The sequence below is a fragment of the Alosa alosa genome, chromosome 12, assembly GCF_017589495.1.
Source record: "Alosa alosa isolate M-15738 ecotype Scorff River chromosome 12, AALO_Geno_1.1, whole genome shotgun sequence".
Classification (NCBI taxonomy): Eukaryota; Metazoa; Chordata; class Actinopteri; order Clupeiformes; family Clupeidae; genus Alosa; species Alosa alosa.
This window is the reverse complement of record NC_063200.1, coordinates 8882112-8952111: the sequence shown is the minus strand read 5'-3', so window position 1 is coordinate 8952111 and position 70000 is coordinate 8882112. Positions and strand designations below refer to the sequence as shown.

Genomic DNA, 70000 nt, shown 5'->3' with positions numbered 1-70000 from the left:
ACAGCTTATGTACAGTTTGTAGCCCAGGGCACATTAAAATACCGTTTCTGCAGGCCAATACAACTAATCCAAAAGAGCTTTTTTTCCCCCATGGGAAATTGCTTGGCTTTAATGACAGCACATTATGGGCTGTCTGGAAATCAGTGATCTTGGCTGTCAAAAACAACAACATTGAAACAAAAGGCATAAATGAAAGGCTAACAAGCAAACACAAATGTTGAGATGACTGAGGAAGCTAGTTTAGGATACAATGCTCAAGGTTTACATTTCACAGGCTCTCACTAAATACATGGCAGAGGACAAACTAAACCCACCTCCAAAAAGCACAGCAGCGGGAAAGAGGGTGATTTAAGTCTTCCAAAATATAGGAGCAGAACACTCAGTAGACAAAAAATGACAAAGGAAAGCAATATAAAAAGAAATGCCCAACTGACAAATTATTAATCTCATGCGACCATTAAAAGTATGAAAAGAGCATATATTAGAGGCCAGCCAAAGTGCTGTGAAATATTACCACACAACAGAATTATCATACAATAGGAGGACTTGTAATAAATAATTTTCCGCAGGACACATTCATGGGCAATCACTTCTTTGCCTATTGCTTAAATAATTCTTGGATTATAGTCAGTCTATCGTTATAGTAAAGATATTTTATCAACCGTCTCTGGTTATAGTCAGTAGGATTTCAGTTTATAAGACAATGAGTCAACAAGTGACCAATTCAACACCTTTACAATCAAAGACATCTTGTGGTGAAGACTTGGGTTTACAATTCTCCAGCAAGGTTCAAGGGATAGGGCTCTGAGGGAGCCAACACAGTGACCAGTGAAATTAGCCAACAAACAAGAGTTCAGTGACCAGTGAAAAACAGAGACAAAGCTTCTTATTGGATATTGCTCCATAACAGTTACAGTATAACACAAAAGCACTCTTTGAAAGTGTGCAATGGGAGCTCTGCTGTAGGCTACAGACTATACGACTGTAGAATCAAATGGTTGTTCTGAATGCTGTTGTAGGGAATGGTGCTGTTAACAAAGTTTCAACTTGTATAGCTGTCGTAAGTCGCAGTAGCAAAACTAGCTAGCTTCTGCCCGTCTGATATTGTACACTACAACCTAAAATGGTTTGCTTAGAACAACCTATAATAACAACTCAACAATTTGCAAAATTACACAATATGATTTATAAGGATTTGATACAACTCCCTACAACTGATATGCAATTCAGTTACCACAGATTACAATATTTTTCATGTCTTTTGCCTAAAAGCACAGCACAAGTACGGTAGCTGCTATTTTACTGGTATATTTAGTATATAACACTGAGGTGAAATCAAATATCTTTTACTGAGCACAGGCTTGCTGTAATGTGCTGACGGGGCAGCATTTCTCAGAGACGGGAGTACATTAAGATTCACTTGATGTTCCAAAAACATTTAATCTGGATCTAGAGCAAAGCAAAGCAAAACTCTGCCTGGCAGAATTCTTAACCCCCCTAGCTATTTGCTCAAACTGCTGCAATCAAACTGCATTGCTGCCTTCTCAATCTATGAGTGCACTCATACTGATTCATTGTTGTCTGTTAGAGAGGCTGTGCGAGAGGCTGTGCTCCCTGTGCGGCGGTGCGGTAGCTGCTATTTGACGTGCTATGTTCGGGGCCATGAGAGAGACGGTGGCATGCTCACCTCTGCGCAGCAGCTCGTGCAGGCTCTCGGCGCTCTGGCTGAGCAGGGCCCACACCTCCTCCTCCTCCAGTGGGCCTCCTCGCACCTCCAGCGCCTCCACCAGGGACACGTGCATCCTCCCTACACCAACACACAAACACGCTTGTTAGAGCACAGCATAGATAGATAGATAGATAGATAGATAGATAGATAGATATATAGATATACTTTATTGATCCCTAGGGGAAATTCAAGGTCACAGTAGCATACAGACAACACACACACACATTCAATAACAGCAGAAAAAGTAAAAGTATATAATATAAAAAACACAACTAAGCAATAAGGACTGTAGAAGATAAAGAATATACTAAATATACAAAATGCAAATTATACTAAATAAAACTTAATCAAAATCAATTCTAAAAAACAGTATCCACATAATGGGTGAATAATCAATCAGGTGCGCTTGCAATGACTAAAGCAGGGACTGAGCCTGTGGTTCTCAGTGCATAAGGTAAGGTAAGGTGCTCTGTGTGAATGAGTGTCATGGTGATGGTGCAAATGAGTAAGTCAAACAGTGCAACAGTGCAAGAATAAAGTCTATATATCTATATATAAATAACTATATTAAGAAAGGTATGTGGCATGGAGGGAGGGGTTGTGCATATGTGCTAATACAGCACGCAAACAGTGAGGCAGAAGACAAATGTAAAGTGACTAGTGGACAGACAGTTCAAGACATTGGAGGTGGTGAAGAGGCAGACCGACTATGCGGAGAAGTCTATTTCTCCTCTTCCCTTAAGTGATGCAACACACACACACAAGGGCATAAACACTGCAGCAGGAATATCTCTAGGACTTATTGCCAAACATATGGCACTAGGTACATTTTTCATTAATGAATTTAAACTGTTTCCACAAAAATTCTAGAAAATTGCAATAAGCTGTGTACTGTACTCATAGATCAGACAGATTTTGTATGAGCCAATGGCATTACATCAGTGTAGTGTTGGGGGGCAATAATGGAAAATATCCTGACACCATTATTTCTGAGCTCTTGCCAAACAAAAAGGAATTTATTGAGATAACAAGGGATATGAGGTTGTGACTGGTTGTGAGTAGTCATGTCTACGAATTGCTGCCATCTTGACCAGGACTCCCTAGCAGAAGAGACACTGTGTCTCAATGGGACCTTCCTGGTAAAATAAAGGTTATAATAATAATAATAATGACATTAAACTTACTGCCTCCTAGGCATTCATTAAAAAAGTATTTCTAAACTAGCTAATACAGGAGGAATTATCGTAAATTGTAAATCATATCACATCATGATCAAGTTAGATAATCTGCCCTAATACCAATGACTGTATGGCTACATACAGTCACAGGAGATGGAATGTGACAGATATGTGCCTAAATGTAGATAATGTTTTAGATATTCAGTGAAGGATGTTCCACAGAATGTCAGCGAAATATCACCTGAAAAACAGATTCAACTTCAAAGGGCATTACAAAAGCACCAGTTTGTTCTCAAAAGCAAGTTGATACATGCAGCGATTCAAGGGAAAGGATTACGACTGCCGACCTTGTAACACACTTACACTCCAGAAAACAATGTCAACATGGACAATCCTACCATTTACCAGATACCATTCAAAATGATCACAGCCAATGAACCCGATAATACCTCTTCAGCAAACAAACAGTAAATACAGTTGGCTTGAGACAGAAGAGGGGAGGATTGAAAAAGGAGAAAGAAAAGGCAGTGATTTGATAGAGAGAGAGAGAGAGGAAGACACTCTGGCTGTCCTTTGCTTGAAAGAACACTCCAGTTGATGTTTGTTCCTACTCTCCACGGCCATGCCAGTCAGCAGCAGTCTTCTGCTGAGAGCCAAGTCACATGTAGGAGCTAAGCAGCATGCTGCTGCCACTGGACACGGGGAACGCGCATACGTACACACACACACACACACACACACACACACACACACACACACACACACACACACACACACACACGCACACACGTGTGCGTGGGGCTTTCATAAACAAAGGCCATACCTTAAGGGGAAACAAAAAAAAACTAAGCACAATTCGGATCTTTCAAGTGGTGGAGTCAATTACGAGAAGTTACTTCCTTTATCCCTGCTGGAGTCAAGAGTTTTCCAGCATAGATATAAAAGGTTCAAGGAGAAGGCTTGAGACTCAAAAGTTTCATAAAAAGTGGGATCATTTATTGTGGTTTCTGCTACCTGACAAGCCAGCACGCTGCACAGTCAGCAGGCAGCTCTCTAGCAATTGTCAGGACTCCTCCAATTATGCTCCCTAAGCAAGGCCATTAGCACAGAAGTATGAGGTTGGTAGACTTGTTACGTGTACACATAAACAATCTTTACAATCTGCCAGTGCATAGACATTGTGTCTGGACATTTGATTCCCACTTTTCTATGCTCTCCCACGCATAGTGACACACATTCAAACAAATGCACCAAGCACCTTGCCGTGAAATGCCCTCCTCATTATATCACAAAATCTCTCTGTCACACCCCAGCTGCTCGGACAAAGACTCTAAAACCCTGGAAATCCCAGTGTCGCATGGCGCAGCCCTGTAGTATAGGAAGCCCCGCATTTGGGGGATTAAATCTGACTAGGCAAAAACTGTGGCTACATAAACATTTGTGTGCGAGTCTCGTTTCAATTGAACTGTGGAGTCAGACCCTCAGGGGGTTGGGATGTTACTATGCTGAGGGGATCAACAGCATGTGCGTGAGTTTCAGGCTCTCCAAAGGGTTTAACACTGTTGTGCCATCTCTGAAATCCATCATTTCTGTGGTTCAGAAAATATAAAACAGAGGGGGGAATCTCGCAATTTGGATGGTGAGCCAGGGCCAGTGTGGTTAAGAAGCATTGATCAGGGGCCAAGTGCTGAGAGAGGCTTTGGTCCCATTTCACAGCAGAAAATGAGAATACCAGCTAAATCCAGCTGAACAGACCAACCCATCCAGATTATAAAATAATAGTACATCCAGAATTATTCATATCGTAATTTTATTACATCCAGTTGCTTCATTGACGGTCACTAATGGAACAGCACACAGCCTTGAAATGGTCCGGTGAATCAAAGCTGAGTTGGGCCCACATATATATGCAGGAATGTGCATTCAGGAGCGACCATGGCTCAGGGAGTGGCAGGCCTGATTGAGGGGTGGATGGGGGTAGGTTGTACACCATCAGCCCGCGCTGTTACCCACCAGAATGGGGTGAGTCGGTGGGCTAGTGTGGGGAAGACCTCTCGGATGATTGTTTCTACGAAACCGCCCCCCTCCCCCCGCCCTCCCCTTGTTATTTCAACAGAGCCCAACACTGGAATTCTTTTTATCCCCATAGAGGCTTCTGCAGAGGGCAGTCCCATTCCCATTGGTACATTGCAGAGCCTGATAATGAGGTGGGGGGACTTAGAGGGAGCAGCCCACAGCAGGCAGACCCCCCCCCCACACACACACACAGCCAGCCAGACTCAACCCACTTCACACACACGACACACACACGAGGGGTTTGTTTCCAAGGTATTCCCATACAACATACAAGGCCAAAACACAAACAAAGAAGCTGGTCAGGTCTTTGCTATATTTTTTTCTCTCCTTGTCACAGGGTGCTTTGAGGCAAGGGTTTTAAAAGGCATAATCTGTAATGCGTGACTGGACTCCAGGCTTTGGGCAGAGGCATGTTGTGATTTCTGGTGAAGGGAAAGTGCTTTGAGTGACAGCCGAGGAAGCCGAACCCCCCCTTTTAAAAAAAGGTTCCTGGAAGACTGAAAAGTGCTCAAGAGTTATTGGTAATGGACTATATGTTTAGCCTAATGCTTTGCTTTATCTTCAAAGTAGTACGGGCTTTCTCAGTTTCTCCCATGGACCTGCTGCGTTGACACAAGGTCTCATCACTGTAGAGCTTTCCATTCTCCCTCACGTCTTTGACATTCATGGATTCAACGGGTCTCTTGCAAAAGTCAAAACAAGCTATTGTTTCAAAGCTGCTAGACACAAACATCTCACACAAAAAAATGCAATTTTGTCTGAGTGCTCAGCTTGAGGCTGCGTCTGGTAAAATCATCTATAAGCAGCAGAATGCCAAGCTGAGGTGGAAATCTCTCCGGGCGAAAGTCAGGCCAGGAAATGTGAAATGGCAGCACACTCATCCTGAACTTCTTTCCCAGAATTATTGCAAGCAAACTATCAATTCAACCCCACGACACATGGATGCTAAAATGGTATATGGGAACATAAGGAACTGATTATGTGAGAGTAGTATCACATCAAGCAGAGGCAGTCATATTTCAGTTATGTAATGCACTTCCAGTGTAAACAGTTTTGCTATGAGTATTTTTTCCAAAGTAATTCCTGTCACTTACATGTACTTTATAGTGTAAACAATGTGGCATCATTGCAGGGAAATGAGGAAGTCAACTGCATTCCACATACCAGATAATGAAGCATTTTTGCTAAGACTAAGAAGCTAGACCAACAAGACAACAGTGTGCCAACTGTTCACAGTAATATTCCACTTGTTTTCATTAACCATCACTTTCATGTGGGAGTGAAACCTTGAGAGATTTCTGTTACATTGAATCAGTGACTGGAAGGGAGAGTGAGAAAGAGAAGTCGCTTCAGGGAAGACTTTCTCCACATTCTCATGTGGTCTACGGCTCCTGGGTGTGTGTTTATCACTGCCAATTCCTCGCCAGGTCTATCCTCCCTCCCCTCTCTCCTCTCTGAGCTCTTGCCCAAACCCTCATTGGCTTAAGCTCACCCGCCCATTCCTGCTAATCACCCAGTTGCCATGAGGACCGTGACATGCAGTGCATGGTTTTGCTAAACCACTCATTTTTTCCCTCACTGATTGAACCCACCCTGCCCAAACACACATGTGCGTACACACACACACACATTCACACACCTCCATCCAAACCCCCTTTTACCCCAGTGGTGCCATTATTAGCCTTCAGACAAGGTCAAGACCCCAGAGCCCCAATCTACAATGTTTTTTAACTTTCCTATTACCTTTTAGATACATTGAAGCATACTGCTACCTACCTAGCCTGCCCTGGAAGCCAGCAGAATTAATCCTGCCCACAAAAATTTGAGTTCAGGAAATTCTGAATAGAATTCGACTGGCTGTGCCAGGATAAGTACTATACCTGGTGCCTTTACGCCTATACCTGGTGTCAAAATAAGATTGATTGTCTTCTCCAAATCGTGACATAAATTTCTATTACACATCAGGTTGGCTTTGGTGCTGAGGTCAGAGCTCACATCTCCAAAGCTTTGTGACTCAACCTGTAATAAATGACATGTTTGTCAGGTAAATATAGCCTACAATTTGTCTGTGTAAGTCTCATCTTCAACAACAGAAAAACTCTGTATACCCAAAATGTGGGATTGCACACCATTGCACCACAAAGATCAGCAGTGGATTTGGCATTTCTTCTCTCAAATGATGTTGGCCATGGACTGGTTTCACTGTAATAAACTAATCTTTGTCCTATCTCATAACCAAAAAAAGTCCAAAATTGATGCACCATTGTAATTGATAATTCAGCTGATGCCCCCTAGAATAGAATCAGAATTCGTTTAATTGGCCAGGTTTGCGTATACAAACAAGGAATTTGACTCTGGTGCACTTTTAAAGCCACTTCCAATCCTGCAGACTACTAGGTTCCCAGGACTAATCACTGGCACTTCTGGCAGGCACCAACATTTTCTAACTAAGAGTTTCTAAGAGTTTCCAGAGGTGAGACCAAAAAAACAATGGGCTTGTTTGAGAACATGTATGTGGACTGGAGGAGAGACATAAAAAGGGCCTGAGATGAGTTCAAATGATATGTGTTTGGGATCTCTAGATCAACAAGCATGAGTGATTCATCTGATTCTTCCAGCATAAATATTGTAGGTCACTGTATGGTGAACTTCATTGGACAGTGAAGGGTCGGCTGTTTTCATAAGGCCACTGTAAGCCTAGCATGCACCACAGCATGTGTCTTGCTATCGGAGTTTCACCTCTCCATCATTCATCCTCTGGCCAATGCTTAAGAACAAGACTGACCAATTATATTGAAATGAGACTTCAGCAACAACATCTTAGAGTTATCTTATCCATCATAACACATACTTATAACCCAAGGAGAGTCCACTTGAAATGCAGATTTTTTTTGAATGCATAAACCTATCAGAAACCTATTGTGTAGTTTAAAATGCTCAGAATTATCAAGTGGGGAGTATTTTTTTCATGGTGGTATGTACTGACCCCTGGCTCTCTTAGCACTGGCTCTGCAGAAGCTTGGAACCAATGTCAATCTCAAGACTGTCTGCACTTGATCTTGGCCAGAATACACTTCTTAGAATAGAGTATCAGACAACATGCTGTGCTACTAGCCTACAGAGATACACAAGTTTTAATGTTGAGGGAAAAGATACACAAACTCTCAAAAATCCCAGTAATTCACTACACCACTACAAGAAACTGATGGTCAGTCAAATTCCTTTTGCGCACAGTGCAGGTAAATTAAGAGGAGCAGAAACGCTGGACACGCACAGACTTTACATTTCGTGGTGTGCAGACGACCAAAACAGCACACATTAAAATGTAGTCTGCGCCACGAATTCAAGTTGCGCAGCTGCATATTTTGTTCTCCCCCACCGATACCTTCTTCTCAAACTGTTGCAGAGGCTCGCGTTCTACTACGTTCACTGACATTCCTTCCTAGTCCGAATTGCGCAAACATTTCTTTTGTTGCAGCTCAATATATCTTATTTTAAACAAAGTCTAAATTGGGAATCACTTCTCTTTCACTTTCAAGGCAGATTTTTTTCGGTCTCTGTTCAAAACTTTTCCAAAACGATATCAAACTACACCTAGAGAAACGACGCTAGCCGCCACTCTTTTAGCCAAAGTTATAATAGAACCGCTTGAAACAGACGCTACCCTTCCCAGACTGTTTGTTTACAATATACTAGGCGAACTTACCTGGAAGTTATGAAAACTAAGCTTCCACAAGGTACAGGCTGGTGCTCCAACTAGAAAAGTGCCAACAGGCAAGTAGGTATGGCATCACATCCACAATGAAACATCTTAAAACAGGAGGGCAGGATTGTCGAAATGGCAACAGGTTTATTTCGCAAGCGCTACTACTCCTCGGCCATTCGGTTTCCCATCACTTCCAAATTATGCAAACTCCGCGGGAATCCAGGTAACTAAAAAAGAAATAAAGTAGGCTTACACAGTTATGCTAATGCCGTAAAACCGATTCGTATTAAACCTGTGAGAGAACGATTTCTGTGTCTCTCATTTGACGAACAGTAACCATTATCCTCCGAAATGCACTCTCTCCTGTCTGTTCGCCCGGGCTGACTGGGAGTAACCAGACACCTTTCTACCGCCGCTCATTGGCTCTGTGCTGCCGAGCAGGAACCGTCACATAAGTAACAAGAGGCGTCACTATAGAAACCCTCTACCGGGAGGAAAATACCACGAAAAGTTGTTATAGTTAGAGGTATAGGTCTCTATGGTTTTGCGGAGATTACAGTGTTCCGGTCGGCGCGTTGGGGCACACGCTCTGTTTTCAAGCCGGTCGATTACTTTTAGTCCAACAATTTATCAACAATATCAACAATATCTTTCCAAGTAGCATGCAGGTTCTTTCTCAAAATTAATATGGCAAAACAATTGAGTCTCACTCTCCCCCTTCAGGACATTTGTATGTAATATGTGAAGAGCTGGGTGGGAATGTAAAATGTACTTTAAGCAGGACTGAGGATAAGCAGTGATTTCTGGCATATATAAGGTAGTACTAGTTGTCTAGGGAGGGCAATGGTTAGAGAGAAAAAATGGAGTATTCTTATATTTTTGGCCCATCCAAACTAAATCTTGAGGCCTGTGAACCTTTCAAAAATTCAACTCATTATTTCAGGATAAATGCAACACTAAAGTTAAATTAGTTAACAAGATATTCTCCCAAAGCAAGTTTAAGGAAACAGAGGACCTGCAATAAAGCGGTGTGTCCACACCGATTACATGACTAGCAGGGGAAAAATGAAGTTTCACACCACAAATAGTAGGGTACAGAGGAACAAAATGTCACCCTCAGCTTGCTGTTGAGCTCCAGCCTCAACGGTTTCTCTCTCAGAAACATAATCCAGAGCCCCAGAATGCTCGCTATTTTAAAACACAGACCACAACATTTTTTGCATTAGGCCTCAGAATGAGAGAGGGAGGAGGGGGAGAAGAGGCAACCAGTAAATGTGAACGCGACTTCACCAGCGGTCAAAGTTCTTCACCAAGGGTGAGCCCAGCACTAGTAAGACAACAATAACTGTTATTATTTGTGCACTTCAACCCACACAATGTCTTCAGTTTACAGCTTTAGTTTACAACACTCTTTATCTCTTGCTAGGTGTACGCAGATCTGTATAATGTACAAGTAGTGGGAGAGATGAGGAAGAAGTTCTCCCTCGTGTGGTTGTGTGTCAAACCTCAGGCCTTTTGTAGAGCTGAGTGCAAAAGTTTCACATGAAAACCACATGTATCTGAAGGTGTCTACTGAAGGCAAGTGGCCCTGCCTCAACAGTGGGGTGGAAGCCCCTTGGGGTCTGGGCGGCACACACTCGGCCACGAGCCAAGGTCAGTAAAACCTCCACAGGGATGCCGGAAGGAAGAGGGGAGAAGGAGAAGGGGAGGGGGAGGAGGAGGCCTGTCTAGATTGGTGGGTTTGGTAATTGCTGGCTTTGGCTTTGCAAATGTGCTTCCTACTGCACTTTTGTAGCAGCTCAGAGGGGGAGAGCAAGGGAAAACGCATGAAAATGGATTCCCAGAAAAAGGTAGCTGAAAGAGTGTTTCAGCGGAAGACCTGCAATGGAATAACTATAGCACGTCTGTATTTGGACTGTTGTAAGCTGCTGAACAGGCCTTTACTGTTCTTGCTCCATTTTGCTCTCTCAGCGAAAATAAAAATCTCGACAAAGTTTAATCTTGTGGACCTTTCCACCAGCTGCACACATTTCTCTGACCACAAGCTTCACGGGCCAGTTTTACAGACACATGTTGAGGACAGGAGGACACATTTCTATTAGCGATGTCATGAAAATCATATTTGGGATATTGTCTTCCACAAACATCTAATGTGTTTATTTTAGTCCCATATGTTTTATGCTTAAAAATCCCTCCACTGGCAGAAAATACATAACATGAAATTAATTCACACGTATCATGTGCATAGCCTACTGTTTTGAACATTGTGTTGGGTACTTGGAGAACATATTGCAATCATTAAAAGGGTATGATGTAAAAGGCATTGGCCAGTTCAATTTGCCAACTCTACCTTTACTGGCTTAATGCCTCTTGAGTGACCCCCAAACTACATAACATACTATGCTATTCCATGTTTTGTCTATTTTCAATAAAACAAAGAACAAAGTAAGGACAACTACATTAACCATTGCCAATTACGGCAAATCAGATATGGTTACTTGAGGTTGTCAAATGCACATGACCACAGTATCTGTCCTCAATATCAGTTTCCCTTGATTTCTTAAAGAACTCCTTTTTCAGGAAGTTGTTCTGCCTCAAGTACTTCCTTCCCTTGGCTGCTTTTGCTGACATTTCTGATGCACTTTCCTCCCTCTAGTGGGCTGGGTATGTCATGACAATGTTAAAGCTACTTTTTTGTGGCAGACAAGTGGTATGTGACATTGTAGTGTTTATGCAGTTTCTTAAGTACATTTTATGAAATGAATATGGAATGTATATGAGTAATTAAAAATAGCAGAGGCTATCACAGTGGAAAATTCTCTGTTGTCAGGGATGCAATGAGTTTTATCTCCATTTATTGGTTAATAGGTCCTAAATTGTTTCTTGTAATTGTTTTCTCAGTTTCTCAACAAACCGATCTGTTTTTGTCCCTTACACCACATTCCACACTAGTACTAAGTTACTATTCAGTGAAAATGTGTGGTGTGCATCTAGATCCAGTTTCTCAAAAGCTAAAAAAAATGACTTTAATATTATCTTATTAAGTTAGTCAAAACAGTTCCTGCATGACAGACATTGTCTGGCAGGCATAGTTTTAAGTGACACACTTTAGGTTATAAACTGCAACTACAGTAATACTAGCACTTAATGGAGTTTTATTACAAGTAGGCTGTCATTTAGCATAATGCTATGTTAAATACATCACCAGACTTAACACTTCTACTTCAATCAATTTTCAGTTCCTATTGTAAAAAAAAAAATTGGACAATGATGCTGTGTCATGGTGCCTTGCAGTGAGGCATTGTGCATATTAGGGTAGTCCCTCTTTTGGTTTACCTATGATTGTACATATGGACTACCACTGCTATTTGCACCTGGTCCAATTGTTTTGTATCACATTTAGAAAGTTAACATATCATGTTGGCCCATCAGTGGGGCTGAATTCAATGCAGTTCACTAAAGGAATCTTTAAAAATCCTTGTTGTCAGGCATATCTTCATAGGTTAACTGAAAGAACCTACAAACTATCAACATTTCAAGCTCATTTTATGTGTTCGCTAAATCATTTACAGTTAAATGAACAATCAGAAATTGTCTGTGATGTCAAGCCCATAACATTTTTAAAAATGTTGCAGGTCCTCTATTCTGATTGGCTGTTGGAGTCCTGCAATCTCTTGGGTGCTCCTTGTTGGTGCCCCCCACCCAATCCCAATCCTCCCCCACCTTTTTATGCAGCCCTTCCCACTTAATCTACTAAACCCCTCTTCTACTGCACTTTTACCCCCCCCCCCCCCCCATTAATGCACAAATAGGCTGACACCAGACATAATTTCACTGCATTTCTTACTTCCAGTAACTATATGCATGTGACAGTAAACTTCCTTGTATCCTTGTATCCTTGTATCCTTGTATCTGATTGTCTGTGGGAATCCTGCAGTCTGATTGGCTGTGGGAATCCTGCAATCTGATTGGCTGTAGGAATCCTGCAATCTGATTGGCTGTGGGAATCCTGTAATCCGAATGGCTGTTGGAATCCTGCGATTTTATTTTCTCCCAGAAACCTGCAATCTGATTGGCTCCCGGAATCGTGCAATTTGATTGGCTGTTGGAATCCTGCATTCTGATTGGCTCCTGGAATCCTGCAATCTGATTGGCTGTTGGAATCCTGCAATCTGATTGGCTCCCAAAATCATGCAATCTGATTGGCTCCCAAAATCCTACAATCTAATTGGCTCCCAGAATCCTGTATTCTGATTGACTCCCGGAATCCTGCAATCTGATTAGATCCTGGAATCCTGTATTCTAAATTGGGTGTTGGAATCCTGTATTCTGATTGGCTGTTGGAATCCTGCAATCTGATAGGCTGTTGGAAACCTGTTTTCTGATGGGCTGTTGGAATCTTGCAATCTGATTGGCTCCCAGAATCCTGCAATCTGATTGGATCCCAGAATCCTGCAATCTGATTGGCTGTTGGAATCCTGCAATCATCTATCTATCTATCTATCTATCTATCTATCTATCTATCTGTCTTATCCTTCTGCAACTCATCTTTCTCACACACTCTGTATCATTCCATTTTTTCTCATTCTGTAGATCTTTACTCTACTCACTCTGTTATCCATCTAGCCCTCTGCACTGTATCACCTCTCGTGTTTAACTAAAATATATAAAGCCAATCATTTAACCCCCTTCTCTTTTTCTTTCTCTATCTTATCTCCTGTCTTTCTCTCACAATCTCTGTGTATTACTATTTTCTATCTTTCTATCCTTTTATCCATTTTCATTCTCTTCATTATTTTATACTTCTATTTTCTATAATCTTGTGCTCTCTATTTCTCTGTATCGCCCCTTCTGACTTCAGTACCTGAAGCCAAGCATGCCATTCCCCCCCCTCTCTCTACTCCTCTATATCTATTCTCTACATATCTATTATCTACTCCTCTATATCTATTCTCTACATATCTATTATCTACTCCTCTATATCTATTCTCTACATATCTATTATCTATTTATACCCTCTCATTCTCTTTTTCACAGACTTTCTCTCAATCTCTATTTGCTTTACTTTCTCTACTCACTTTCTTTACCATTTCATCCTGGTTGGGATCTTCTATTCCCAACAAATGTAGCCAAGCATTTAGCTCCCTCTCTATCCAAGATGTATGCCTGTGTTGCTTTGACATTGTGAATTAGAAAAAAACATTTTTTTTCCATCATTGCCAATATTCCAAATATAGGACCTTGTTTCAACTCAAGTGTGAGATCGGTGTATCGGAGCACAGCAGTATTGGCACATACCAGCAAAAGAGATGTAGTGACACCCATGTTAGCGTATGCAATTAGACTATATTTAAATGTGGGCATTAACTAACACAAATAGTGTCCACAGTTTAACTCATGATTGGTTGCTGTTTGCATCATTTGTCCACCATTTCTTTAAAGGTGCTCTAAGCGATGCTGGGTAACGTCACTTCTGTTGACTTTCAAACAAAACAGAGAGCTAGCTAGCTACTTCCTCCCCCTCCCTCCCGTGCTGCTCCCATGCAATTGAAACTCTCCTAAACGCGCATCTTGTCTGTGATTTGCTGAAACAGTTTGTTATGTTTTTATGGGCTAGGTTTGCCCAGGTTGTTTTTGTTGCCGTTTTTGGAGCTTGGGCTGTCCACAGAGATCACGTTTTTTTACTGTGTATTCAGGACACAGACAGCTAGCGGTTGGTTAGGTGATGTTTGCAGTAAGTGACATAAAATGTCTTAGCCTAAAAAAACGTGTGGCATCTCTTAGAGCACCTTTAATAACACATTTTTCACAATTTCCAAATATTCTTCTATTTAAAGAAATAGAGTAGATGACATTGGAGAAAGAACGGTAAAAAAAGTTTTGTCCTAAATGTAGTCAGAATGGATGTATGCCTAGCTGCAGCTAAAATGTACAATCCCATTTTCTAGTTTGCAAAACATGTAAACCATATAGTCAATTGATAACAGAACAAAGACAACATATCAGTTGTTAGAACAGATGGATTTTATTGCATTTTGGGAAACTTACGTTAATTTTTAATTTGATGCCAACAACACGTCTAAGAAAAGTTGGCGCATTGGAATATTTACCAGTGATTCGCATCTTCTTTTACTGTAACAACAATCTCTAAACAAACTGGGGTTTTAAGCTGGAGTTTTGATAATGAGATACTTTCCCATTCTTGCAGGATATAGGATTTCAATATGGGGCGTTCTTAAATGTGTTTTTTTTTTCATGATGCACCAAATGCTATAGATCTGGACTGCTGGCAGGCCATTTGGACTCCTCTACTGAACCATACTGTTGTAATATGTGCAGAATGCAGTTTGACATTATTTTTCTAAGTCCTTCCCTAAAATATTCAAGTCCTTCCCTTAGCAATCAGTCCCAAAAAACTCCTCTGCAGGATAAATATCCTTAGGATTTTTATTTAGTCATTTGAACATTATTGGGGTAAGTGTTGCTTTTTTCAGGCTACATTTTTGATTGTAACCCCTTGTCAATCAGTAGTGAAATAACTGTGTAGAACTGTTTTGCCATTCACTATGAGACCATGGTGAAGTTAGTTTCATTTTACCTATGAGTTCAAATAATAGGTGATTTCAGAATGCATGTAGGCTATACTCTGTGTGCTAGTCACACACAGGTTTTAGTAAAGCAAGTAACCTCAAAATACTGACGGGCTGTTTGATATTGCTCTTAAAAGGAATATCAGATGTCATTCTCATTGGTTTTAAGGATGTTACGCCCAAAACACACTCATGACTGATTAAGAAACATAAGGACAACCCTTTTGCGCCTAGCGCTTGATCACAAAATCACGCCATTAAATTAGCGGAGGTGAACTGGACACGCCTTAAACCTCTTTAAACTTTGCGCCTCTGACGTATTTTGTTCAGAACCTGTAATAATCATTCAGCATTAATGGTACTTCTCCAGATGTACAAGCAGCCCAGTAATGTACCTCTATACCATCATATATGCTATCTTTTGAACTGTGCTGTATTGGCAAGTTGATGGTCTGGAGGATGTGGAGTCCATGATATTCAAAAAGATTGACACATTTTGATTAGTCTAACTACAGGACCGTTTTTCATGTCACCTCCGGCCATCTATGAGCTCCGGCCCAGATAGGGTGCCAGCATTTCTTGATCATGTCTAAATATGTTTTTTCTTTGCATGGAGTTTTAACCAACATTTATGGATGAAGCATCACACTGTGCTCATAGACTATGGTTATCAGATTTATTTCCTGAGCCCATAATGATTTTCTCTACAGAAACAGGTTTGTTTTTAATTAAGTATAGATACTCTTTTGATCCTTTGAGGGAAATTTGGTGCATTTATCCCTTCTGTGAATTAGTGAAATACACACAGCAGTGAACACACAGTGAGGTGAAGCATACACTAACCCAGAGCAGTGAGCTGCCTGCTACAGCGGCGCTCGGGGAGCAGTGAGGGGTTTGATGCCTTGCTCAAGTGCCGTGGATGTGGGCATGGGAGAGCAGTGCTCAACCACTTCCCCCGTCAACATTTTTCCTACTGGTCAGGGATCGAACCGGCAACCCTTCAGTTTCAAGGCCGAAGCTCTAACTAGTAGGCCACGGCTGCCCCAATGCATGGCCATTTGTCCCCTGTCCCCTGATCTAAACTCCATAGAAAAACAGTGGGGTGAGTCAAAGAGCAGAATGCACAAGTGTGGACCTAGGAATCTGGACAATCTGGGGAGATTTTGTAAAAATTAATTATCTTAAATCCCTTGCTTTGTATTCTCCAACTTTATTGGGTGTCATAGGATAATATTGTGAGGTGTTTTATTGGCAAAGGGAGGCTTGAGACGGTATTACAAGCAGGGGTACATATAATTGTGGGTGACCTGTTTTTGTTAAAAAAAATTATTTCTATATGAGATTTTCCTTTTTCTCAGAATACATTTTCTTCCCTTCAAGGTTAGATTACTATATATCACCAGCAAATGTGCTCGAGAATCGAGTGATTGACACCTCTTTACTTCTGAGAGACTAACCACTGTGGTGCTTTCTATACCCGTTCATGGTGCCAGTAAACAGTTGTGAAATGTGCATCCATGTGTTTTTATAGCATTACACAACTCCAGCCTTTCCAGACTTGTGTTGCCCCCGGCCCAACATTTTTTAAACATGTTGCTGGCATCAAATTAATCTGTTTTATATGCCATTTTGATGTACTTTTTGAAACTAAATATGAGTTTATGATTGGCAGATCATCACATTATGTTTTTATTTTCTGTATGTTTTTGTTTTCTTTATTATGTTTTATGTTTTTTAGGAAATGGGGCTGTATGAAATTTCATACTAAGGATCATCATACTAAGGATTCATATGGAATGGACAGTAAAACAATGTATCAAGAAGACTAATTGGGGGATGGTTGATGTAGTTAAGTCTTCTTGAAGATGTCAAAATGAGTTTTTTTTTCAGTTTTCAGATGTGTGTATCAGCCATTATTCAGGACTTGTAGATAGATAGATAGATAGATAGATAGATAGATAGATAGATACTGTAGATAACTTTCTTAACCTCTGAAGGTGGGCCTTTGGTGTTACAGCAGTGATTAATAATATCAATATATTACATAATCACAAACAAATAAAAAATAAATAGAGTTAAGGATATTATGTCTCTGTGCAACTAAATATAAATGGTGCGTTGTCTCTCAGAATATTGTTCTCCTCTCCCTGCACATAGGGGAGTCACTGTACAATATTCTAGCGCTCCTCATCACAGAGAGATTGAAGCGGTCTCCAGCTGAACACGCTGCTGTCTGACTAGTAGTTTATGCAACAGGTGTGAAGTGCTGTCTATAATACTAAGCAGTTTTTGCAACGTCCTTCTCTCAACAACCAACTCTATGGGGCTCCAGCCTACTTCCAAGCACAGAGCCAGCCCTGTTGGCCTTGTCAGCCCATAGTCAGCTTGTTCAGTTTTTTTTGTATAATTGGCTCTGACTGAGTGATGCTGCTGCCCCAAAAGATGGCTGCAAAGATAATTGCATTTGAAACTACAGACTGAATGTACCAACCCAATGTTTGGCATACCACATCAAAACATTTAGGTATATGGGGCAATACATAAAATTCATAACCAACAAGGGAGAAAAATACATCACCCGTACATACATCACCAATACAACACGAGCTACAGGCCTTCATCTCACCTCTCCATGGTGTTTGCAGTAAATGCATCTCTGAGAAATATGGTATCACATAGACTACAGGGTATAACCAGAGTATCTTTCGGAAGACAAGGATGAGAGGCGGGCACGTACATCGCTGTTCCTCCCACCTCCCACAAGCACGCTGGTCATGTGCCCGTGAGCGCGGCTCTTTACTGGCTAGAACGCGGATGGTAGAAGATTACAGCTCTCTCTCTCTCTCTCTCGCTCTCTCTCTCTCTCTCACAAGAGACTGTGGGCTTTGACGTCACGTGTGCTCCTTTCTGTTGCTACAGCAACCCATTTCCCTAAGCCCTTTTTCCACCTCTCCTCTCCTCGGCTCCACAATGGTACAGCCAGCATCTCCCCGCACAATGGTTGAAAGGCGGTGAGCGAAGAGTGATTCAGCATCGCAGTCTCCGCATTAGACCTCTTTTAATTAGTCGGTGCTTCCTTGTTTTTTACAGTTGTAAAGTGAAATTACGCCTCACTGAGGTCTGCAAATGTCGGTAGTCGGGATGTTTTGAACAGGACTGTCACCGGATTGGGATTGTGGTCAGCTGGCACGGAATGGTAGGTTCGTTGTGTGATGTTGATGCGGGAACCTGCTTGAAGGGTGGGGTGATGCATATTGATCGCTGCGAAGGTTAATGAAGTCGACCGATGGCCACGGCAGTATGGTAAAGAACAGCTAGAATAATAAGTGTGTTGTGACGGCCATGGACCCCAAATATAGGCTATATTTGTTCCAAAGCAGCAAGTATGAGGCAACATTTCTGTGATTTGGGATGGCTGTATGTCCTGACGACTCAAATCTGACTGAACATCGGGCACTCTTGTTTTCAGCTTTTGTCCCTGCACCCAAATTTCATAACAAATGGTCATAGCCAAATTGGGCCACTAGAATTTATCAAGACAGCAGGTGGCTATTATAAACATTCAATTCCATATCAGGCTGAGGGAAATTTAGACTTGTGGATAAGTACGGAGTAGGCTATTTTGGTAAATACTGCAGACATAGGTTGCATTTTTTTTGTTTTTGCGCATCTATCTAATTTGGGCCAGAAGCTTCTTACAATGAGGTGTTCCTTTAAGCATGACACTGTTTGTGGAACGTATCTTATCCAGGTTATGGCCATATGAGTTTGTGCACATTCCCTTCATGATGCTACTAAAATCCTGTTTTTCATGTAGCCTATTTATTGTGTTGCTGTGCGGTGCTTTTGGATGCTCTGTCACATATAGGCTACAGTCATTATAAAGTCAAAAATATTTCTCGAATAGCATTGTTTAGTGTGCAGTTGTAATGCCTTTCAATATGCATTTACTATGTTGTATAAGAAGCAGTGGGCCAGGTGATGCGCTCTCTGAGTGCAAACTGGCTGAGGCTGTTATTGTTATATATGCTCAAAATATTCAGGGAAAGCTGTGGCCTACCAATTGTAACCTACAAGATGATAACCTACATGAATTAATTGACTTTGGACAATTTAAGATCACCCCAGAAAAACTTTTTCACCATTTTAGACCTACAATGATTTAAAATTAATTCTAATGCACATAGTAGGTGCCTTTTAGTAAAGTAAGTGCCTTATATTTTACAGTTTCTTATCATAAACATTTAGTCCCACTTATAAATAATGTGGCATTTTCTGTATAATTGTAGATATATTTTGGGTGCCTTTAATATATTAGGGCATAGATATCAAGATTATTGCTTTGCTATAAACCATGTTAAACCAGTGAAGAGCATACAGGGCAGACGACACCAAAATTGGGAGAATATTGGCATACCAATGCAGAGTCATTTGCTTTCCCCATGAGTGTAGAGAGACAATGTGAAAGTCAACGATGATGGTAAATGTAGGTCAGAAGGTCTTGTAATGTTGCGTGTGAATCTAGTTTGCAGAAAAGTACCTGTGTCGTGTTTGAATAATAAGCCTAGCTTTCCTCCTGTCTGAAAGGGATAGATTGTACCACATGACGTTTTAAGAGTACTAGGTCTTTGTCATCTACCTAAATATGTATGTGTGCCTAAAGGCTGTGGAGCAACCTTACTCTTGGATTAAAATATAGCTGGACCATTGGTGTGAAAGGTTTACATTCAAAATCAGCAGCAACTACAGGCAGCAGGCCTATATGTTACGAATCTGGAATTCATGGTTTTAGCTACAGCTGTCTGGCCTGTCTTGGGCCAGGATTCTCAGGAGTCTCATGGGAGGTAATTGGCCATTTCCCTGCACTAGAGATGGTTGGATTACCAAATCACAATAAACTCTCAAATCCCCTATGTAGCACCAGTAATTGTAACTGAGAGAATTCAGTTGATTTTCACCTATTATGAACTAGTGATGTCTGACCATTTATCAAAAATAATAGACTGAGCCTCTGACATTACAAAACGATACAAATCAAGCACATTGATACACACTTTAGGTCATAATTCTTCTGTTTATGTAGTTTTATTAATTAATTAAAATGGCATTGCATGTGTCCAGCCGCAGAATTGCTTTGTATTTGATAAGGATCATTTGGCTTCCATGGGAGATTATTTTCTTTGGCTACATCTGTACCACAGGCTTTCTCTGAAGTGGCACCATAGGGCCTATATCTAGTAGTTGCTGTAGTTTGTAGACTTTAGTATGCTGCTCACAGTTCTTCTAAGCTTGTTATGCAATATACTTGTTTGTATATCATTTTGAAAGATGATGTAATAGCTTTAGTAAAGCTAGCATAGCAGATTACACTGTGAAAAGTCTTTCTGGACAGCACACCCAGTTAAATACTCGTTCTGCTCATAATTTGCAAACAAATTCACATAAAATAGCCCTCTAATATCCTTCCACCTTAAGCATTTTTCGTCATGGTGTTTGGTAGCAGTGTCTTGGTCATTGTATAGGTTCTTATTATTTGGCTCAGAATTCTGACAGGTGCTAGTGATTGTACAGTTCTTGAATGTTTTATAACCATGTGTGTGTGTGTGTGTGTGTGTGTTTGTGTGTGTGTGTGTGTTTGTTTGTGTGTGCGTGCGTGTTAGTGTGTGTGTGTGTGTGTGTGTGTGTGTATTTGTGTGTGTGTTTGTGTGTGTGTGTGTTTTTGTGTGGGTGCGTGTGTGTGTGCATGTGTGGATGTGTGTGTGTGTGGATGATAAACTTGAGGTGTCCTGTTGTGACGCCCACCATTTCATCCTGATCCACTCCAGGCTACGGTGAACAGACAAGGTGTGTTGCCTGGGTGAAAGGGTGATGAATGATGAAAGCCTGAAGTGCTTGGGTCAGCAATTTGTGGAGAACTCTTAGCATCGTTATAAAATCTTCTACAGAGGGGATATATGTTCACAGTATTAAATAACTTCTTGATAATGGAATCCTTTGGATTGTTTTGCGAATTGTGCATAATCAGTGGCAACTGAAATGTAATGAAGCTGTGCTTCATGAATCACGCTAATGATAACAGTAATAGCACTTTCATGTGAAAATGGAAAAATATGTAACTTTTGGATGATTTGAAGTCGTTTGGCTTTACTGCACCCATATGGCAAACACTGTGGCTATGTTTGATCACAAATATCAGCTATCAGTATGCCTCTCTGTTTCTCATACAGTAATACTTATTGGACCCCCTTAAGCATGAATCTGTTAGAGGGTTTTGGTGCCACCACAGACGCCTGTCCCTCTCCATATGATGGTTGATATCACTTTCTGCAGCATGGACGCTGCAGTCATTATGGGAAAGTAATTATGTGGCTAGGGAGTGGTTGGAGCCTGAGGCACTAAGCACAGCACTGCCATCCAAGCATGGCACTGGGCTCCACTAGGCTGTGTTGGATTATATCACTCAGTGTAATGCTCACTGTCACTTCTCGCAGCAGACCTCAGCACTGGACCCAACTCCTCAGCTAAAACTAGATCCATTAGTCCAGTGATGGCTCCTGTAGTCCAGTTAGTTTAATTAGATAGCTTCACTGTTTGACATCTCTCCAGGAGCCTGGTGGAGTACTAGCTCTGCTCAACAATGACCAACTGACATTGTTTTTCTATTCTCTATTATCAGACCTCTTTAGATGTGCTCTGACCTCCGGCACTGTCTTTTACTGACTCCCTGGTTGCAGAAAAATGGCTGTCTTTCTGACTGTAGCCACTGATATTTAGGAATGGAGGGTGAAATTAATATAATATGATTAGACAAGCTAAGTGAATCGGGCATATTCTCTGTTTTTTGGTGGTGACATGTAGCTTAGTAAAAAATGAAAGCATTCTTTGAAGTGATTGTAATTGTTTATCTGAGAGGATGTGGTGCAAATAATCTTAGGCTGGTTATAATTCTAACCCTGGAAACAGTCTGTGGACCATCCGGGGTGTTATACAAATGGATTTTAACTATGTTTGTGTGTTTATTTAGCTACCTTACCAGCTGATATACTAAGCCATAGCAGAGTCTAGTCCTGACCTGAGGATCACTAGCAAATACTCATTAAGAGTGGAACAGCAATCCATGCATCCATCAAAAGGATTTAAAAGAAAGTATTAACCGGTTGAAAGCCACAGGATGGCTGGCTGTGCAGCACATCTGCAGTCACTGCCTTTGTGCCTCAATGTCTCAGATGTTTTGAGGGATACGTTTCTTTGAATCAAAGTGCCCGGGAGGTGACATTTTAGGAAGTTTATAAACTCTCTTTACGTTAGTCATGTCAAGACAGAACAACGAGACAAGCCCTTATTAAAATGTAATAGGATGTCATTTAAATATTTAATTCAGAAGCTATTTTACTTTGTCAGAAATACATTGGTTCTTATTCTTATTCTAATTCTGACTCCTTTCTCTAAGATGCATTTGTAGAAACAGCAGGTATAATGTGGCAGCTTGATAAATGTCTTCTCTATGGAGCTTTTCAAATGTACGTAGCCTACAACAGGAGAGTCATTTATAGGCACAAACACTCTGTAGGACTCATGCCAACATGGAATTTGGGAGGTTAGAATCCATTCTTCTCCACCGCCACCAAGCAGGATAGCATGAGATAGACATGGCTTTGGTGAAACCAGCATAGTGTTGCGGGTTGATTGTGAATGAATTCAAATGGGTTGAATGAGTCATTATGGCTAAGCATATTCCAGCTTCAGTGAAAACTGCATAGTCAGCTGGTCTCCATACCACAGCACCATTTCTTGAGTGGTCTATAGGGTCTTCATCTAGGGAGAAGGAGAGAGAGAGGTACGCAGAGTACTTATACCATGTATTCATTTGAACACATAATATTACTCGTCATACTGATGTCTAAAGTTTATGACATTTGAGGGAAATGTACCTTCTGTTTTTAAGTTGCATCACCATTAAGCATTTGAGTAAATGTTCCCCTCTGTGATCGTGCCAGTGATGACAGCTGTTCCTGTCTCTGTTTTCCTCTTGTTAATAATTTAGCTTTTTTCAAAGCCCCTTCGGTTTCTGTTCATCCACCAAACAGCCTAATTGAGTCATGCAGCTCTAATGAGGATTTGGTAAGCTGTGGCTGTGTTTGTGGAATATATACCCTATTGGAATATATACCCAAACAAGCAAATCAGAAGAAACAAAACAGTATTGTGTCAAGTGTAAATAACCACTGATTGGTTCTTCCTTTAAAACAGCAAAGTAATCCCCTTTATCTGAACAATTTTGCAGGAGCGTAATTGGTCATGCATGTCATCTTTGTTTTGGTCATATCCAATGTATCAGCTTAGCAGAGTGAAATAAGATTAAAAATGGGCAAGAGATACAGAGGGAAACCAGTGTGAGAGACATAGGCTTGGACAGACTCTCCAAGTGTGACATTTTCAGGCTTGCAGTAAATAGCACCAAACGATATTCACAGCTGAGCAGCCACATATTAGAGTTACTGGTACAGTATGCGCAGCAGGGGAAAAAAACACAATGACCTCCAGAGCCTCATTTGTTTATTAAATGGCATTGACTCAACCAAAGGGCCTTGCTGAAATAGCATGTGTGCTACGAAATGCACCACCGTTTATCTATGTTTATATGCAAGCAGACAGGGGGGAAAAAACCAAGCGGAAGATCCACCTTTTCATCGATTATCCCTCCAGTGGGACACATATTCACTGAAGCCAGCCCTGCTTCTCTCAGCCAAACCTCCTGTCCCAGAACAGATGGAAACAGCACTGAAAATCCCAGTTGAGGGAGACGACCACACCACCTTAACGCAACAACAACAGCAGACTGAGCTGCTGAATGAAGCATTTACAAAGGATATGGGACAAATGGGGGGGGGGGGTTGCAGGAGAAAGGGATGCAGCAGGAGAGAGAGAAAGTACAAAAAAAATGAGGAATTACGCCCCTTTTACAGCCTACAGGATGGTCGGAGCCAAATGGAGATTCACTGACATATTCATGTGATGCATGTGAGCTGGCTTAGAGCTCGCCTCCGGTGCAGGACAGAAAAGCAGAGGGAGAGAGAGAAGTGGTAAGGAAGAGAGAGATAGAGGAACAGTGAGGGAGGTGTACACACACAAATGCATCCCAGACTGATTAACACATGCCATTGTATCATCCTGGGGAAAGGAAAGTAGGAGCCATAGAATAAGAGAAAGCGGCACAAATTGTCACAGCAGAAAACGTAATTAGCATCCAAATGGTACGCGCCCACCCCTCATTTCATAGCAATGGCCACTGTTCTTCTGAAGAAAGTACAACAGTCTAATGGAAGGATAGGATCATCGTTTAAAATAGCTGCTGCTCTCCCTTGGGATCAGCACTGGCTGCAGCCGGCTTTCCTCTGCACAAGAGGTGCAGAGGATGGTGAGAGAGAGAGGGAGGGAGGGAGAGAGAGAGGGAGGGAGGGAGGGAGAGAGGGAGTGAGAGCAGTGAAAAGAATGATGCAGGACAAGGATGAAGTAGCACTACGCAGGATAGGGGAGAGTGAGGCGGCTGCGTGTTGAGCCGGATAGAGATAGGGTTATGTGATTTGGAAATGAGACTAAAAGGGTGGCTCGGAGATTGCGGTACTAATGATAGCATCAGACAACAGCAACAGAATTAAAATTGGCCTAAAGAACATCTCTGGCTCATCCTAATGCAAGCCCATCTCAAGCAAGCAAGAATAGGGCCAGTGCAGGGAGTCCATATCAATTGAACTTGTTTGTTCATAGCAAGACATTTCATCACACATTAGACAATATCTCTGACACATTTATTTGTTCTTATAGCTGTCAGGATTTATTGGCATGACATCATAAAAGCTGTCTTTCAACAACCTAATAGATCAGTAGAAATATGGCAATATTAATATCAATGTGTCTAATGTTGTGACACTCTGGTCAGACACATCTTGTGTTACTACAGTCTTTAACAATATGTGTTTTGAAGAAGTTTTTATGAATGTTTCACTATTAGACTGATATTAGACTGACCTGTCTTTGTAAGTTGTGTCTACTGTAATTGGGTGGATATCTGACTTCACATCAATTCACTGAAGGACAAAAGATCCTACACTCCTATGTGCTTTGTCTTCTCTGGATTGCAGCGGACTCCGCCATCTCCTCGTTATCTTTATGTTGCATGTGTGACTGACCACTTGGACAATTCACTCTGAAGACCATCACAATGCCTCTGACTTGTCAGTTACATTGTTATAATTGAGGTATAACTGATGGCAACTTATAGCAGTTAAAATTGCAAATAATAAATTCTATTCACTATTTAGTGTGACTAGCCCTGAGGTCATAAATCGATAATTGGATTTCAATGCCTCGTTTGAAGGGGATATGTTGTGTATCACAAGCCACATGCAGCCTCTCTCTTTCATTTCTCTGCCACTGCTTACCTAGCCACACTCAGACCACAGCAGAATACTGAGGGCCTGAACTGGACTCGTTTGCTTCATCAGAATCTTATGTTTGTCGTGTGTGTGTGTGTGTGTGTGTGTGGCTGATTCATTAACATTAAAAGCTCCTATCTCTCTTCTTCATATCTTTCCCCCTCTCTTCATTTAAATGTAATGGGAGTAGATTGGTCAGTCACTAATTGACCGCTCTCACTATCACATTGAAATAGGAATATTTAGGCATTTTAAACATTTCTTTTAGCCATTAAGATGGTTTTCGACCAGTAATGAATTGACCACAAAGAGAACATTTTGACAAAAGACTAGTCCACAATCGGTCCATTTTGATCTCAGGAAGTCCTCCACCAATTCTGGAGGAGAGCTCAGTGGCAGGGTTGGTCCTCATGCGTCCATCCTCATGACTGATATCCTATCAGCATGTCTGTGAATCTGGGACACTGAGAACATGAAATATGTTCTCAGTGTCCCAGAATCAGTGCCTCCACATCAAACAGATGTGGAAGGGGAGTAGCCCAAAAGTCCCAAGAAGTCGGTCACTAATTGTAATCAAATTGTGTTTGTTAGGTGCATTACAGTAATCTTGTAACATTGGGGTGGTTTTTTAATGACAAAAAAAATGGTGGGTATAGATTCATGATGAAACCCATTCTTAATCCACACTAATCCTGCTCTCAGCGGGATTCCCCTGGGATTATTATGTTCGGGATTTCACCACTTGCAGCCCACAGCAGTTAGGTCAGGTGTTTGTGGATGCAGTTATGAGGTCAGGTGTTTGAGGATGCAGCTATGGATGCAGTAGCTAGTAGGAATGCACACAAATGATCAATGCATCTCTGTCTGGTTGTTTGCCAGTCCTTTGTGAACTCTTGTTCTGTTCTCTATGAGTCTCTCAACATGGTATAGAAAACAGTATATCAGTCTCTGTGATAAGTGCACGTATAGGAGTTTTGCAAGTGCCTTGGCAAAGCCTGTTTTTAATTAGGGTCAGTGCAGTTGGTTTCTGCTTTTGCCAAAGTACAGTGTGAGTCATTTCCACGTATTTTGCGGTGAAGCACCTGCTCCCAGTTAATGCATCTGATACATTGTGGACTTTAATTTTCCCCAGTTTTTTCCTCTACCCAGGGTGACCAGGGATGACCAGGGTGGTCTTCAAATACAACACTTTTGTGAACATAGATGTAGCTATGTGCATCACTTCATTCACTTAAAGCTTTGATTATACTCCATTGTTGAGTGGTTATGTAAGAAATATGTCCATATATTTATATACCTCACTGTGTATAGAGGAGCTTAATCCCCTAGAATCTAATCAAATGAAATGAGTCAGGTCAAAAGAAACAAATCTAGACAGTGTGTCTGCTGAGTTCTTAGATGGATGTAAACATTTTGCAATCAGTCCGAGGTGTTCTCGGGGGGATTGTGGGATGAGCATGATGTCTTTTGAGACACCATACTGTTCCATCTGCTTTATGAGATCCAGTGAGACTTGCTGTTTGTAGTAGTATAAATGATTCTGGTGTGGATGAATCTGTTGCATTCCTTTTCTATGATAGCACTCCTATTCAGTTGAAGAATGCATTCATTTAGTTTTGCATCAGCCTGAAAATAACACTAATATTGGTTTAAACACTAGTGGTCTAATCATAACTGTTTCTCTATAATCTCAGCATCTGAAATAGAGTGCTTTATTTTTCCAGTATGTCAGCATGTTTTAATGGCAGCTCATGGAGAGAAAACAGTGCTCTTTGTGTGTGTGTGTGTGTGTGTGTGTGTGTGTGTGTGTGTGTGTGTGTGTGTGTGTGTGTGTGTGTGTATTGTGTGTGTGTGTGTGTGTGTGTGTGTTCATTTGCTGTAAGAGTGTTTGGCTTGCTGAATAAGCATCCACTAAAGAGGAAACCCAGGCTGTTGTGTCAGAAAGGCTGAGGGGTGGAATTGGGTGTCAACAAAAAAGGACCTCCGTCATTTAACCTGAAAATTTAGTTAAAACTCTCACAGAGGTTTTCTTTAGTTTGGGAGAAATGCTGACTCTATTTGGAAGGTTTGTTTAGTTCTTTATGACAGCCACGGAGCACCTCACTTATTCACTAAAGATTGAAGATATGGGAACTCATCAACCATTTATGGCAAACAATAATGACTAGTTTAAACAGTTTTGTGATGCTGTAAGACGCTCAGAAATTATATATAGCCTCGGAAACATAGAGATGTCGAGCTATATCCTCACTTGAAAGAGCTTTTGTGGACAAATAGGGTGAAGAGTTAAATGGCAATGATGTTATTACATACTCGTTAATCTGACTCCATTTGATTAATAATTTGTATCACCAATCAATTACCAAATAACTAGTTTATCAGCTATGGAGGAGAATGGCATGGCACACTACGAGAATTGAAGATATATATTGGTAGGCAAATTAACCATTTATTTAGCATTAAGCCGTAAAAGGAAAATGTAATCAATATCACTTCAGTTGAAGGTAAAAGTAAACTCACATGTTCTACTGTAACAAAGTAGCAAATGGTAGCAAAGAAAACTTAATCAATTCACAGAGGTAAACTTGACAAGTTAGAGATAACTGATACACCAGATAAAACAATACAAACCCAGAGATAGGAAAGGGGGAGAGAGAAAGAGAGATAGACAGAGAGAGGGAGAGAGAGAAAGGGGGAAAAGAGAGAGACCCAGAGAAGAGGTCCAAGATGGAAAAGAAGAGAAGATGGGAAAAGAAGCCCCAAGATGGGAAAGAAGAAGAGACCTGGAGGACCAGAGCCTCCACTTTTATCATTCACTTGGGCCACCCCCGACTCATCAGAGCCTTTGTTGTCTGAGGTGGATGGGTGTGGCCCAGGTGGATATCATAACTTTATGCTACAGTTTAATTCTTAATCTACAACTATGCACAGATAAGTTCAATTGTAATAAAAAACATGATTAGACTGTTGCCCACATTACAAGTATTAATTCAAGATCAAACATGAATGTATTATTCACAACACATATTTACAGAGCAATACTGTATGATAATTAGGTTGGCCTATCTCACCATAAGACATCAAGTAGGCCCAGGACTGAGTTACCTCTCAGTAGAGGGGCCAGAACAAGGAGCAAATGATCACTTTATGCATGAGCGGGTGTTGGGGATCTTTGGCCATGGCCAGCTAAGACAATACAAATCAAACACAGGCATCCACACATGTAAATTGAATGCAAAAGGCATTCTTTAGAAATGCATAAGGTTTGGGCAAAAGACGGGCCTTACAATGTTTTGTCCAATAATTGGTTTAAAAATTAAGAACATTAAAGCATTTCGTACAGTTCCACAATGCAGGCTATATCCAAGATGAAATATTGGTTCTAAAATTTGTATCACTAGTATAGCGATTACATATTTGCCAGTTGCTTTGACCTGGTTATGTTGAGCCACAATCTTTAAACTATTTTAAATTGCTTGTAATTATTTAATTATTTCATACTGGATAGGGTCTTTTAAGTATTGTTTGGACCTGTATGTTTAATGTGAACTTGTATGTGTTGGCAGGTGAACAAACAACAGCAGCAACAGATATGAGCAGTTACCTTTGGCTCATAGACAACAAGCAAGCTAATAATGATTATATTAAAATACCATTAAATAATATTATTAAAAAAGTAAACATTAAATAATGCTATTACTGCTATATTAGTAGTATTATGTGAAACATACATTTTAGAATACAAAATACCTTTTAGACACATATCTATTTCTCTACCCAACCCCACCTACGTTCCAAAGTCATAGCATGTGTGTCTGGTGTCACACTGTGGACAGACCCATCAGCTTCAATGACAGGTCTCAGATTGGTTCCTGATAGGGCTGTGCTGTGCTTTATGATTCCACTGTGTCCTGGGAGTAATTCAGCCACGCCTTCACGCTGACAGCCCTAAGATGGCAGCCTGCCGACGGGGGCAGATGGGAGAGCGTCCACCCCCACAGGCCGCTTTGTTACAAGCTCATTTGTTAACCGATGCCCGAGGACTCAATTTGGAACTGTGCGCTCCTCTCTGAATATACTGTAGGGCCAAGATTAACACACCTTTTCATGGTAGAGGAAACGGACTTACTGCGGGATAAGACTGGACCCCTTCACCCACCATTGCTGAAGTCATGATTTATGATGTCACAACATTATCTCCCCATCCTGTGTTTGCTTGAACTGTTTGCATTTGCATTCTGGCTACTTTCTCTTCACCTGCATGCTATGCCACTATGCCATCCTACCATTCTTATATGGATATTCTCATATGCAAAATGCTGATGATTTACAGAAAAGATTTACAGTCCCACAGTGATGCTCTTCTCCCCTTATATTTGCACATTTTCTGTGAAAACAAGGGTTCCTTGGATATTGGCATCGCACCAGATGCTTGCAATTGTAATTTTGTATTCAAAAGCAGTTGTTTGACTCAAATCCAACTGTGCTCTGCTTTGTGACAAACCTAGAGATCCCTGTCTTGAATTGAAAATCCCTCTCTACCTATCAGCTGAAGCTGTCCCTAGGTCTGCAGGTTATGACACATCTGATGGTAAAAAAATGAGCAATTTCATAACCAGAGAGGAAAAAAAACTGAAGAGCCCAAACTAATGAGTCAGTCATGGCAGAGCAGGCATCAGAGATGGCCGGGATATGTCAGCGGATGATTATCGTTCCTACCCCACCGTTCATTTCAATGGCATGCTTTTGCTCATTCCCCTCACTCATCTCCTGTTAGCATATTCATGAGACGTGCTGTTGAGCGCTAGCTGGGCCATATGAGAGGGTGCTGATTGGCTGAGCGAACGGTGGCAATTAGTCATGCGGAAAATGGAGCCCATGCTAGGAATCAGCCGGCAACACAGCGTGTGGCAAACACAGCACCAGCCAGGGTCAGGTGTGGCCCAGGCAGGAGCGTGTGCATCGGATGATACCATGTCCCATATGGACACTGGGATTTCCTCAAGGGCTCTGTAATTATACCATCCTCCATAAGAGTAGAATATTCTAGTCTCTTCCTAACTTGATGTTATTTGAAGTTGTTATTTGAAGTTATTGATTTTAGTCTACTAATATTTTAATCTAAAGAAAATGAATAATGGATTCTCTATGGGGGTGCCTGCCTGAGGATCTGGGAATGTACCGGTAATATGTTTGGTATATTATGTTAACATAATTAACATCTAAAAAGCATGAAGTGGATTTTTCTCCACTTTCTTTTCTTTTTCTATACTTTTACAAAAAATGAAGAATGAGTAGGAGGATCTGAAGGATAGCATCTTCCCTGTTAGGGATGCATTCAACATGCTCATTAAAAATAGGAATTAAGAATCCAGATCTCAGAAATATCAGATACACTACTGTATCTTCAAAGGAAAGATGACACTCAAACTATCTACAAACAGACTTCAGACAGCTATTGCTAATTTGGAGACATGAATACATACATGAATCAGTAATGTAAGTAATACTGTATATACCTGGAGGTCGGTACTGTATGTAGGCTACATCACACAAAAATAGCATCAGCGTTTCCTTGCCCTGGACTCTGAATGCAACTCGTGTAGCTCATGTGTCTGGACTCATGAGGATCTCCATGTTGACAGGGATGTAGGAGTTCTTTATTAAAGGTGGCGTCTGGTGTATCGACAGCCTCGTCAATACTCAGCTCAAGCTCTTCTCTGCAAATCAAGTGCTCTTCACGCCCACTGCTGCTGTTATGGCCACATCCATCCTACACTCACCAAGGGCTTAGGGCTGCACTATAATACCAACAGCCACCCTGGGCCTCACCATCCATCTTCTCTGCTATCGGGCCCATCTGGCCTTGCCCATCCTTTACTGGAGTTGCAGGTCCTCTCTTGGGCGTACTCTGGGTGCTTGCCTTGAGCATGTCACCATGTCACCAACATTCTCTTGCGATCCTGTACTCTGCAGAAGGCTTATCGATATCTTACATCTTCTGCTGCATTTGTCATTGCCTGCTAGCTTGGTTGTGTAACAAAACAACATGCGAGTAGTGCAGTAATGAATGAAACTAGCACAGTGAAGCAAGTGATGCTGAAACAACCAAGTAGCCACAGCAAGTGGAAATATGTATTTGTTGGAGCACCTCAAGCCAGTTGATAAGAGCCTCTAGAGATCAATTGAATGCAGCCTTTTGTGTCATTAAAATGTGTTGAATGTGTTAATTCCCACTACAAATAATACAAAAAAAGATTCTATTATGTAGGATGAAAGTTAAGTATTACTGAGAAATATCTAAGCCAAGAATGAATAATTGGCATGTTTTGAAATTGCTTGTGGTTATTTGGATTATTGGTGGCTTGGCAGCAGGGGCTTTCTTCAGGGAAGAGAACCCTCCTCTGCAAAGCAGCACACTGACCATTGACATATCACAGCTCAAAGTCCAGATCTGTTCCCACAGTTTCCAATTAGCCTGGCGTGCCAGAGAGGTTGCGAGCCATTGCCAAAATTGGCTGAGAAGCGAGTTGCTAAGAGAGTTTTGGTCGTCGTTGTTTTAATGAGCAGGCCGTTGCAGTGTGACCGAGACCCTCGGATCCTGAGTGCTGACTTCTCTCCATTAGACTGTGTGACTGTTATCTCAACCCGGGGTGATGTGGTGAGTTTTAATAACAGGCTCTCAGACACAGAGGTGTTGACTTAGTGTTCAGAAGATGTGTGACTGTGTTCCCAATGAGGTTCTCAGGTGCAGCCACACTACCTGTTAAACAGTCATTTAGAACGGCTCGAGTTGATGCCTCACGACTTATGTCACAAGCAAGACAAACATTAGCTAATCCATCCTAGAGATTCAGTACTATGTGTGAATTCTAAGGGTGCTACTATGCAATGCATTGCTATATATTGATTTCATTTTATGTTATGTTTTGAATACATTGGTTAGTGGAACCAATGCAGATTTAATAGAGTGACACACTACTTTCTTCACATTGAAGAAAAGAGGCAAAAGGACCTTTTCTTTCTTCTTTCTTTCCTTCCTTCGTTTTCTTTCCAAACCGTTCCCTCTTCCTCTCTCACCTCCTCCTCCTCCTCCTCCACCCCCTTCCTCTCTCTGCTAATCTGACAGCTGCATTGTCTTGCTCTCAGGGGATGTGTGTTGAAATGCTGCCACATCACTCTCTAAGCTCTTTACTGTGGAACAATCGGCCCTGACATTGCTGAAGTTTCCTCACTCTTTGATTGTGATCATTAGTCAAAGAGATGGAACCAAAAATGTCATTGTGCACCCCACTGGACTCCTGCATGCCAGCACTATGGTTACAGTGGTCTGCTATTCTAAAAATGACACTTCGAAATGGGTAGGAACCAGGAGTCCCACTTATGCCAAGCACAGTTAAAAAGTGTAAGGCCTGTGAATCATCATTACAGGCCACAATCTTCCTCTTCCTCATTCTCCTCTTCATCACCATGCCTCTGAAGCTGATAAAGACCTGTATGAAAGGTTTTTATATGAGTTGTGCTTCTCCCCGCAGCAGAAAAATAGCCCTCATGATAGAATTAAAGTACGGTGTCTCTCTCAAGGTTGCCCCACTAAAATGAATATTTAAAGGTTCCCTTCAGGTCCTCGTGAATAACTAAGACGCCTCCACGTGTTAGGAGCTCTCATGTCGGTTCCTCTTGGGGAAAGAGAAGAAGCATGCTGTGAGGAGAGAAGGAAGTCATCAACAGGAATTAACATACTGACTAACTGACAACAACATCTTAACAATATCTTTTTGTATCAAATCAAATCTGTATTTTTGCTGTTGAAAATAACCTGAATTAAAATACAACAGCAGAAAAGGAGCTAGCATTGCCGTGTCGGCTTCCTGACATCTTATTTTGAGCTACATTATCACAAGTAGTTTTCAGTCGCATGTTTGTTGTCTTCTGAGTATGTGGGGGAGATAAATCAGTCAGCTTTCCCATTTTCTGTATTGTTGCATTTTATTAAAGCATGAGTAATGGATGTGTGTATAGCTGACAGAATTTAGTAATGATGTCTCAAAGCATAGATAGATTTGTCATCATAATACATATTTTTTTATATAGATTTGAATTATAGATTATTTGTCTGAATGAAAAAGCCTCTTAGGGAGCATGCAGAGTATGCGTTATGTCTTTTTGTATTCTCCTGCAGTCATACTAAGATCAATGTGTCGGTTTCCTATCTCTGCCATTGTGAATCATAGACTGACAAATTACTGCTGCTCAATGGCTAATTGGTGTTTTAAAATAGCTTACAATGAAAATGGGTCCATCTGATCGTTACAATGATGTGCCATTGAATTAATTGAAGTACATAAATGCATTTAATTCCATCTAGTAGTGTCTTTGAGAAAAGTAAGTGTTGCAATAACCACAATGCACTTACTTTTAGCTCAGAGGATGTTCCTGGATGTTTGGACATATCATTGATATATTTGTATGTGTTTGTTTATGTTTTTCAGGTATTTATGAACAGACATTTCTTATATTACTGCAGTGAACCAATCCTGGATGTGAAGATTGCCTTTTGTCAGGTGTGTGTTCCATACAGGTAAAAAAGGTACAGTATTCATTCATTTCCATTCTGCCCCTCATTGATGGAGATCTGTTGCTGTTGGTGTAAGATGACTCCACTAGTGCCACCCGCTCTATAAGGACTGACCAACTGGTTTCACAGACATTATGCTCTTCATAATGCAGATTAAACGAGTTACTTATTAGCAATTAGCATTGTGTGTTTTTTGACCTTTTGACCTTTAAAATAATGGTGGTCCTTTTTTTATCTCTTCCTGCACTATTGGAGTCATAAAAACATTCTGTTGTAAAACATTTGCTTATGTGGACCATTTAGGCCACCTTTACTATTCTTGTCTGTATTGCAGGCCACGATCACATGTTGAAATGGCATTGTTTCACATGAATGATGTGTCATGTTATCTCTTCTATGTAAACTTCTATTCATGTCAGTGCCATGTAGAAGCTTATCATAAGGCACTGGTCTTGCCCCTGAGATGCATGGCACTGGCCCCTGGTAGAGATACAGCTGTGTTTCCATGCTCATGTACGCTGGATATTTTATGGATGCTGGATCCATCCAGCCCCTTCAAGCATCACACAGCAGGCCATCGAAACGTATCCTCCTCTCTGTCTGGCTTAGTGTCACTGATGGCTTTATAACTGTGGCGAATGCACCGCCTTATCTTCTGTAGCTTGATCAGTCTGCTCTTATCAACCACACAGATCATAAGTCAGTAGCAGCTGTCTCCAGAACAGATCAGGCCCTCATCTTGTGTGTAAAGTCTTCATTTCCACCTCATGGTGCTTCAGTTCATCTTTTATGTATAGCTGACAACGCTGATGACCAGTAGATCAACAAAGTCCACTGTAGAGAAGAGATAGAATATTGTGCCTTGTGAGGGTTGAGCGATGACTGTAATCTGTGGCTAATAAAAGCTCTCTACAGCGCCCTCGGTCCCCACATCAAATTTGATATAGAAGATAGCAATTACTTTGAATCTTTGTTAATCAGGCTCAAATTAGCCTTGTCAGTTCCAGAGTCTATTGTTCCTCTGTAAGAAAGATGGGTCTCTTGGTAGAAACGGGCTTAAAGCGCTGGAGAGGCCTCTCCTCTCTCCAACTCCCTATGCAGTGCTCGTAAGTCAGCTCGAAAGCTGCAGTCCTGCAACACTGTACATTCATACAGACGGGTCCCGTGCCTCTGCTCTAGGGCTTGTAGCATCCAAGCTTAGATAATGAATTTCTTCTCTACTGACCATGGACTGGCCAGCCATCCTAAGTCAGAGAGACTAGAGGACGGGCCAGAATCAGTGCAGAGATGAAGGCTTTCACCTCAGCCATAGTACCCTAAAGGGACATTAAGGCACTAGGAGATAATCAGTATAATGTATATGGGATTGTGCAAAGACTTGCGGGAGCATGCTAGGTTTTTTCTTCTTGAGTACTGTATGTTGAGGATAAATGGTCTGTTGTCCTTTTCTTTTTCAGCTCTTGCATTGCCTCAAATATCTTTTGTTTTATTGTCCTTTTTATATTATTTCCTATATCGTCACATTTTGGAAACACACAACAACAATACATGGATTTTCATCCTTGGCAGAAAACTAGACCTCTATCATTATTTCATTGATGGCTGCACTAGGTTAGCAGGTCACATTTCATCATCGTTTCATATGTACAATCAACAAAACAAGAACAAAATAAGCAAGAGGTTTAGAACACTTAACTGGTGCCAAACATTGTTGAATAGATAACAGTAGAATTCAAAGGTAAATACCAAAGATGGGAGCACAAAATTATTACTGAACATAAATTCTGTTATTATTCAATTCTAGGGACCTTACATAGTACGTACCATAGGCAGATCAAATTCTCCCCACTTAAAAATCGTAAAATTCTATATGTGCATTTGAGTTTGAGTTGTTCATTTCTTATATTTCAATGACAGAATTGAATTATTAACCATAGTTATTCAAAATACTCTATGTGCCAGAGTGATTACATGAAGTATCAGTGTGTAGGAAGACACTGTATTAGTTCACATTATTATTTAACACCGCTATACAAAACCAGACAGGCAAGAGATAAGATAAGATAAGGAAGTAACGTGTCCTCAATGTAAAATGATTCAATCTCTCTGTTTCTAAATTGCAGGACTTGTGATGGGCATGATTTACTCTTATAACATATACTGAACATTGCTTATTTTCTTTCTGCAGGGCTTTGGTAAACAAGTGGATGTGTCATACATCGGTAAACATTACAATATGAGCAAAAGCAAAGTGGACAACCAGTTCTACAGTGTGGAAGTGGGAGACTCTACCTTCACAGTCCTCAAACGCTACCAGAATCTAAAACCCATCGGCTCTGGGGCTCAGGGTATTGTATGGTGAGTGAACAGATTTCAAATGTTCCTGTGTTGTCAAATTTGGCACTGTTTACCATCCTTCCAAGGATTGAAAATGGTGTCTGATGTAGAGGATGTCACTGAAGCATTTTGGGCTTTAGATGTCAACCATGAGTGTGAATACAAAGAAGCGTGATTGTGACACAAATGCACTCGCTAGACGAAGTAATGAATTCTAAGTTGGAGTGGAATAAAGCTCATATGTGTCATAAATCACCTTCAGTGCACCAGGTGGCATGCAGAGAAGCCGAGGGCTTCGCCTAACCCTTCAGGCGTGAAGCGTTTTGCCAGTGAAAATGCCAGAGGGTCAGAAGCCCCCTTCCCCTGAGCCGTCACTCTGTGTGTGATGCGCCACTATCAGCCCCGGTGACTGGAGCGCTGCTAGCTGACTGGCTGGCTGGTTGACGCAGAGGCGAGCGCGCCTTTGAAGCCATCTGTCACGGGGAGATCTGAGGCACCGCTGGGACGGAACCTGGGCGCCCCACCCGTCCTCTTCCTTGGCGTCCCCCGCCTCCATCTCCCCCCTCGGCCGCCCCTTATCCTGACTGATTCTGTAAATTGGTAAAGAAAGCGGGGAGGACAGGGACTGCTAATGCGGACGATCGAGCATGTTTGCAGGCTGCTGAAACCCAGTCTGGCGGACAGACAGGCCTGATCTAATTTGCCTCCATCCCCCAGTCCCAGGGTCACATGGTGTGGCATGGCCAGCTCGCTTATCATGACATAAAGCCAGCGATATCAGTGCCACAAACAGCGCTATTTTGTCATGTTATATTATCATTGCATTCCATGTAGACCCATTAGGAACAGTGACATGTAAACAAAAAAAGATCTGTTTACATCAGGCCTGTAAGAAGCTGCCTCACCAGGGTTTTTGCTGCAATATGAAACAGTGTAAACAGCGATTTTCACTCATAATGTCTCATTTATAAGGCAGAGAGATGCATTGCAGTGGAGCAGTGTATAATCCTCAAAGCCCTCAGCAGCTGGTGCCAATTCTGTTTAGAGCCCTCCAGTTTACTCTCCAACCGTTCAGCTCATCATACCGTCCACCTGCCAGTTTTGGGTTGGAGTAAATATACCCTTTTCATGCTCTCCATGTTTTAGAAGAAGATCAATCAGAGGCATATTTACCAAGCCGTGCAGCAACGCATAGTGATATCCTCAAAATCAAGATGCATTATGTAATCGGTTATATAATGTTGAAACATTTGCCTGTGAAACAAGAGGATGTGGTCAGAGTCCTGTACAGCGAGCTGTGAGGAGTGGCCACAGTCTCTGTTATCAGTCCACTCCAGCTACGGCCAGTGGATCTGTGCCTGGCCATGGTGATTATGGCCAAATGAATAAGCTCATAAACTGGGATGACAGAAGCCATGGTTTATTTTTATTACAAAAGCACGGAAGTGGGCTTTGGTGATGTGACCTCTCTGGAGTAGCTGTGAAGCTAGTGTCAAATGAATTAAGTTGTAAGGGCTTTTCATTTCACCCTGTCAGCCAGTATACCCATGCCTGCCAGTTTATTTGTTTCTATCATATCCTGTCTTGTCGTCATGCTTGTGACTCTCATTTTAGCTTGGTGAAGTTTCTAACAAACTGGGTGGAACTCTCTGCCCCACTTACAGTAAGAGAATGGAGTGGACATTTTGGTAGTTCTCAGTAGTTCCTGATCTTTCAGTGAGGTTTTAATTTTGGCACCGTGCATTAGAATACCATGGCAGACGCACATGACATCATCCCTCACACAGACTGCGGTCCCTTCAGCCAAAAATATTATACTGAACACGGTGCTGTTTCCATGGACACCCATGCAAAAACAGCTCCCTCTTTAATGTATGGACACTCATACCCCATGTGTTCTATTTGCAAAAACATGATGGATCATTTAATTAATAAAGTCAGAGATCTCAGACTTTTGCTGATATATTTTATGAAAATAATTTTGTAATAATGCCAATAATAATTGGATTTTTTATTATTATTTTGAATCATGAGGAAAATAACTGTACTGTCGCAGGATGTGCAACAAAGGTGTGTGTGTGTGTGTGTGTGTGTGTATGTGTCTTGGCACATATACACCTGTGGGGTGTGGGGCGAGGCAGGGTTTTTCCTCACCTGGCCCACCTGGTCGGCGTGTCTGAAGCTGACGCTCTCTAACAGAGCTACTGAAGCCATCTGGCCTTCATTCAGGGCTGCAGAGGGGTCAGTTCTGGCTCCACCCACCCCACCACCCGCCCGCCACCTGGCTCCTCCTCCACTCCCCTCACAGCAAGGCCACTCCAGTCCACCCGTTTACTCCACAGCTTTGCACCATCTGTAGCGCAGACCCTCAGAGGGGAGGGATCTGTGCACATTAGGTAGTTAGCCCTGGCTTTTTGTTTGTATGTGTGGCAGGTGTCTGATACAGAATAGCTTGGAGTGTTAATATTACAGTCTGCTTCATTTACTGTGAGTCCCATTTCCCCAATGCTAATATATCATGACACCACAAATGATGTTGGTTTTAAGACATCTTTGGAATCCTGCAGAGAAAAAATGCAGTTTGCTTTGCTGCTCTCATAGTGGAACTATTTCAACATTTTTTGTGATTTTGTTTATGATACACCACTGTTTTACTGTTGTTATAGTGGCCAAAAGCATTCTGTCCAGGTGACATTTTGGCTGAGGGTTTAACAGGCATAATGTGGTTAGAAATATCCCTTTATAGATCTATAAGACAGCTGCCATTTAATCTTACAGTCAACATGTTTTTTGTTAGCCCCGCAGCTCATGTCAAAGTCTCCAGTAGTCCACTCACATTACTAACCAGTCCTTCCCTTTAAACACAGGCAATGGCTGGTCCTTCTGGTTAGGTTCCTGACACATAGACATAAGATACAGACTCAGACGCACCTCACAACAAAGTGTAAATCACTCATACATGCTTTAAACGACTGGTTGTGGTTAAAGCAGGGGAATACCACCGAGGTGTTTCACAAAGGAAAATAATGTTAGGACGGTTTGAATATAGTTAAATTGTGCTTTGCATATCATTACTTAAAATGGTGTTCAAGGATACAGTACATGGCATTACCTTCCCTGAAAATAGACATTATATTGTCTCAGACATCCTGGATCAACTCTTCTGAATTATTGGACTGCTCCTGGCATCTCTCTGGCATGGCCCCAGGATGTGCTGTGCTGCTCGCAGCTTCTCTCAGATGAGCCATAGGAGGCGCTAGTGAGGCTAGAAGAAGGTGGGGTTCCAATGAGCAGATTTGGATGTTGTTTTTGCCTTTACCTGACTGCAGACAGATGACAGTAGTTCTATCTCCCTCTCACACACAGAGCAGGCCTGACGTTGTCACCTCCCCATGACTGGAGCAGGGGACACGGCTGGCGCGTCTGCCTGTGTTTTTATGGCCATTGTTGTTGAATCACAGCTCCCTTTTGTCCTCCTTAATGAGTCAATTGAAGTGCTGATTAAAAGTTGTGTGCAAACTGTAATCATGTGATTATACGCTGATGGGATTTGATTTGTGTTCAGGGCGGCTGTGGCGCCTTGTTCTCTGCAAGCAGGCACACTATAATTTCCACTGGGTTGCTTTAGCGTGGCTGAAAATAACGGCCACTGGGTCTTTTATACTGCCCTGCAGAACTTCCCTCTGTGCCAGAGGAAACCCAGGGATAAACACACAGACACGCCCACCTCAACACCCTTTCACTTTCTTTTTCTCTCTTTCTCTCTCTCTGTCCAACCTCCACACCATTTCTCCCCCTCTCTCTTTATCAATCACACTAACACACACACACACACACACACCCACCCACACACACCACACACACCCACACACACACACACACACACCACACACACACACACACACACACACACACACACACACACACACACACCTATGCATACATGTACATGCATTCCCATGCTCTGATGCTTATGCTGTACAGTACACACATGGTGGCAGAGAGAGAGACAGAGAGAGAGAGAGAGAGAGAAAGAGGGAGAGAGGGAGTGGGCTGCTTGTTAGAGTGGTTTGTGCTGGTGCTGCTGAATTTTTCATGATTAGAAGTGGTGTCGGAGAGGAGAGCGAGGGAGGGAGAGTGATGGTGGAGGAATGGGGGATGGATAGATGGAGAGAGAGGAGAAGTGAAGCAGAAGTGCTGTGCTCTCTCAATCCTCCCAAACTCAGGGAGCTGTTTTTCTTCATAACAAAATAGCATTCACCAGCATAAGGTCTGAGGGCCAGCCGTCTTCTCCTACAATGGAGGGCTTCTCTGGGTCTCTGGTCTGAGTTAATGCTGCATAATGTTCTTCTGCAGTGAATGCATGTAAATGGCAAATAATAAATCTATGTTAGATTTATAGATGATTATACCATGCCAGATTACTCCTCCATACTAAGATGTGTTGGAGAGGCTAATGATATTAAAATATGACACAGCAAACTGTCTCACATATAAATCCATATGGGCATGTTGCTGTTTGATGGTCAATTCTCTATTAACACAATAACCAAAATCCTGACAGACAGATATGAGTTTGGACTCACTTTGGTTAGCTTGGTTAAGGTTTTTATCTGCTCTGGTTTTCATTCTTACCCTGTATCTACTTGCAGTGCTGGATATGATGCCGTACTGGACAGAAATGTGGCTATCAAGAAGCTCAGCAGACCCTTCCAGAACCAGACGCATGCGAAACGGGCCTACCGGGAACTGGTGCTTATGAAATGTGTCAATCACAAAAACGTAAGTGACTGATCAATAGTGACATTAGCCATCAGGCGTCAGCCAGCTGTAGTTTCCAGAGCATAGTGTATGTTTGCACAATCAACCGCATATACCTGTGTAATATTAAACATTTAATACATACATTTCATTAATGCTGGAAAATACTAGCTGTTTATTCAATGTAATCTTACCATAGCTGTTATACAATCAGGTACACAAATAGACAAGCAGGGTAGAGTCTGATAACTGTACAGTATGTGTGGGGATTTGAAAAGACAGATAGGCCTGTGGATAAGTAGTGGGAATGGGTGAAAATCCAGTGTGAATACATGGTGGTTTGGCCATGACACCGGCTGGGTTTCTCTGTCTTTTTTTTTCAGGCTCTCTCCTTCTCATTTCCTTCTCATTCACCCCTCCTTTATTCCGTCTCCCTCTAACATTCCCCCCTGCTTTTACTCTCAGTCTCCTTTTTTTCCCCAGCCTCTCTTGTTCTCTCTCTCTCTCTCTCTCTCTCTCTCTCTCTGTCCCTCTCTTTATCAGCAGTGTCCTTCAGCAGGGTCATTCCCACCCAATCACACTGCTCTCTCACCCCCCCTCCCCCTCCCTCTCCATCTCCCTCTGCTCTGGCCTGGTTGGTTGGCTGGTTAGTTTAGTGGAAAGCTGAGTGGAGGGAGGCAGAGCTGGTGCTGAGAATGGAGAGGAGAGGAGAGGAGGGGAGAGGGGAGGGGAGGAGAGGGAGGAGAGGAGGGAGGAGAGAGGGAGGAGAGAGAGGAGGGAGGAGGACCCAGGCACCCAGAGGAGGAGGGGAGGGAGGAGAGGGGAGGAGAGCTACACCCAGGCACCCAGGAGGAGAGGGGAGGGAGGGGAGGAGAGGAGAGGAGGAGAGGAGAGGAGAGGAGAGGAGGGGGTGGGGATTCTGCTACTGCTACTGCTACTGCTGCTGCTGCTGCTGCTGTGTGCCTGGGTGTAGTTGTCAGGCAGCAGTAGCAGACAATGTTTGGTCAGTGGGGAGGTGTGCTGCTGCAAGATCATCTCCTGTTTGCTTTCTGCTTGTTAGTGTTTAGTCAGTGGTGAGCTAAGATGGAGTTTAGTCAGCTCTAGTTAGACTGGGCTTTCACAAATGCTTGCACACAGACTCGTGGATTAGTGTGTGCTGAATTAGGCTTAATTTTTTATGATGTATCCACAGTAGATATTCTGAAAATGTGTGTTTATTCTCATGTCTGTCAAATATGCAGGCATATATTTGAGTAACTGGATTTCCAAATGAAAAGCAGTAATTAGATTTGAAAATGTAGCCATTACATCTCATGAACATAATTGCATTTCCCTTTCTCTTACAGATAATCAGCTTATTAAATGTTTTCACGCCACAGAAATCTTTAGAGGAGTTCCAGGATGTGTAAGTATACCATTCTACCATTGCTGAAACTCCTTTAACAGCATCTCACTTTTAATGTTGCATCACATTCCTGTAGCCTGTGCCACACATACGCGCCCCTGATCAGCCTCAGCCATTTTAGTAGCTGGGAACATGAGCCAGGGTGACTGTAAAGCATTACAGTGGAGTTTTCAAAATGAGGTCATGTATTATCACATGAGTCCATGAGATGGTTATAAAAAAACCCACATCATGGAGACTTGTCTCTTATAAACCTACAGTGATATGTTACGTAACCACAGAAGAATAGCAAAAAAAAAAGAGTTATTTTCACTGTACACTGTAAGTGCAAGACTGCAATGCAAGTGTAATACTGTATGTTTACTACATAATGTCTATTACATATCTTCTTCTTCTGCCATGAATAATCATTGGGTATATGTGTGTATGTACAGTACTGTGTGAATCCTGCATCTAGAGTAGCAGTAGTCCGATGTCTGCTCACAGTTGTACAGGCTATGATTAATTCATGTTCTTGGGACTGATTTGTGAGTAATCTGAAATGCTGCAGAGAAATGGCGTTCATCCCCCAGGCTGGACTACTTCAACTGGGCCATGAAATAAGGGGATTCTTGCTTCACTGTAGCCTTTCCTCCGCTCCAGTGGGGAAGTGAGGGGGCACACAGTTGAGCAGAGGCTCAGTCTTTGGCATATGAAGACACACACAGATGAGCTGAGGAACAGGAGAGGGTTCACCTGTCTTGTGCCTGATCAATGCTGTGTGCACAACAACACCTCCACATACAGCACTGAGTGGGTTGGACTGACCCTTGGGGTGAAACTGTATGCCAGGAGGTGTGTCTCTAGGTGTGTGTACCAGGGGTGTTTGTGTGTGTGTGTGTGTGTGTGTGTGTGTGTGTGTGTGTGTGTGTGTGTGACAGTGTGTGAGAGAGAGAGGAGAGAAGGGAGAGAGGGGAAGTGTGTATGTATGTGCGTGCTTGTGTTTATAGCGGAGACAAACCATCAATACGCCCTCACAAGGTGTTTGCTGTCACCGTTACGGATGCAGAAGGAGGTTGGTTGGGAATAGAAGAATCAATCATGGCTTTCACAGGCACCAAGTGTTACTGAGGAGAGACAGCTGAGAAACAGAGGCAGGGAAAAGAGAAGGAGAGAAAATGGCAAAAGCACATAAATGTATCCACCTAATGAGTTTCTTGAATTTCCCCTGGGGATCAATAAAGTATCTATTTATCTATCTATCTATCTAGTTTGCCACTGCGTTCTCCCATTTCTTTAACTGAACAGACATTGCCATTTTCTGAAATAGGGAATTTTTGATTCAAGGTGTTCTACTCTGGTATCAATGTACATACTAGTCTATCTTTGTTTTCAAGACATGCAGTCTATTGATGACATATTGATTAGCAACTGATTTAACCTACGGCTGTGTGGATGAACAATCCTACACTATTTAAAGGACGCATAAACATGACGTGTGAGGTTTCCATTTGTCAATACATATAAAACACATTTAGATTGTGTGAAATCATGTAGCAAACTATGAGCATATCCCAAATGTCCTTGTTGTTCAGAATCACCCATGCTGAACTATCAGGAATGAGAATGAGGGGTCTCAGTGATGCGAGTGTGTAGTCTTTATTACAACGTGATAAATCTAGTCTGTCAGCACCTCCGGATAAAATGGCTGCCTCTCTGCTATCTGAGGTGGCCTGACTATCATTAATCAATATAGACACTGTCACTTGGAACTGAAGAGTCGTATCACTGCATCGTCTCTGTGTTTCCTCTGAGATTTTAGTATTGTAGAGAGGAATATCATTGACATTATTGCTCATAATCACCATTCACAAGTGTCATTAGCATTAAGAGCATTTAGTGTTTGAAGTAGTTCTTGATAGGGATTTTGAATCATGTGCATCTTATTTCTATTCATTTATGTTATGCAATAGGAGGAAAGAGTATATTAACAGCTGGATTAGATGTCTTTTCGTGATGTGTGATCAGGTTTGCTGAATGAAAATTCTCCTTCTGTCCATGCCAGGTATCTGGTGATGGAGTTGATGGATGCCAACCTGTGCCAGGTGATTCAGATGGAACTCGACCATGAGAGAATGTCATACCTGCTCTACCAGATGCTCTGTGGCATCAAACACCTTCACTCAGCTGGCATCATACACAGGGTAAGGCACCACTTACCTGCAAGAGGAAGAGTGCTGAAAAGAGAGAAATAAATGCATCTATTCTCACGTCTCATATCCCCTCTGAATGCCCTCCACAGGATCTGAAACCTAGCAATATAGTAGTGAAGTCGGACTGCACGCTAAAGATCTTGGACTTTGGGCTGGCAAGGACCGCGGGCACGAGCTTTATGATGACGCCCTATGTGGTGACACGTTACTACAGAGCACCAGAGGTCATCCTGGGCATGGGCTACAAAGAGAATGGTAGGCCTGCAGTACCACTTGTGTGTAGTGTGGTGTGTTTTGGCCCATTAAGAGATCACATAACGTAGACACCATAGTGATATGCTGTTGTTGCATTTTTGACAATGTAGAGGGATTAACAGAAATATTCTGAATCTGTGCCATTGTGATTGTTTTCTTTAAACCACCACAGAGCTAGGGCTTACTTTAAGGAATGTGAATGAATATAGCTTATTATTGAAGATTGAAGAAAGCCCGAAACCCACAGCTGTCAGAGTAGAACAACAGGCTCTTGTTTTCTCTCCCAGAATGCCAAGGGGGAAGTCACCTCCCAGTCTCTTTAGTGTTACTGCAAACGGTGTAAACCTGTGTGTGAATGAAGCATTGGCAATGGAGTGGCCAGGCAGCTGTGCGACTGCCCAGCTCACTTAGTCTCATGCCCACACGTGTCTGCATGCTAACCTCTGCTGCGCCATAGTCCAACGCTGCTGCTCAATTAATACACTGGACCGAGGTCTGGCCAGGGATTGCTGGTGGCAGGGTTGCGGCAGGGGGGCTATAGATTTCCTGCCACCACTCTTGTCCCCTTAAGGGTCTCCATGGCTTGCTCTTTGATCGGTGCAATAGTCATTTGTCTGTGTGTTTGCACTGTCACTAGCACTAATTGTTTTTTTTGTCTGGCTTTGAATAACCATGGCTCTCTAATGACTCCTTGATCTGGCCTTTTTCTCTCTGTCTCTCTCCATGTCAGTACATTTCTCTGTCTGTCTCACGGATGCTAACCTCTGCTCTCCTCCCCTCCTCTTTCCTCTCTATGCCTGCAGTGGATATTTGGTCAGTAGGGTGCATAATGGGAGAAATGGTGCGCCACAAAATCCTCTTCCCTGGCCGGGACTGTATCCTTGCTCAGATGACTGCAGTATGAGCCATTGGTTTTAGCTTGTACAGTTTAAAGACATGTGCTACACATTCACTAAACATTGGGTTCACATACTACACATGGATCTGAAGACACATTATTCTTCACATATATGTAGGCTAGCATATACAGTATCTTGCTACATAATTCATTCTGCACAGTTCACTGTGGCCCTAGCATTTCTTTCCATCTGTTTTCCATCCAGGGCATACAGTGTGTTGCTCACTAAAAGTAGTCAGTCTAACCCTTGTCTTTAGTCTCCTATAGCCTGTATGCTAATCTAACCTGGCTAGCCTTTTTGCTTTGCTGCTTACTTTGATGTAAGTTAATGTCACACAAACCTATTTTCAAATATGCATCATGGTTCTCCAGTGGTATGTCGTTAACATAATCTCACATGATCATGTGATATCAGTCTCTGGGTTTCTGATGTGGTAGCATACAAACTCTGACCCCAAATGCAACAACAAACTGCAAATGAATGGAACTGCATATGAAATCTTATCCTGATGCACCAAAGAAAAAAGAGTTTGCAGAGGCACTCTGAGGTTGAAAAAGTATAAAAAGCCTTTAATTCATCATGGCAAGAACTGGTTAAAAAAGACATTTATTTGTGTACTTTTATTACTTTCTCAACTGAAATCTATTTCTCTCTCTCTCTCTTTCTCACTTAGTGAGATGTCTCTTTGTTATTATTTTGCCAATTGTTTTTTTTTTTTTTTTCAACCTACTTGTTGTTAGTCACATGGTGTGTGACAATGGGAAGGCTCCACCCACTGAACACCTAAGGGTGTCCATTTTAAGCTTTGTTGTGCTTCCTGTTTCTATGCCCTGATGAAGGCCAATATGGCCGCAACACGTAGGCCCATGTGCTTTTAACCAGTTCTTGCCATGATGAATTAAAGGCTTTTTATACTTTTTCAACCTCAGAGTGCCTCTGCAAACTCTTTTTTCTTTGGATTCTCACTTCACCCGTCGCAGAAGAGCACCTGAGCAAGTCATTCTCTGAAGTCTCCTGAGCGCCCTAAGCCCTTTTGTGTCTTCTTATCCTGATGCAGTTCTGTCCCCATGATGGATGTGCACAGTTCACAGCCTTCTCTTGTTTGGTTAAACACTCCCAATAGCGCCGTGGATAACTCCCACTCTCCGGCTAATTTCCCATCCCCTTGTTGACACCGAGCATCTCTCTGCTCATCGGAATATTTATGAGTCATCTAATTGGGGAAGGTTCCGGAACCCCTCTCCTGGCGAGCCTCCACACATTCTGAGGTCATGAACCATAAGCCCCCGGTTACACTTCACAGGGAGGGTAGCTTCTACCCTCTCCCCATGGAACAGCGTGTGCCGTTAATTAGAGTTTTAGAGCTCTGTGGATGAGGCACAGGGAGGCAGTAAACAGGTTCTCTCTCCAGCAGTCATCACGACTACCTGAATAGTTGAAGCTTTGGTGAAAACATCTCAAAAATGACAAATAAAATGGAAAAATATCATCTAATGAATCCTCACATGATACCCATGAAAACTGTTGAAGATGGATAGATCTGTCCTGCCATAACAGTATTCCATACAAATCAACACAGAGACGTGTGTGAGTCTGCATGTGGCACTGGCTCATCTCCTTAAAGTGTATTTTCATGATGCTAACACTGGTACTCCCACTACACAAGACAGAAATTGCTTCCCTGAAAGCTAAATGGCAGACAGAAGACTGATTAGTTCATTAAGGGACTAGGGTAAGGATTGTCATTTGTCTACTTCCTCTCTGTCTATTCTTTTATTGCATCTGGGCTCTAGCTGCATTGATCTGTGGACTAACATGGCTTATTGTGGGCTTCTTAGGTACTGATAAACACAAAGCAAATCTCACTGCGCGCTCTGTTTAAGTCATTAATCCCCCATAACTCTAAACTCTTTAACTCTATTGGCTAACTCTCTGACTTACGGTAGCCTGCAGTACTGTGGCCTTCAGTGCTTTGTGAAGGAAGGCATGATTGTGCTGCTAAGCCTGGCTCTGCAATGAGGCATTGACTCAGCAGTGGCCTTGATTTCTTAGTCTGAAAGGTTGCCAGGAGACTAAACGTAATAAGAATACCCTGAACAGAGTGGTACAGAACAGAACATTTCCCCTGTTAAGGCCGAGGTGCACAAGCATTCACCCAGGTGAACATTATACGGGGAAATGATTTCCACTGGTTCCTGAGCTGTTGTCAAGGGTGTAGGCTTCCAATGTGAAGAGAGGGTTTATTATTATAATTATAATAATGTACTACTGTTTCATTTTATTTCAATTCTGCCACCCATGGTGGTACAAATAATGCAATCTTTGAGGTGCAGGGAATGAATAACTTTAAAATAATGACTCTTCCCGGCTCTGAGTAATGTGCAGGCAGACAGAGGGGAGAGAAGGCTAATCATGAGGACGCAGGGAGCAGTATGATAACAGGATGCTGGCTAGTGACTCACTGAATCAGGCAAACGGGTTCAGTTATATCAGCACGGATGACATCTACATGACGTTCACAACTCTGACGCCTTTGCGTGGTGTGTTTGCACAGGCGATGCTTGTGTGAGTTTATGAGTGTGTTTGTTTGTGAGTATGTGTGTGTCTGTATACAGGAATGACATATGTACTGTAATGGTACATGTATGGAAGGTACTTCCTGTGTTTGTGTGTGTGTGTGTGTGTGTGTGTGTGTGTGTGTGTGTGTGTGTGTGTGTGTGTGTGGGTGTGTGTGAGTGGGTGTGTAATGTGTGTAATGTCTGCACACTCTGTGGCTGTGGTTGCAGTGGACATGTGGTCAGTAGGCTGCATCTTTGGAGAGGTGATAAGAGGCACTGTGCTGTTTCCAGGCACCGACCGTATCCTTGCCACCTGAATCACCCTTCACCATCAGTGACATCATCCACATCTGTGCTCTCACTAAGGTGATGTTGACCCTCAAAAGCCAAAAACAGCTTAGATATTTGAAACAGATAATATGATTTATTGACAAAAGTTAAAAATATTTTTTTGCTCCGCTGTAACATAGTGTATTTCAATGAAATAGCAGCTTTGATAAATATGACAAATCTATTCAGAGGCAAAGACAATACATATACTGAAATATGTGCTTTTTATATTTTAAATGCATTTTTATATTTTGTATGAATTTTTATATTTTATATTTGCATTTCTTTCTTCTTATCTCAAAGACATTGCACAGTCCATAGTAAGAAGCGAGGGAAGAGACTCTAAATTGACAGATGAATAGCATGAATGCTCCCGGATGCTGTTTTTCTGTTCTTTTTCCTGCATTGACTGGGCTACCCAAAGACAAAGGAGGGGAAAATGGCGTTCCGTGAGGATGAGGTAATGAGTTCCGGGATGCCCTGGCGTCCGTTTGAACTGGCACCCCACTGTGAGAATATATTTGGGGGTGTCTGTCACATGACGCCCCAAGGGTAGCTAGGCTACCTCAGCTCCAACCCCCACCTCATGGTCTCACTCTCTTTGTTGCTAAGCATCTCTTTGAGATTGCTGGATGTGGCTCCGAGATTTCTATTGACTCCAAACCCAGTCTGCAATCTTATTCTACTTTCCCATTTCATGATTGTGGGCTCAGCGATTTAAGAATGCACAAGATGACTGTAATGGATCTCCTTGTGCATTCTATGTGATCATAGAAGGCAATTTAAAGGATACTCCTTCTCCTTTGTGGTGCCTTTGTTGCTTGGTGGCAGAGTGTGCTAAAGATCTCATGAATGTGCATTCTTTTTTATATCCCCTCACCTGGGAGATGGCCCTAATTTTAATAGCATACTGTATTTCAGGTGTTAATTAGGACATATTTCAGAGCAGGGGTGCAATTAAAATCTGTTCCACCAGCAGGACTGCGCCGCTTACGAGCGACACGGGTAGCCCCCGACATGGCACACAATTGTCGGAGGCTCCCTAAGAACTCTGGGAGATTTCTTAAAAGGCGTGAAGCCTGAAAACTTCGTCACAAAAGCGGCTTTTAAAAAGCCCTCTATTCCCAGTCGCCGCCTCCGCGGTCTCCACATTAGCATTGCAGATGAGTCCGGTAGAGGAGCGCAGTCCTGGACGCGGCCCAGTTTCCCCTGCTGGTCACGGGGCTCACCTGGGTCAGCCCAGCTGCTAATGAGAGCGAGAAATAGGTCACCAGGACCTGAGCTGAAATGCTGCTTCATGGACTCCACCTGATTATCAAGTGAAAAAAAAGCCCCTGAAATGGAGGCTAGATTAAATTGAGCATGTGGCTTTTTACAAGGCCATTTCTGCTTCACTTGGAATCCATCACACGCTGTGGGTATAAGAATTATGTAGATTTGCCAATGCCCGCACCGCCACTGTGTTTGTTGACAAGCACATGTTGGCCAACAGAGCTGCCGTCCAGTCCTGATTTGGCTGTGTACATGACCTTGTTTGTAGCCCCAGGGCTATTCATCGCCCCATAATTGAATGGCCGAATGTGTGACAAATCTTTTCTAAAATCAAAGGCGTATCCCTGGGAAGAGGATAAACATTGTGCCAGTTTTGTTGAGTGAGTGTGTGTGTGTGTGTGTGTGTGTGTGTGTGTGTGTGTGTGTGTGTGTGTGTGTCTGTGTGTGTGTGTGTGTGTATGTGGTCTGTGTGCTCTGTTTGTTTGATTACATGCCCTGACCTTCTCCCTGTGCAGGGCTCATCAGGGTGATGGATGATGCAGAATCCAGCCTGTTGAGTGCCTCAAAATGCCCCTCATTGTGAACAGAATCGGCAGCGGCCCTCCTCTGTCATAACTTTGCTTCTTGACATGCAATGTGTTATGTTAGGGACAGCGCACCAAACACTTGTCTCTAAGGCTCTGCTGTGAAGCCTCTCATGTTGCGATGTCCCTGAGAGTGTGCCTCTAAAGGCTGCATCAGTCTGCAGTCAAGCCCACCTTCTCTTGTGATGGAAGTGCCTACTCTGCTGAAATCCCTGAATACTGATTGGATGTGAAATTGCTCCGGGCTAACCACTGACATCAAGCCTTTGAGGTAGCCATCTTTGTGTGTGTGTGTGTGTGTGTGTGTGTGTGTGTGTGTGTGTGTGTGTGACTTGTGAGGGTATTTGGCTGCTAATAGTCCAAGAGCACTTTACAAACTGCCCAAGCATGGAAATGGCAAACCAACTTTGGCCTGATGAACTTTTATAAACCGTGACAAACAGTTTCCTTTAATAGAGAGTCATTATTCTCTGTTTTTCCTTTTAATTACATTTTAGTTTGTAAATGGTTTGTAAAAGAAGAGATGGAACTGCAAGGGAATGCCATTAAGTATCACACAGCAAGTTTAGACTTGTGCCATTTAGTTTAGATGGGCCAAGTCCATCATGTCAAGCTCTGTACCACACAATATCTCCCATCCCCCTCGGCCACATGAGGAAACAGGGCTACTCGGGCTGGGTTAAGTGGGTCAGCATTCAGTGGTAGTGAGCTTGGTCAGTACTGCTTGCATTTTCCTCAGCTAAGCCTTTCTCAGACATCGACCAGTGGAACAAGGTGATCGAGCAGCTGGGCACGCCGTCGCCAGAGTTCATGAAGAAGCTGCAGCCAACCGTGCGCAACTACGTGGAGAACAGGCCCAAATACGCAGGCCTCACCTTCCCCAAGCTCTTCCCCGACTGCTTGTTCCCTGCAGACTCTGAGCACAACAAACTCAAAGGTAAGTGTGTGTGTGTGTGTGTGTGTGTGTGTGTGTGTGTGTGTGTGTGTGTGTGTGATTTATTCTGTGTGCATAGCATGTCTGTGTTTTGCATGTATAAGGGTGCCTTCAGTTAAGGTCTCTAAGACCTTACCACTCTCATTCAAAACATGTAGGGAAATATTGTTAGTCACGCTTAGATTACACCCATCAAAATTCCATCTGCTACATCAGGATGTGTATGTGCGTGTGTGTGTGTGCGTGTGTGTGTGTGTGTGTGTGTGTGTGTGTGTGTGTGTGTGTGTGTGAATGTGTTTGTGCATGCTTGTATGCCCTGGAGAGGAGAACGCTATAATTTTCTGGCGGTTTATGATGAAAGTGAGCTCCCATAAAGCTGGCTCACGAGGACTGTGGCTGATTGAAGGCCACAGGAGGTGACTGGAGAGTCTTTACAGTGAAATTGCTCACCGAAACTCATTCCTTCCAGGAAAGCAGGCATCATAAGTAAACGTTAAACAACCCATGGCCTCCTCCATTTGCACAAAACTAAATCATAACCCTTTATAACGACGGCTCGTATGTGTGGGGATCAGGGTAGGAATTTCACGGCGGCCACGACGGCCGTAGCCCCTTGCGTTGGCCGTGAAGCCCCTTTGAAAATCATAGGTTTACAGGCCAAGGTGGCCTTGGTGCCCCCTTCTTTCTTCATATTCTGCTTTGTGTCCTACTAATAGCTATATAATTTTTATTTAGCCTGTGGCCTGTCAAAATAATCTTAGCATTCACAGCGCAAATTAATGTAGTCTTTTACGCAGTGGAGAAAGTGACAGCGCAAGAAAGAAAGTGCATCTAAATTCACCCATTCTTCTCAGTTGAACTACTATTTGCGAAGTAGCCTATTCATCACACAGACATCACAAGTATCACATGAAAGAGCTTTTTCTCAGCTTTTAAACGATGTTAGCCGATAATTGCTGTGTTGAACGTTTCGCGAGAAAAGTAAATAATATAATTCAATTTAATCATACATTCTACTGAAGATTTTGCGTCCATGATCTCCCTACCCATTCATCTCGGTGGAATACTTCACGAACCCTTCTTTTAACACATGACAAACCACATATCAGAATAAACAGCAGACCTTACCGAACACAAAGGTGTAAAGCAGTCCCCTGTATAGTTAGCCGTTCCAGAGTAATCCAGTTTTGAATTTGCAGTAAATTTCAACATGCATGGATGTCTCCAAATTTGGGCTTTAAGTTTTACAATGTGTTTAAATTGTTCCACATGATTTCATAACGGGCCAAATACAAAATAAATGTTACAAATATCGCCTAGATATTGGTAAATCAGAGGACAGCTGACTAAGTGTTTGTGAAAGTAGCCTTAATGATCACAAAATGCTAAGCATGCATCTTGGCTATTTGAGTTTCTTAAAGCTGAGCTGTGCTTAAATTTAAATTGTTCAATACATGATTTCATAGCAGGCCAAATATAAAATAAATTATATATATAGCCTAGATATCTGTTTTTATTAGATGATCAGATGATTTACAGTTATATGTAATATGTCATGTTTCATGTTTTTGTAATGTTTCATACAGTGATGCATGCAGGTCTACTGCAGTGAATAGGCTAAATACAACTTTGATCATTTTATAGCCTACTACTGTATAGTTAACTTTGGCCTTGGTGCCCTGACATGTGGCCTTTGTGCCCCCCACCAAATATGCCCAACTGAAGGCCAAGTGGCCTTGCCCCCAGAATGGTGAAATTCCAAGTCTGGTGGGGATATAAAAAGATAGTAGAAAAAGTGTGGTCTGCACACTGCAACTGCTCCAAAATATAAACTTTATTAATTTATTATTTTGGAGCAGTTGCAGTGTGCAGACCACACTTTTTCTACTGTCTGATACCATTGTCTGGCACCTGCAGAAAAACTTTACTTTGGATGTGCGCACCCACTCTTCAAAACGGGATATAAAAAGATCCCCTCAAGATAATGAATCTCACTCTGGATCGTACTGTTGTTGATTCAACATGAGAGCTGAAGGCAAGCACCCTGATGCTATGGTGCTATGGCGCGCTCGTGTGTTCCGGCTGCCTGGGTCCCCCTGTGGGGACGTGGCTGTTACCGGAACTCACCCACCGCGTCCGAGATGCTCGGATGCCATGGTAGCGAGAGCATCACTGTGGGGAGGAGGAGGTGTAGGAGGAGGATGGGAAGAGAGGAGGAGGAGAAGAGGGAGGAAAAAAGACAGGAGCGGGGAGAGAGCAGGAACTCAGCATGTGTTGTGTGTGTGTGTGTGTGTGTGTGTGTGTGTGTGTCTCTAGAGGGGATATGTGTTGCCACAGTCTGCCTTAGTGACTCAGAGGAGACGCCATTTTGGAGGCGGTCGGGTTGCGTGTGCTCTCGCTGCTGTCGCACTGACGCCTGGACGATGAGGGAAGCTTGCCTGTTACTAACAGGGCTATATATAGCCTGACAGGACGTAGGAGGGAAATCACACTGGGAGAGGAGGAGACATGAGAGGAGGGGAAAGGAGAGAGAGAGAGGGAGAGAGAGAGGGATGAAAAATATGCATGTCACTCTCCCGCAAGTTAAAGTCTAGACAGAAGAGGAGAAAAGAATTGCTGTGAGCTCCATGATAGATTCAAGATGCTTTTTCTACTTTCTTTTTCTAAGATGGTTATACGCCTCAGGTTTGACAAATCCCAGCTTATACATTTTCCAGCAGGATTCCTTTCAAATCTACAGTCTGTGTTTTATGTAGTAAACAAAGTGTTCATCATGTTCTCTCCTGTGCAGATGCACACACTCAAACACCAAATTCCCATATCCACACACACACACACAGTGTCAAGGCACTAGATTAATGATGATCTCATAGACTGAGCACTGTCTGAGTTTCTCTCTCTCTCTCTCTCTCTCTCTCTCTCTCTCTCGCTCTCCTGCTCCCCACCTGCAGCAAGCCAGGCTCGAGACCTGCTGTCTAAGATGCTGATTATTGATCCTGCCAAGCGGATATCAGTGGATGAAGCCTTACAGCACCCCTACATCAATGTGTGGTACGACCCATCTGAGGTGGAGGCTGTGAGTATTGATTAATCTTCCTGGATGCAGCTCTTGCTCAGCTGGTGGCTCTGTGTCTTAATTTACTTACTTAGTCTACTTAGTATCACTGCTGAAGTAATCATTTGTATGAACATGCTGTATTTGTTTGTATACACCTGTATTTTTGGCATTTGGTGCCACTTACTGTTACATGATAAAACATCATCAGTGCATCAGTATGTTAAGTGTTTTGTTTCGTAACTCTCATCTCATGTTTTGTTGCGTTGACTGTTTTCTTTTTTGTGTTTGCCCTCATGGAATGATCATTATTGCCACTCTGCACCTACATGTTTAGTTCCACTCAATTGTAAAGAATTAATAATGGTTAATTCATAATGATCAATTGTCAAATTAAGAATCTGATATTAATGCACAGTACACAGAGGGCATCACAACTACACACATACACACACACACACACACACACACACACACTATCATGCACACTGACATGTCCAGATAGGTCATACCTTCACACACACACTCACTCCCCCACTCGTAGAGCAGTGTTATTATTTACCATCTCCTCACTTATCTGAGGATGTAGTAGACATCTGGAAACCTTCATCAGTAGGAGATGACTGAGGGTGGACAGGCCCTTTGGTAGCCTGTCCTATGTGATGACCATAGCGTTATACATACTGTGCATATAGGTGGTGTTTGGCCATTAATCTTCTACAGTACACCATCAGTAGCCTTTTTGATTGGACATTTGAAATGATTTAATCACACATTCTCACCATGAGAACAAACAGTAACTGTGTATGTCTGAGTAACAATCTTAATCTGTCTGTTAACATCTGGTATTGGCTTGTGTTTATAGATTCCATTAATAGCATGTCGCATTATGTTGTGGAACAATATTTTTTAACAATATTTCTTAAAGTTGATCCTAGCCAAACTGACACACTGTGATATGAGCAAGGTTTGGTAAATGATGATGAGCACACTAGGCATGTTTTATGATCTTAACATTACCATTGGCCGTTTCCCTGAACACCTCTGCTGTTTTCTCCCTTTCTCTATCACTCATTTGCTGATGAAGGGGCGAGATCTCTTCCAAATATCAGTGGTAAATAATAACTGCTCCAAATGAACTGTATCATCTGCAGGCTCCTCACTTTCTTTTCTTCCTCCTGTCCTTATCCCTCCATCTTTTTCTCATTCCTCAGTTTCTTCTATAACATTCCATCTTTTTTAATATCTTCCTTCCCCTACAGTAGAAGTCACACCTCATATTTTGTCTGTTATAGTGATTTCCAGGTTGTCCAAAATGTAATAGTCATGGGCAAATATGCTTAATATGCTTAAAATATCTCCCATAACATGTAAAGGAAAACAATAATGGCTTAACTCGGTGTACATACACTATTGCACAATTCCATTTAGGTGGTACTAATATCTTCCTCATATGTCCAGGTGTGTTGCACTGCATCCACCAGAAAATAGAGAAAATAGAATGTTTTCTAAGTGCAAAACAGACAAGCACTGAGCCGTTTAATAGCATTCCATTGCATTGCATTGTTTGTGGCCATTTGTTCACTGTTTTAAAATAGCATGCTGTCAGCACTTATGCTGCCTGCCTGATTGAACTGAAACCATGGAAACCTAGGACATCTGAAAATCAATTTAACACTGTGTTTTTAAATAAATATTTCATGTAAGATGAAGCTGTAATATGTCAGAGCAAGTCACTTCAGAAATGTAAAGAGCCTCTCTCCCTTTGTCCATGTCTCTCCTCACAGCCCCCTCCACAGATCTATGACAAGCAATTGGATGAAAGAGAACACTCCATTGATGAATGGAAAGGTAAACCTCCATTTCACATCCCACAAAATGCTCTATAGAATATACCAGTAATTGGTAATGTAATATCTTGACCCATCATTAAAGTATATCTTCTATTATTTTTTTCATATACAGTACAGTTATGAAATACATCTACTTTTAATTGTTAAATCAATCTTTCGTGCAGAGTAGCAAAACAGGGTGCTCAACGATAGCATCCCAGTATAGCATGCAAAAAAGGATGAGACATGCCGGGTGTGTTGACATGACTGTGAAATATGGATTTTTTTCCCTCAGTTCCTTCTCTGTACAAACCAGCCTTGTATTGCTCAATGTGCCTCTTTCAGAGCTAATCTACAAAGAGGTGATGAACTTTGAGGAGAGAATGAAGAATGGTGTGGTGAAGGGACAGCCCTCTCCTTCAGGTACTCTCAGTGCATAACCTAATCCCTCTGTAAGTCACTTTAAACAATAATTGGGTTTCACGTGTACCAGAGACAACCATTGTGTGTTCCCATTTGTCCTTGTCTCCCCATTTTGTTTGATGTGGGACAACGCTAACTATACTGTAGGCACTTCTAGATGTTGTTAATGGTTTCAGACGTTTCAGTATAAAATAAGAAATTCTGCATAGGCATGTGTATAATTATTTACATAATGTTTATTGTAATGTATTATCAATATGATGTAGTCAAGTATGATGTAGTCATTACATATGAATTATATGTAATTGATATCAATTAACTGCCTTTCATTGAGACAAGAATACATTTTGCAATTTGTAATAAGTATCTCTATGTAAAATATATTTTCTGTTAGTTGCTCTTCAAACTAGCTTTAAATGGATAAAATATGTTTTGTGTATTGAGCTTATATTGTACTGTATTGCACTGGTATGTGTGTGTATGTATTTCATATTAAATGTTGGAGTCCATCGGATGTTTCCCTTGATACCAAAGGGCACTGCCATTCATTTACTGTAGCTCCTAACTGGAAACCAATTGCTTCATCTAGCACAACAGTATTCAGTATTCAGTTGAAGCTAGGAGAGACCCTAGCCATACATTCAAAATGGGTGCATCTAAAAAAAAAGGAAACTTTGAATATATTGATTCATGTTGACGGCAAGTTAAGGTTGAGCCACAGGACAGAAATTGGTCTTATCTATGGTCCACTTGGCCATGGATGTGCTGTGAAAGAGATTTGATTTGAGGACTGCGTATCAGCTGAAGTGTAGAGGTTTGGTGATGCGGTGGTGGTGATACATTAGGCTACTCATAGAAGGCAGGCAGATCTGATTAATGGTCCTGCATTCTGGGCTATGGCCAGTGGAGGGCAGTGTACTGCTTTGCAGGACAGAGGGGTGCATCGCATGGCTGCTCTCCAAAATTTCAGCAGCTCAGACGGAGGAAAGTCGATTGCAAGGCTACTGCTGCTGCTGCTGCTGTCAGTGTTTACAGGAGGCTCGGTCTCAGCATTCTCCCCTCAGACACATTCCTCTGAGCACAGAGCAAGGATGAAAAAAAGCTTTCAAAAGAGACAATGAATAAACTGCTTTCTCGCTTAGTAGTCTTGGGACATTTAATCTGCATTGTCTTTCATCTCTCTCTCTCTCTCTCTCTCTCTCTCTCTGTCTGTCGGTATATATCTATTTCACTCTTTCTCTCTCTTCCTCCCCTCTCCTTGTTCTTTTCAATTAAACAGATGGGTAGCACTTGTGCTGAGGAGAGTATACGCAATGCAGTTGGAGAGCCCTTGTGTGGCACGGCAGTATTTCACTGCTGTACTGTGTGTGTGTGTGTGTGTGTGTGTGTGTGTGTGTGTGTGTGTGTGTGTGTGTGTGTGTGTGTGTGTGTGTGTGTGTGTGTGTGTGTGTGTGTGTGTGTGTGTGTGTGTGTGTGTGTGTGTGTGTGTGTGTCTGTGTGTGTCTGTGTGTGTATGTATACATTTGGCCTACAGATTATAATTGCCCTGGCTAGGCTGAAAAAAGCTGCATGACTGGAAATCTATACTTAACACAGTGGTTACTGTAGATGAAGGTACATTTGATAAGGGTAGGCTAGCACCACTCGCACAGCCTGAGGCGTGGGGGTTCACCACTGACCTGTAGACTCAGCTGATACCTGTCTGCAGAGGGATATTGGAGGAAGACATATTCAGTCCCATGTGTAGGCCTATGCTTCATAAATCTAACTACCAGGCTGTTGACAAATTGGCGTTGGTTGATGTAGCATAGTGCTCTGGTAAGCCTTGATTTCTTTTCTTGGTGTCAGTGTAAGAAGGGGAAAAAATATGTCCTGCAATCAATGCTGACCTCCTTTTAGGATGATGGAGGGGCTTGGCTTGGCTGGTAGAGTGCTTCTTAAACAAGTGTCTGGTGCAGCTGCACACATAGACAAGGGAGAGCTGTTCTCTGCCTCGGCCACGAGAGATGTCCTTTGTCCAAATGGCTAATCATTAATATTCCTATAAGCAAAAGTGATTATTTTAGTTCGGCAATGTTCATACTCTACTCTCTCTCTCCCTCTTGTTCTCATTCTCTCTCTTCTCTCTCTCTCTCTTTCTCTTTCTCTCTCTTTCTCTTTTCTCTCTCTCTCTCTCTCTCTCTCTCTCTCTCTCTCTCCTTTTCTCTGCTCTCTTCTCAGCCCTGACTGGTCTTCTCTGTTCTCATGTGCCTCAGCAGCACTGGACATTCATGGCAGCATTAGTTAGTGCTGGGATGGCAGAGGACATTGTGGAGTATTCATCTTCCTCAGTGCCCCTCTCATCTTCACTTTCAAGAGGGCTGTTGAGCCGAGAGGCCGTTCAGACTTGCTTTAAACTCGCCTTTTTTTGCCACAGAGAAGCACTAAGTCAAAAGCCTGCGCCGTAATATCGTGATGACTGATAAATGTGCGTTTTATGGACGGAAGGCTTTCATTTGTTTGCTTCTGGCAGAGTGCCCCCCCCCCCCCTCCTTCGGCTACTTTGGTCTCTGGACTGCAGAGTTGCCTGTCTCACAGACTATCACGTTCTGCTGGCAGAGCATGTTTTCAGGGTCTGACTTTACTGTGTGTGTGGGTGGGGGTGGGGGAAAGAGAGAGAGAGAGAGAGAGAGAGAGAGAGAGAGAGAGAGAGAAAACGAGGGAGAAACATAAGATGGGTAGAAGGAGTGCAGCAGTGTGACAGCAAATAAAAAGCCTGTCGGCTACGGAGGAAATGTCTGCCCCTCCTCACTGGACTTTGCAAAAGAGCTGACCCTTTGTCTCTCTCCTCAAGCCCTCTGTAGTGGCCTCTGAAGTGGACATGGCATGTGGACAGCATAGAGATGATAGGTTTCATCCTGTCCACTCCTCCTGCCTCGTGCTGTAGGAGTGCAGCCCTGTCCAGACTTGGTCATTCAGAAGGGATGATGTGCCACTGCTGCTGCTACTGCTGGAGTTCAGGAGGAATGAGGCTATTTGGTCTGAATTAAAACCAGGCGCATGGTTGCTAGTCTGGACAGTGGAGATGGATGACCGCTGTCTCTTATGCAAAGGAGGAAAGGTCCTTTCTGCTGAACACAAGGAAGCAGAATTTATCTAGAGCACTTATCATGTCCTGCGCTTTTCATGATATGAAACATCTGCCCTTGTAGCGGTGGCATCTGTTAAAAGAATGGAAAAATAGCCCTATTCATCACTACAGCTTTTCTGTGTCAGGCGAATGGGGAAAGCTGTCAAGAGTTGTTGTGCTGGTGGTGTGACTCTCCTTTCTGTTGTTCTCCTTACTCAGAAAATCAGCTCCACCTAGTGGTCAAGGGCTGCTACTCATGTGGAACTGCAAGGAATTTCAAATTATTTTTTTAGAGGACAGAAGGGCACAACAGAAGAGTGGCACTTTGAATGCACATAGATACCTACTGCTTAGGAGCTCTCCATCAAGGTCCTCAAGGGCCAACATGTCTTACGCTGCGTACTTAAAGCAGATCCTCACTCTGTCTGAAGAGGGGTTGTAGGAATTAGAATGGAGTGGTCAAGATAGTCACTTAATGTGCCAATTCAGTGACTGTCGATAGAGGGTAAGTATCTGGACTGCAAATGACGCTTAAATAAACCAATGTCGCCTATTTCCAGGGCTCCCTGAGAAGTGATTGCAGTCTCAATGGTTCTCCCTAGGGAAACTATAAAAAAACGAACTGTTCTGATCTTAAATGCTACTTCCATGTAGGCCTACACTATCTGTATTCTGTGAAATTGGTGCAGATTGCACTGCTCTTTACTAAACACCCAATTTAATGGAATGAGAGGAACACGTCTTATGGACTCCATCATGAAACTCCCACGCTCATGTTCAGTCTGTGTACAGTCGTAGTGCTAGTCTGTAGTCTACCTACCTATTGTGTATTCATATGTGCTGTGTGTCTGTGCTTATGTGTGTGTGTGTGTGTGTGTGTTGGTGCATGTGTGTGTCTATGTGTGTAGCCTTTGCTGTGTGTTTATCTATGAGTTGTAAATCTGGTCTGAGCGTCTGGGCTGGGCACCCCTGTTCATTGTAACCCCGCCTGCCGTTGCTTCCCTTAGCACAGGTGCAGCCGTGAATGGCAGTGAGAGCCTCCCTCCCTCCTCCTCCGTCAACGATATCTCCTCCATGTCCACCGACCAGACCCTCGCCTCCGACACCGACAGCAGCCTGGAGACCTCCGCAGGACCCCTCGGGTGTTGCAGGTGACTAGCCGCCTGCCTGCGCAACCCCATGTTCTTCAGAAGGTGAAGTGCAAACCACATGAAAAAAAAATGAAATCGACATCAAGAAGAAAAACAAAAATAGCGGAAAAAAGAGCAACGACATCACCATCACGCAACGACCACTTAATGCTGATGAAAACAAAACGAAGAATTTGAAATTAAGAAACAAAAAAAATAAAAATGCCAAGCTTGCATTCTCATTCTAAAGTATAAATAATGTTTAATGTAACGAAACAGAACAACCTGATATGTATATTGATAAAACCCTGTAGTTGCTTTGCTTTCTATCTCTCTCCTCCTCCCTTGTATGGCATCCAATGAAAAAAAAAAAAAAACCTAATTATACGCATCTCTCTGTAAAGTGTAAATTGACTGGCTGATAACTGATACCTTGCAAGCTTCTGTGCTTCACTCCGATGTGGCAAGGTGGGCCTTTTGAATTCATGACTACTGTACTATATTCTAGACCTCCACTCCTTTTCCCCCTGTGATGGTAATGCCAATCTGTGAGCCCCTCCTCGGGGCTGGAGCAGGTTGATGTGCTTGTTTGTGACTCCTATTGGGGAGTGCTCCAGGCTACGTGCTGAAGGACTCCCCCCATGTCTTCTTGTATATATGTAACTCTGTACAGCAGTAGGATACTCTTGTGTGGGACTGAAGGCCAGTATTGGACGTGTGTGTTGCGCACCTTGCCACATCACCGCTTTGACCTTAGTTGACCTTGCCTGTAGTCTTGCATGATGGGGAGAAAAAAACTGAGCTCATTTTTTTTCTGACAACTACGTAGAGACACCCCTTTGTTTATATTCTCCTGTGAGCTTTTAGGGCCTGTGAGCCCGGACTGTGTGAGTGGTGGGGTGGGTGGGACAGGTGGGGTTGGGGGGGGATTTCACTTCAAATGGATGGACATGAGGATGAGCACCAGGGAATGCTGGAGGAGTGTGTGTGTGTGTGTGTGTGTGTGTGTGTGTGTGTGTGTGTGTGTGTGTGTGTGTGTGTGTGTGTGTGTGTGTTGCTGTCACTGGCTGAGTGTGGTTCATGATGGTTTCAGTAGCCCACTGCTTGTGTTTGTTAACTCCCACTGGCATTAGTGCCCCCTACTGGCCGAGCCACAGCCTTGCATGCCATTGCATCGTCACACCCCCCACAAGGGCAGTCAGTCCAGTTTCAGTGTCACAGTAACAGTAAGGAAAAGGACAGGAAAATGAAGGTGTGGTCACCTTTCTTGTGTGAGTGTGTGTGTGTGTGTGTGTGTGTGTGTGTGTTTGTCTTTGTGTGTGTGTGTGTGTGTGTGTGTGTGCGCTCATTGGTGTATAGTAGGGGCAGACAGAAAGTGCAGGGCAGTGAAGTATTTACCTCATCTCTCAACCTCCGATGACTACAGCTTTTCATTCCATGTTTTCTCATACACACTCCTTGCTATGATTTCATCTCATTTGTGTGGTGTGTGCTTTGCTGTGAATCCCACCAGACTGACTACCTAAAACCAGAGAGGGGGGAGTGTGGGGGTCGAGCTTCTCGACAGGACTTTTGTTTGTATTTATTGATCTGCTATTTATTCCTCAAGACTGAACCTGAGTTTGGGAAGTGCCTTTGAGATGATACAGTTTCCTCATTCTATAAGCTAAGCAGCAGCAGGGGCTGCGCAGTGCAGCGCGGTGTGGGGGGCGAGATTGGGTGAGAGAGAGCAGGGTGCTGAGTGGACAGGGGAGGAGGTGGGGAGGGGGGGGGGGCGGAGGAAGGGGCCTGGCTAGGCTCTATTGCTCTGCAGCCCTCCACATCCACATGTGATGGCCACACCCTTCCTTTAGTCCAAACCAAACCTCACATGCCATTTGTATGGTTTACATGACAGACAATGTAGTTACTCTAACATAACACTTTAATGAACTCCAGCTTTGAAAACAAACACCACTTGTTTAGGTTGTACGATTTCTTACAATAGTGTGGTCTGCACAGTCAAGTTATTTTTTTTTTCTGTTCATTTGATTTGACAATTTATGGAATCATTTTAATAAAGGGATAAAGTGCTCATGATTTATTTATTTGCTTGTTTGTTTGTTTGTTTGTTTTTGTTCTAAATATGAATGGACTTTACAATTTGGCTTTGTCATGCAATCTCATGTATTTACATATTGTTTTCCCATTGCGATGGCATCCTTACTTATACACTGACAGATGTGACATGTCATATCATTAATATTAGTGTTGTTTCACCTACTTATTTAATCCTTTACTATTTCTAGTGTGATGTCTTTCCAAGTGTGCCATTATAGGCTATGGAATTTTTTTATTTTTTCTCTTTGACTATGATGTCTACCGTAGGTCAAATCAATTGAAATATCATAGACTCAAGCACAGTTGAAAACATGAATGAGTTAATGACAGACAATGAGATTGATGAGACATCATTTTAGGCGACGGCAAGTTACGTATGACATGTTATGTATGACATCCCTTCCCCTTTCTTTGCCTCCTGAAAGCACAGTTTTATCACCCGACAATCAGTTGCCATATTTCATTTTTCATGTATATCAAAATAAAGCTGTCCCACTAGTCTTATTTTTGCACCTTATTTTGATGATACAATTGTCATGGTAGCTGTTGTACTACACTAGCTGTCCAATACAGATAAATTGGCATTGTTTTGTTTTGTATGTTATGTTCTGTCATGGATGTTTATGTCAGAACAGGTCAGGAGACGCCGATGTCTTGGCACATAATAGGGTGATTATCAGAGATTCTCAGGTAGACTGCTGTTGTGTCTGTTTCCATGTGCTGTGGTTCGTGCAGCATATACCAGCTTGAACATCACCATTTGACACCACTCAACCATAACTTGTCTGATGCCTTTCCTTATAGTGCATGACCAATATACTGGCTTCTTAGATGTACAGTAGATACTATAGAGTTTTCTTCATTCAGAACAGCTAGAGAAGTATTAGTAATGTAGAATGTAAATCCACTATAAATGTGTAACGCCTAACTTGCCAAAATTGCTTCCAGACACATTTGTCAATGTACATACAGTTGAAAGCCCACTACAGATATACACTTCAATAGAGAGGAGGGGTCGCTATGAAGGGTCTCCAGGGTTGAGTGAGGTCTTTCTGCAGCAGCTACTGAACTTAAGAGATTTTAAAACAGGGTGGACGCTGTACTTGTTTTCTTTTCTTTTTTAAAAAAATTACAATAGCTGTCATTACAAAATAGTGGTCTTGTGAATTACTGAAATAAATGAGTGATGAGTTTGATGTATGATCATATGTTTTTTACAGGGCACTTTTTTTTCTGAACGGGATTCCATACTGCCATCACTCTTATATGGTTTACTGTACACCCTTTTGGTTCAGGGTATGGAATTTTTTCCCCAAAACATGCCAGCTCTCAGCGGTGATACAGGCAGAGATTAAATGTTTTTAAAAATAGACTTTTTAAGATATATTTCAAAGATTAACAAGACATCATCTTGTAGTATCCTGGGGGGTGGGAAACATCATGCAGTTGAGTTATGTTACAGAACATGCCTGTTCCACATGCTCTTGTAGAGAGTAATGGCCACCAGTATTGAACTGGTAGAAATCATATGTCTTGCACAGCAAATGTGAAATGCTGCTTTGAAGGAAAAGCAGCACTAATCCTGGCTGTTAATTTGACTAATATGATGAAAAGCAGATGTGTGAACAAGGCATTGATTTCATCACTCAATATAGGAGCACCACACATGTTTACCTATCAAACAATTGATTTGTTTTCATACCACTTTGTATTTTGGCCTTTTCTTTTAAGAACTGATTAAAATTGTAACATATTTGTAATGCGGTACTGTTTGTATCTGTTGTGTAACAATATGATGGTTATAGTTTGTGAGTTTGAATTAGAAGGATGTACATTCACTGAATCTGATGGTTTGATGCTAAATATTTGGATTCAAAGGAAATTCAGAGTGTAACTTCAGTACTTTGTGAATGAAGGCCTTTTTGTTATTGTTCAAGTCAAACAACCCATTGTTAAGACCTGTGCTGGTGTCATTAAAATGGGGTTGTGAAGATAAAGTAGACCGTCTAATAAGCTCTGTCATTGTGTAATTGGAAAATAGGCTAAGCGATCCTTCAAAGGGTCCTCTGAAAGAGGTCTGTCTGTCAGTCAATCTTGCTCAAGCAGACCAATCAGTCATGTAGGCTTAACCTGTCAGAATGCAGATTCATTTATCTGTGTTGATACAGACAACTACACATCTACTTTCTGATTTGTTGACCTTTCACAAAAAAGGCTCTTCTATTCAGACTCACAGCAATAGAAACTCTGTTCACATCAGAACTCATCATTCAATGCACTTAACCTTTTTTTGGTTTTAAGAAATCACGGTAGGGCAATAAACCAATCCTCTACATTTTTATTCTTAAGCCGGAGGTTGGATGTACGGGCTACATTAACCACAGCTCCTACAATCTAGTATAGATGATTTTATTAAACAGTAAAATCTGTTTTGTTTTTTTTTCTAAATAGAAGGTGGTGTTTAATCCATTTCTCCTCCATTCTCTTTCTTCTTCTCCTTCTCTTTTCTTCTTCTCCTTCTCTTTCTTCTTCTCCTTCTCGTTGTGCTGACTGTAAGCCATTTGTTGAGCTGTGAGGTTAAAACTGTCTGGTTCACTCTGCAACGCTCGATTTCCGTGTCTGAGGGCATCTCTGATCTCCAGGCTACTGTGAGATCAAACAAATAAACGCAAGAAAAGAAATGAGGTTAAAAAATCACTATAGGAAGCTCTTAAGCACTCAACATTTTAAAGGTACTGTGTATGTAAAAAAATCAAATATATGTATGTATGTGATTGAAAATAAACAACAGAACTGTTTGACCTTGGGAATGAGTGATATTCTTTCTTTCTGTGTCTTCTACATATATTTGATTTTGTTTTGTCACACTGCATGTAGAGATAATTCCCAATAGTTCGCTACAACTCTCTCTCCCTCTCTCTTTCACACTCACAGCAGGTTTTCAGGGCAGGTAAAATCAGACACTCCATCACCTCAAACACACACACACACAGCCATTACAGCCCTGCACCCAGTCCCCTACCCAACCGTATGTCTGCATAGCAACAGAGCATCTGCTACTAATCCACACTGGACGCTCACCCTGTATGGCCCCAACTGCAAGATGGAACTCAACTCAATTAGTTGTCTGTCCTGTCACACAAAATGATTTGTCCAAAAAGAGGGGAAACAGGTGCACTGGAGAGAAAATGTTCCGGTGAATTATTTTCTCTCCTGTTGCCATGGTGACCATGTTGCCAGCGCACCGACCCAGCTCTAAGGTAGTTTTGGATCACCCAGAATTGTGGATGGCTGTGACAGAAACTTCATATACATCTTATTTAGTCTCATGTTTTAGCTAGTCAACTGAACTTAAGAATGGTCTTTGGCAGAGCAGGACGGTTGTTTTCAGGTAAGACACTATCAGACAGCATCTTTGCTAAAACTGGATCCAGTATACTCAGTCCTCCTCTCCCTCTAGCAGAACAAAACATTCTAATCCTAAAATGCTAATTCCTAATTTGTGATTTTAAAAAGATAGTCTTAGGTAGGTAGGTAGATAGGGCAGTGGTAGTGTAGTGGTTAAGGAGCTGGGCTAGCGTGCAGTAGCCTGAAAGTTGTCGGTTCAATTCCCAGCTTCCACCGTTGTGCCCTTGAGCAAGGCACTTTACCCCAAGTTGCTCCAGGGACAATGTGATCCCTTGTAATATAGCTGACATATGTAAGTCACTTTGGTCAAGAAGTGTCTGCTAAATGTATTGTAATGTAATGTAATGTAAATTCCGGTAAAATATTTTGGACCTGTTTTTTGCAACATCTTTAGTGGTGGTCTTTGTGTAAACTATGGTAACCAAATATTGCTCCACTCCCTCCTGTAACATGCCCCCTGAGTGAGGAATTCACAGCTTGGGTTAACATTGTCAGCTTTTCTTAAGCCTATTATCTCTCTCTGAAAGGTGTAGAATGAGAAGGCCTGGCTGCCTATGTACTCCGACTCTTCCTCTTTCTCTCTCCCTCACACACACACACACACACACACACACACACACACACACACACACACACACACACACACACATTCAGGGACACTGTGCATCCTAATGCTGGCGCTCCATTGGGGCGTGCTAATGGTCTCTCCTTTTAGAAAGCGGAGGCTTCAGCACATGGCTGTTCGTCCGATGGGTGGACAAAAGCAACAGAAATCTCACAGTGGGCTCCTTAGTAACTGCTGCCTTGTGTGTCTGAGGAGGCACTTTTCATTGGAGACTCCTGTGAACACTCACACCTAAGCCAGTTTTCACGGCCATAATTCATTCAAACTGTAGAAGTACACTTTAGATGTGACATCTGCTCATCAACAAAAGGCATGTCATTTCAACATAACCCATTGCCATGTAATATTTGTGGAAAATGCATTTCAATGTGTTGCAGTACTTAAAACAGGTTTCAATGTGAGAATCCAAGCAATCAGGTTAGACACACACTCACACACACACACACACACACACACACACACACACACACACACACACAGACACAATTGCACGTTTGCTTAACAAACACTTAGATAAGACAGAGTTTGTAAATGGATTGTTCACAGAATTTAATTTTCATTGCATGTGAATGCACTTCACTACAGCAGACTTAAACTTTTGGGTTGAGGAATTAAAAACATCCCTAGAAAGCAACAATCGCTCCCCGAATACATGTGCATGTTTCTTTGACACTGACAACAACAGCTCTTGGTGTTCCAGTAAAACTACGACGAGTCAGCTCTTACCTTCACAGACTTTCATCATTACCTCTACACACACACACTTCTGCACTTGGGCCAAACCTTTACTGTCAAAGAACAAACAAACAGACAAAGAAAGCAACGTATCCCTCGGAGCGACTGAAAACCTGTCAGCATAGACAACAAAATGAAGTGATTTATAAAATATTTACAGGTTTTCTCTCTTCTGTTTTTGGTCATAAGGTGGGCTCAGTGGCACAGAGAGGATCGCCGCAGGGTGCTGATTTCCATCAATACACCACGAGGAAAATAAAAACAAACAGAACCAGCAACGAGCTCTTGTCAGTACCACAATGAAAATAAAAACAAAAGTGCAAGGAAAAGCCTTGATATAAAATTGAAATGCAACATAAATTCTCAGTTTAAATACCAGACATACATTAAAATATTACTTAGTTTAATTCTTTTTTACATACATATTTCTTCTGGACATTCAGAACATTGCTTTGCTCAATATACACAGGCAGATACAGGACAACACGTGACAGAAACAAGATGTGGCGTACATGTTGGATTGGATCACAAAGATATATGTGGAGAAAAGTTCCTTTGGAGTCTCTCTCTCTCTCTAGCATAAGGCTCAGTCTACCACAGGTAGGCAGGTCACCACAGCCTCCTGACAACACGTATCCCCACAGTGCAACAGTCTGTGCACTTCTGTCCCACTGGAGCCAATATGGCACTGTCCTTCTGCTTTTTGTCTTCTGAAAAAGTACTGGATCACAACAGTCTTGGGTCCAGATGGTACAGTCCAACTGTCTCTCCCCCCTCTACTGGATCCAGATGGTGTTGGCGCGGTCCGGTCGGCGTGGGTCAGCTGTGAGGTCGCCGAAGGTGGAGAAGAACTGCTCCATCTCTTTCTGCAGCATCTCGTTCCTCTTCTCGGCGTCCTCCTTGGCTCGCTCGGCGTTGCGCAGCTTGATCTCCACCATGGTGTACTTCTTCCTCTCCTGGTCCAGCTCCTCGTGAAGGTTCACCATCTCAGTCTCCAGCTCCAGGTTGCGCTGCTCAAGACTACCACAGAGACAGTCAAAACAGAGAGTTAGATATGTGCTAGATATCTAACGATCTACCACTGTCCAGAAATACCCGGCCCGCCTTTTCTTCATACTCTTGTCAATGTAGAATTTTAAGATCCAAATCTCAGCACTGCCTATCTAAGCCTGAATGCTGCTCTCATTATGCTCTATGTGAGAAAAGTGCTATATAAATAAATGTTATTATTTATTATTATGATCATTATTATTAGTGTAGTGTGCTAGAGCGTGTGTGTGTACCTCTTTATCCGAGCCTCATACTCGCTCTTCTGCTTGACCATCTCCTGCTTGAGGCTGGCCACCAGGCTGTGCAGGGCGCTGTGGTTGCTGGGCCCGTTGCTGGGCATGAACGTCTCGCTGTTGTCGCTGCTGCTGGTGCCGCGGCTGCCCCGGCCGTTCCCACTGCCCGCGCTTCCGTTGGGCCGCTCACCGCCCAGAGTCAGGCCGCCGCCGCTGCCCCCCTCCTCCTGCGAGGGCCCGTCCAGCATGCCGTCATCAAAGTGGGCGCCGTAGAAGTCCTGCTCGGGGCAGGTGGTGGTGGACGAACGGCAGGACGTGGAGTTGTCCGGCAGCGAGATCTCGCAGGACGACGTGGACCAGGTGGCGCTGTCCACGCTTTGCTTGTCCTCGCAGCTGCTGCTCAGGCAGGAGGACGTGTGCGTCTGCGCGTGCGTCTGCGGCATCTGCATCTGCAGCAGCTGCACGTTGTCGTAGGTGGAC

At 42.5% G+C, this 70000-nt stretch overlaps 3 protein-coding genes across 10 annotated transcripts in view; 1 reads left to right on the top strand and 2 right to left on the bottom strand.

Moving 5' to 3' along the window:
• Positions 1-9101, bottom strand: part of ptpn13 (protein tyrosine phosphatase non-receptor type 13) — a 51333-nt gene extending 42232 nt beyond the window's left edge. The window contains 2 exon segments of the mRNA XM_048258733.1: positions 1688-1807; positions 8690-9101. Of these exon segments, the coding sequence (XP_048114690.1) occupies positions 1688-1802 (115 nt within the window). The 5' untranslated portion in view covers positions 1803-1807; positions 8690-9101.
• A 9115-nt stretch (positions 9102-18216) lies between these two features.
• On the top strand, positions 18217-62262 carry mapk10 (mitogen-activated protein kinase 10). 8 transcript variants are annotated; one of them, XM_048258452.1, is made up of 14 exons: positions 18217-18475; positions 34208-34279; positions 36482-36651; positions 41283-41412; positions 42738-42796; positions 44841-44979; positions 45078-45243; positions 48929-49000; positions 51641-51823; positions 54772-54896; positions 55963-55989; positions 56663-56726; positions 57053-57130; positions 61252-62262. In XM_048258452.1, the coding sequence occupies exons 1-14, from the start codon at positions 18473-18475 to the stop codon at positions 61392-61394; spliced, it is 1431 nt and encodes a 476-aa protein (XP_048114409.1). In that variant the 5' UTR covers positions 18217-18472; the 3' UTR covers positions 61395-62262. The 8 variants fall into 8 exon arrangements, with proteins under 8 accessions (XP_048114409.1, XP_048114401.1, XP_048114404.1 ...); XM_048258444.1 differs by lacking the exon at positions 48929-49000 and adding an exon at positions 46047-46118; XM_048258447.1 differs by lacking the exon at positions 48929-49000 and adding an exon at positions 46047-46118 and having other exon boundaries at positions 34208-34296.
• A 5764-nt stretch (positions 62263-68026) lies between these two features.
• Positions 68027-70000, bottom strand: part of arhgap24 (Rho GTPase activating protein 24) — a 91860-nt gene continuing 89886 nt past the window's right edge. The window contains 2 exon segments of the mRNA XM_048258538.1: positions 68027-69257; positions 69521-70000. The exon segment at positions 69521-70000 is cut by the window's right edge and continues 435 nt beyond it. Coding sequence (XP_048114495.1) covers positions 69014-69257; positions 69521-70000 — 724 coding nt within the window. The 3' untranslated portion in view covers positions 68027-69013.

Coding starts and splice junctions, on each gene's coding strand:
- mapk10 (XM_048258452.1), top strand. Junction 41,413..42,737: donor AATGTGTCAATCACAAAAAC/GTAAGTGACTGA, acceptor TTTCTCTTACAG/ATAATCAGCTTATTAAATGT. Junction 42,797..44,840: donor TTAGAGGAGTTCCAGGATGT/GTAAGTATACCA, acceptor TGTCCATGCCAG/GTATCTGGTGATGGAGTTGA.